The 72089-nt window shown below is 42.3% G+C and overlaps 1 protein-coding gene and 1 pseudogene across 2 annotated transcripts; both read left to right on the top strand.

Moving 5' to 3' along the window:
* LOC102178151 (developmental pluripotency-associated protein 3) lies at positions 6660-14393 on the top strand. 2 transcript variants are annotated; one of them, XM_018049115.1, is made up of 5 exons: positions 6660-6746; positions 7493-7680; positions 12680-12912; positions 13325-13366; positions 13600-14393. In XM_018049115.1, exons 2-5 carry the CDS (start codon positions 7599-7601, stop codon positions 13732-13734), a joined length of 492 nt encoding a protein of 163 aa, XP_017904604.1. In that variant the 5' UTR covers positions 6660-6746; positions 7493-7598; the 3' UTR covers positions 13735-14393. The 2 variants fall into 2 exon arrangements, with proteins under 2 accessions (XP_017904604.1, XP_005680951.1); XM_005680894.3 differs by lacking the exon at positions 6660-6746 and having other exon boundaries at positions 7153-7680; positions 13600-14386.
* On the top strand, positions 47591-49345 carry LOC102178434 (annotated as a pseudogene).

Raw genomic sequence — 72089 nt, 5'->3', positions numbered from 1 at the left:
AAATCCCATGGACAGAGCAGCCTGGCACGCTACAGTCCTTGGAGTCACAAAAGAGTCAGACATAACTTACCGACTAAACAACATCAACATAAGTGAATGATTAAGTAGATATTATGATGCGTTTGAACTGTGGTGTTGGAGAAGACTCTTGAGAGTCCCTTGGACTGCAAGGAGATCCAACCAGTCCATTCTGAAGGAGATCAGCCCTGGGATTTCTTTGGAAGGAATGATACTAAAGCTGAAACTCCAGTACTTTGGCCACCTCATGCGAAGAGTTGACTCATTGGAAAAGACTCTGATGCTGGGAGGGATTAGGGGCAGGAGGAGAAGGGGATGACAGAGGATGAGATGGCTGGATGGCATCACTGGCTGGATGGCATCACTGGCTCGATGGATGTGAGTCTGAGTGAACTCCGGGAGATGGTGATGGACAGGGAGGCCTGGCGTGCTGCAATTCATGGGGTTGCAAAGAGTCGGACATGACTGAGTGACTGAACTGAACTGAATGATACACCAACTTTGCTTTGGGCTTCCCAGGTGATGCTAGTGATAAAAAACGCGCCTGCCAATGGAGGAGCTATTAAGAGACGTGGGTTTGATCCCTGGGTTGGAAAGCTCCTCTGGAGGAGGGCATGGAAACCTACTCCAGTATTCTTGCCTGGAGAATCCCACGGACAGAGGAGCCTGGAGGGCTACAGTCTACAGGGTCAAAAAGAGTCAGACACGACTAAAGCAGCTGAGCACACACACACAGACAGGCATCCATAAGGTACATAAACTCCCTCTCCCATCTCTTCTGTTGTCCGCACCTACTGGCAGGTAAGTGTGGGAACCACACACGCTAAAACCTCTACACAGCGACAGACACTTGTCAGCTGCCATCCTACCTCCATAGGACCTCCACTCAGGAAAACGTTCCCCATTAACTCTGAGCAATGAGATAATTGCAGGGGAGTTAATTAGATGGCCAGCATTCCCCTCATGGCAGCTATTACACCTTAACTCTTTGTGGTAGAAGAGCCACACCCATTCTTATTCCTCCCAAACTTATGAGCTGCACTGTAACACCTCTACATTAATGCCTTTGCCACTGTTTTACACAGCAGCAGGACCAAGCTCCTCCTTTCAAAGAAAGAAAGAAAATGAAGTCGCTCAATTGAGTCCTACTCTTTGCGACCCCATGGACTGTAGCCCACTAGGCTCCTCCATCCATGGAATTTTCTAGGCAAGAGTACTGGAGTGAGTTGCCATTTCCTTCTCCAAGGGATCTTCCCAACCTAGGGATCGAATCCGGGTTTCCCACATTGTGGGCAGATGCTTTACCATATGAGTCACCAGGCAATCCCAAACTCTCCTATCAAACTTTCAAATTCTGCTGTTATTGAATGACCCACATCCAGCCAAATGCCCAGCCATGCACCTCACATCTTGAGATCCCATCCTTGAGTTTTCATCCTCTGTGCATTTCTATAATTTAGGACTCTTCCTTGGTACTCATAATTAATATAAATCCCACTCCTCTCAGACTTCCCTGGTAGTGCAGTGGATAAGTATCCTCCTGCCAATGCAGGGGACACGGGTTTGATCCATCGTCCAGGAAGACTCCACCTGCCATGAAGCAACTAAGCCTGTGCGTCACAACCACTGAGCCTGCGCTCTCGAGCCCTCTAGCTGCAACTCCTGAGCCTGTGTGCAGTAACCACTGAAGTCCATGAGCTTAGAGACCGTGCTCTGCAACCAGAGTAGCCAACACAATGAGGAACTTGTGCAAAGCAACAAAGACAAATAAATAAATAAATTTTTTTTTAAATCCCACTCTTCTGCAAGATTTGAACACCTACCCAACTACCTATCCCCCTATGCCACTACCAGCTAGGTTACCAAGGTAAGAAGGGTTACTATTATTGCAATAAGTTACAAACAACTGGGCTTCCCTGATAGCTCAGTTGGTAAAGAATCGCCTGTAATGTGGGAGACCTGGCTTCCATCCCTGGGTTGGGAAGATCCCCTGGAGAAGGGAAAGGCTACCCACTCCAGTATTCTGGCCTAGAGAATTCCATGGACTGTACAGTCCAGGGTGTCGCAATGAGTTGGACACAACTGAGTGATTTTCACACACACACACACACACACAATTACTGAGCTAATAAAACATGATATTAATCCAGAAAACCAAAAAGTATAAATAAAAGTTATAGGCTATTTAAACCCAGGCACATAATAGCAGCATGGATGTTTTTGACAGGATCAATTATCAAGGCCCACTTGACATGGCCCACAGTTCTCAATGGATACTTTACACAAGACCAGATAGCTGTTGGGCTTCCCTGGTGGCTCAGATGGTAAAGAATCTACTTTTAGTGCAGGAGACTCAGGTTCCATCCCTGAGTCAGGAAGATCCCCTGGAGAAGGAAATGACAACCCGTTCCAGTATTCTTGCCTGGAGAATTCCACAGACAAAGGAGCCTGGTGGGTTACAGTCCATGGGGTTGAAAAGAGTGACATGACTGAGTGACTAACACTTTCTTCAGATAGCTGCTATTCATATATATAATATATTACTTTTGAGACTGGGTTATTTTATGTCCTTTCAGTCCTTATTCAACCCTGAATATTCATTGGAAGGATTGATGCTGAAGCTAAAGCTCCAGTTGATGAGAAGAGCGGACTCATTGGAAAAGACCCTGACGCCAAGAAAGATGGAAGGCATGAGGAGAAGAGGACTACAGAGATTGGATGGCATCACCGACTCAATGGGCAAGAGTTTGCACAAACTCCGGGAGATGGTGAAGGACAGGGAAACCTGCTGTGCAGCAGTCCATGGTGTCACAGAGTCGGTCACGACTGAGTGGCTAAACAACAACAAGGGAAAGGCAGGCACATGTGGGCATAGGGGTCAAGCAGGGGCAAAATGAGTGGCATTCCTGGGCTGCAGCACTGTGGTTCTGCTGGCAATGGGGTCCTCCAAGTTCCCGTAGGTACCTGGTGCCTACCTTGGAGCCCCACCCCACCCCAGGGCCGCAGCAGCCTGGATCCAGGGTGGATGCCTTATAAGACTGGTGGGGACAGGCTTCAATACACAAAGCACTGGTGGAGAGGGAGAAAAAGCCCACAGGGAGCATAGGAACCAGGTGGGCCAACAGGGGCGAAGAACACTGACCATGGAGGGGGGTGGGGCCAGGTACCACCAGAGAGTGCAGTAATTTATGAACTAGGTGGCGCTAGTGAAAACAATGAGAGACTTATTTTCTTGGGCTCCAAAATCACTTGGTGACTGCAGCCATGAAAGTAAAAGATGTTTGCTCCTTGGAAGAAAAGCTACGGCAAACCTAGACAGCGTATTAAAAAGCAGAGACATTACTTTGCGAACAAAGATCCGTCTAGTCAAAGCTATAGTTTTTCCAGTAGTCATGTATGGATGTGAGAGTTGGACCATAAAGAAGGCTGAGCGATGAAGAATTGATGCTTTTGAACTGTGGTGTTGGAGAAGACTCTTGAGAGTCCCCTGGACAGCAAGATCAAACCAGTCAATCATTGGAAGGATTGACGCTGAAGCTGAAGCTCTAATACTTTGGCTACCTGATGCAAAAAGATGACTCCTTAGAAAAGACCCTGATGATGGGAAAGATTGAAGGCAAGAGGAGAAGGGAAGGACAGAGGAAGAGATGGTTGGATGTCATCACCAACTCAATGGACATGAGTTTGAGCAAGCTCTGGGAGATAGTGAAGGACAGAAAAGCCTGGCATGATGCAATCCACAGGGAGAGTCAGACACGACTGAGGAGGGGTAAAGATCCTCGACAGTAAAGATCTCTTGCCAGTGCAAGAGATGCAGAAGACACATGTTCATTCCCTGGGTCGGGAAGATCCCCTGGAGGAGAGCATTGCAACCCACTCCAGCATTTTTGCCTGGAGAATTCCATGGACAGAGGAGCTTAGAGGACTATAGTCAATGAGTCTGCCAAGACTGAAGCCACTTCGCAGGCAGGAAGTCTGCTTGGGAGTGTTTTCCCCAACTGTGACCCTCCTCTCTCCCTTACTAAGCCACACCTCCCTTTGGAATGCTTTTCTCTACCCCACCCTATATTTTGGATCCACCATTTGTTGTCTGTTCCCTGAAGGCAAAATGGTTCTTTTGCCTGAGGCTCTCTATTCCTCCTGAAACCAGGCGACACAGTTGAATGGGAAAAAAAAAAAAAAGAGAACCATTCAACTGGAAAAAAAAGGTGGGCTCAATAGATAAGAGAGAAAGTGGAGCCAAGATTTTGTTATCATCAGTTTCTATCTTCCCTGGTGGTCCAGTGGCCAAGACTCCCAAAGCAGGGTGCTGGGTTCCATCCCTGGTCAGGGAACTAGATCCCACACGCAGCAACTAAGCACTAAGCATTCACAAACTGCAACTAAGACCTAATTCATTTGGTGCAGCCAAATGAATAAATAAAATATATTGTAAAATAAATAAATTTTATTTGTATTTATTTTATTTAACTTGTATTTTGTTTCTTTCTCCCCTCCCTGACTCTTCTTTTTTGCCGCACCAAGCCTGATCTTAGTTCTTAGACCAGGAACCAAACCAGTGCCTCTGCAGTAGGCGCACAGAATCTTAACTCCTAGTTCGTGTGCTCAGTCACTAAGTCGTGTCTGACTCTTTGTGACCCCATGAACTGTAGCCCGCCAGGCACCTCAGTCCATGGGATTCTCCAGGCAAGAGCACTGGAGTGAGTTGCCATGACCTCCTCTAGAGGATCTTCCCAATTCAGGAATCAAACCTGGGTCTTCTGCAGCTCCTGCATTGCAGGCAGATTCTTTAATGCTGAGCCACTGGGAAGCCCAAAATGTTCCACATTTGCTCAGGTGTGTACAAGTATTTGTTATTTCAGCCAATAACTGAAAAACAAGATTCTAGGTTGGAAATAATTATCCTTCAGAATTTGAAAGATATGGTTCCATTATCTTCTAGCATCTGGTGTTGTTGAAGAATCTGAAGCCATCATATTTCCTGATCTTAAAGTCTCACTTTTTTACATTTTCTCTTCTATCAGCATTTTACATCTGCTGTGGTTTTGCTTTACTTACTATAAGGGGATAGCTTTGAATTATCTTCAAACCCTTCTCTTCATGTTTCAGATATCAAACTTCTAAATTCTAGATGGTTATTTTATTTTGCTCTCTCGAATTTTCCTTTATTAAAGGAGTATCTTGTTTGTTTCAAAAATATTATGTCTTCCTAGGGAAAAAAAAAGTATTACATGATTTTTTTATCTCTGGAGAAATCAGTGGTAGTTTTCATTATGAGTTCTTTTATAGTCTTTTTTCTAGTTGCTTCATTTCATTTGGCTTTTTATCTCATCTATCACACTATAAAGATGTTAACTAATAAAAGGCAGCTAAAAGGGTATTACAGTTTTTAGAAATTTTTATCCAGTCTTTGTATGGATATTTGGAGTGTGCATTTTCTGAACTCTTCTGTCTCTCAGTATTTTTATCTTCTGTTGCTTGGGACTCACTTTCTGTCAAGTTTAAAAAAGCAAAACTCCACCATCATCTATGTCCCATACTTCTCTCCAGCCCTGGTTCTCGCAACTGTTTGTGTTTTTTTTTTTTTTTTGCTTCTAACTTTTTATTTCATGTTGGAGTATAGTCAATTAACAATGTTGTGATAGTTCTAGGGGGGACAGCAGAACGACTTAGCCATACATGTACATGCGTCCATTCTCCCCAAAACTCCCCTCCCATCCAGGCTACTACCTAACACAGGCAGAGTCCCCTGTGCTATATAGCAGGTCCTTGTTGGTTATCCATTTCTAAGTATAGCAATGTCTCACCTTTCTGGGAAATGTTGAGGGCAGGAGGAGAAGGGGGTGACAGAGGATGAGCTGAACATGAGTTTGAGCAAAGTCGGGGAGATAGTGAAGGACAGGGAAGCCTGGGGTGCTGCAGTCCATGGGGGTCACAAAGAATCAGACACAACTTAGCGACTGAACACCACCACCACCCTTCTCTTAAACTTGGATTTCTTGAGTGAGCATCTATGTAGGCCCTTTTTCATTAACTCACATCTTAATCTTAAAACTCCTGGAATCTGATTTTTGCCCTCACTTCTTCAAGGGCTCTATGAGACTGCTGTAGGAGGGGTCACCTGTCCCAAAGGGGATACAGCTGAGAGCAGAACCACAGGAGTAGAACTTGCCCTTAGGGAGCACCAAGAATCGACTACCATTCCAGCACAGGTGGAATCATGTGGGGAGGGGCATGCTTGTTAAAACAAGAACTGCTGGGCCCCAAGGCTTCCCAAGTGGTGCTAGTGGTAAAGAACGTTCCTGCCAATGCAGGAGATATAAGAGACCCTGGCTCGATCCCTGGATCAGGAAGACCTGGAGAAGGGAATGGCAACCCACTCCAGTATCCTTGCCTGGAGCATCCCTTGGACAGAGGAGCCTGGTGGGGCTATAGTCCATGGGGTTGCACAGAGTTGGACAAGACTGAGGCAACTTAGCACGCATGCACACTCGGCCTGTCTTTGATTCAGTAGGCCTGGATTGGAGCTCAACCATTTCTAATCATAACTAACTAGTCACCAGCTGCCTCTGATGTTGCCTGTCTACAGGGCACACCTTTGAGAACCATTTAAATAAAGCATTGTGACCTGACACCCATCTATGGCTACTCTTTATCCCCTACAAAAGCAGCCATTGACCCAAATGTCCACTTATGCTTTTTGCTAAAAACAAACAAGACTGCTTTCGGCATTTCTTCCTCCGCAGTTTCCTGCTACGGAGGGATGGGGAGGTTGAATACTGAAGAGATGAATAATGAATAACCAAACAATAGGGCAGCTGGGGATCTTCTATCCCACAGTCAGCAGTTAATGTTAGGGCCCTTTGCCAGAATTCAATACAAATTTATTTTGGGGGGTGGAGGGTACCAATTTATAAACTTAATTTCAGATGCTCCAGAAATCAAAAAGAGGCAATGGAACTGATAGTCTAAAAAAGAAATTTAAATTACAGATCCAAAATACACATTCATAAAATATCAGTCTATTTCACTGCTTATAACAGACCCTTTTTTCCCTCTTTTCCCTTACTAGGATCCAAAGGTTTCAGATGAGTCAGGCAAAGAAAACCTGCTGTTAATTGGGAGTTTTATCTCCTCCTTGAACTCCAGCACTTTAAGCCCAGTTCACAAACCAGCAGCCATCTCTACAAGCAGAGTTTGAAAGAAATTGATTTTTCAGGCAACCTCAGGAAGACACAACCACAGAGGTGCCTTATAAAATTTCTACCCTACTTGACAAAGGGCATTACTACTCTCTCCTATTAGTCCCCTAATAGGACTACGCCCACTCACCTAATCCTTTTACTCATTAGTCATTTACATTAATATAGGCTGGCTGATTGGCTTATCTGTCGTTTTTAAGAGGAAACGGGAAGTAGACTTTTACTCTCTCACCACCGCGTGTCAGCCTGGGTTTTTTCCCTCTCTTTCTTAGCTCTGTAGTTCTTCCAGGCTTCTCTGGAGCAGTTTGAGCCTACAGCATCGCCTTCCACTGGTACCCAAAGATCTAGGAGGCGCTTCGAGCTGTGACTAGACTTCCGATGGATTCATCAGAAGATAACCCAACCTGGACCCTAGACTCTCTGAAAACATCCATCAGTGACGCTTCCCAGGCAATGCAGGGTGAGCTGGGGAGAGAGGGGGCTGGGTAGGGAAGGTTAAGAGCCTATCTTTCTTTCTGTTTTACTGACTCCATTCTTTTACAGAGAAATGCAGTTAAGTAAATCTTGGAGGAGAGGATGGCCAGGGAGTGTAGGGCCCTCCCATTAAAAAAAAGAAAAGAAAAGAAAGGGCCAGATTAACAGGAGTGGGAACTGTATTGTTTGCTTTCTATGCTCAGGAATCTGTCAGTCTTCTAAGGACATCGAACATGCAGTCAGAGTTCTCCTAAACCAGGGCGAATAGCGTCTTATGAGATCGGTACTTTAAAATAAATTTTTAAAAAATTTAATTTAGCTGCGCCAAGTCTTTAATTGTGGCAAGTAGGCTCTAGTTCCCTGATTAGAGGTGGAACCTGGACCACCAGAGATGTCCCAGCGATTAGTATTTTCACCAGCATTATATTCCAATCATGAGTTTTAAAAATCTCTCCTTGGAGCCTCACAGGATCCCAGCCTTGGCCTCCCAGTCCCACTCACTGCATTTGAACTCTTCTTACCGACTTCCCTGGTGGCTCAGAGTGTAAAGCCTCTGCCTGCAATATGGGAGGCCCTGGTTCGATCCCTAGGGTTTTAAGATCCTCTGGAGAAGGAAATAGCAACCCACTCCAGTATTCTTGCCTGGAAAATCCCATGGACAGAGGAGTCTGGTGGGCTATAGTCCATAGGGTCGCAAAGAGTCAGACACGACTGAGCGACTTCACTTTCTTTCACTTTACCCTGACTTCGGATGGGAATGGGTGGTGTAGGGTGGTGGTGCCCAGATGACTTGGAGCCAACCAACACCCTCTGGGCAGCCAGGAAGTTGGGTGGATCCTGCTGGCATCTGTTCTACCCTCTGCCTCCCCCACATCTTGAAAATCAGTATATACAAAGGGGAAAAAAATTAATGAAGATTATATCTATATAATATAGCCAGCCTCTCTCTTTTCTTGAATTTGCCTTCAGTTCAGTTCAGCCACTCAGTCATGTCCAACTCTTTTTTTTTTGTTTTGTTTTGGTTTTTTTTTGTTTTGTTTTCTTTTGTTTTTTTTTGTGTCCAACTCTTTCCAACCCCATGAATTGCAGCACACCAGGCGTCCCTCTCCATCCCCAACTCCAGAGTTCACTCAAACTCATGTCCATCGAGTTGGTGATGCCATCCAACCATCTTATCCTCTGTTGACCCCTTCTCCTGCCCCTAATCCCTCCCAGCATCAGAGTCAAAGTACTGGACTTAAACCAGGTGGCCAAAGTAATGGAGTTTCAACTTTAGAATCAGTCCTTCCAATGAACAGCCAGGACTGATCTCCTTTAGAATGGACTGGTTGGATCTCCTTGCAGTCCAAGCGACTCTCAAGAGTCTTCTCCAACACCACACTTCAAAAGCATCAATTCTTTGGCGTTCAGCTTTCTTCACAGTCCAACTCTTGCATCCATACATGACTACTGGAAAAACCATAGCCTTGACTAGATGTTGGCAAAGTAATGTCTCTGCTTTTTAATATGCTATCTAGATTGGTCATAACTTTCCTTCCAAAGAGTAGGCATCCTTTAATTTCATGGCTGCAGTCACCATCTGCAGTGATTTTGGAGCCCCAAAAAATAAAGTCTGACACAGTTTCCACTGTTTCCCCATCTATTTCCCAAGAACTGATGGGACCAGATGCCATGATCTTAGTTTTCTGAATGTTGAGCTTTAAAGGCAACTTTTTCACTCTTTTTTTACTTTCATCAAGAGGCTTGTTCGCTCCTCTTCACTTTCTGCCATAAGGGTGGTGTCATCTGCATATCTGAGGTTATTAATATTTCTCCCGGCAGTCTTGATTCCAGCTTGTGCTTCTTCCATCCCCACGTTTCTCATGATGTACTCTGCAGATAAGTTAAATAAGCAGGATGACAACATACAGCCTTGACGTACTCCTTTTCCTATTTGGAACCAGTCTGTAGTTCCATGTTCAGTTCTAACTGTTGCTTCCTGACCTGCATACAGGTTTCTCAAGAGACAGGTCAGGTGGTCTGGTATTCCCGTCTCTTTCAGAATTTTCCATGGTGTATTGTGATCCACACAGTCAAAGGCTTTGGCATAGTCAACAAAGCAGAGATAGATGTTTTTCTGGAACTTCCTTGCTTTTTCCATGATCCAGCAGATGTTGGCAATTTGATCTCTGGTTCCTCTGCCTTTTCTAAAACCAGCTTGAATATCTGAAAGTTCACAGTTCACGTACTGCTGAAGCCTGCCTTGGAGAATTCTGAGCATTGCTTTACTAGTATGTGAGATGAGCACAATCGTGCGGTAGTTTGAGCATTCTTTGGCAATGCCTTTCTTTGGGATTGGAATGAAAACTGACCTTTTCCAGTCCTGTGGCCACTGCTGAGTTTTCCAAATGTGCTGGCATATTGAGTGCAGCACTTTCACAGCATCTTTCAGGATTTGAAAGAGCTCAACTGGAATTCCATCACCTCCACTAGCTTTGTTCATAGTGATGCTTTCTAAGGCCCACTTGACTTCACATTCCAGGATGTCTGGCTCTAGATGAGTGATCACAACATTATGATTATCTGGGTCATGAGGCTCTTTTTTGTACAGTTCGCCTGTGTATTCTTGCCACCTCTTCTGAATTTGCCTTCAGTTCAGTTCAGTTCAGTTGCTCAGTCATGTCTGACTCTTTAAGACCCCATGAATTGCAGCACACCAGGCCTCCCTGTCCATCACCAACTTCCAAAGTTCACTCAGACTCATGTCCATCGAGTCGGTGATGCCATCCAGCCATCTCATCCTCTGTTGTCCCCTTCTCCTCCTGCCCCCAATCCCTCCCAGCATCAGAGTCTTTTCCAATGAGTCAACTCTTCTCGGGAAGTGGCCAAAGTACTGGAGTTTCAGCTTCAGCATCATTCCCTCCAAAGAAATCCCAGGACTGATCTCCTTTAGGATGCACTGGTTGGATCTCCTTGCAGTCCAAGGGACTCTCAGGAGTCTTCTCCAACACCACAGTTCAAAAGCATCAATTCTTCAGCGCTCAGCTTTCTTCACAGTCCAACTCTCACATCCATACATGACCACAGGAAAAACCATAGCCTTGACTAGATGGACCTTTGTTGGCAAAGTAATGTCTCTGCTTTTGAATATGCTATCTAGGTTGGTCATAACTTTCCTTCCAAGGAGTAAGCATCTTTTAATTTCATGGCTGCAGTCACCATCTGCAGTGATTTTGGAGCCCGCCAAAATAAAGCCTGACACAGTTTCCACTGTTTCCCCATCTATTTCCCATGAAGTGATAGGACCAGATGCCATGATCTTCATTTTCTGAATGTTGAGCTTTAAGCCAACTTCTTCACTCTCCACTTTCACTTTCATAAGAGGCTTTTTCGTTCCTCTTCACTTACTGCCATAAGGGTGGTGTCATCTGCATATCTGAGGTTATTGATATTTCTTCCGGCAATCTTGATTCCAGCTTGTGCTTCTTCCAGCCCAGCGTTTCTAATGATGTACCCTGCATATAAGTAATTTGCCTTGCTGCTGCTGCTAAGTCACTTCAGTCGTGTCTGACTCTGTGCGACCCCAGAGACGGCAGCCCACCAGGCTCCCCCGTCCCTGGGATTCTCCAGGCAAGAACACTGGAGTGGGTTGCCATTTCCTTCTCCAGTGCATGAAAGTGAAAGGTGAAAGTGAAGTCGCTCAGTCTTGTCTGACTGTTAGCAACCCCATGGACTGCAGCCTACCAGGCTCCTCCGACCAGAGGATTTTCCAGGCAAGTGTACTGGAGTGGGGTGCCATTGCCTTCTCCGAGTAATTTGCCTTAGTGCCTGACAGTTTTACAACCGGGAATCTTAATTTCCATTTGCACAAGTTCATGTAAGTCAAATGGATCCTGATTCTCTAATATACCTTTAATTTATTTTACATTTATTTTTGATTGCTGCACTCAGGCTTTCTCTAGTTGTGGTAAGTGGGGGCTATTCTCTGCTTGTGGTGTGTGGACTTCTCATTACAGTGGCTCCCCTAGAGCACAGGCCTCTAGTTACATTGGCTTCGGTAGTTGTGGTACACAGGTTTAGGTGCTCTGTGGCCTGTGGCATCTTCCTGGCCTAGGGATCAAACCTATGTCCCTAAGACTGGTAGCCAGGTATTTGGTAGCCACTGTACCACCAGAGAAGTCTCAACAGTGAGTGTTTAACAGCATAAAGCCTTGTATAATGGAATGGGTAACAGCCCCTTTGACTTACTAGTTCTTAAGGATGGAGAGAGATTATCACATTTGGGGATTCTTTGTCTATTACGTAGGTGTGGGGTCACACAGTCAGACATAACTGAAGCAACTTAGCAGCAGCAGCAGCAGCTACAATGGTGACTTGTTGAAACTTGTCACACTGAAACATTTTGACTTCATTAATGCTTTATGTCCCTACAGTCATATTAAAAATCATCCACACAAATGAAAATGGGAAAACTGTCAATATCTGATTTTAGCTCCATGTTTTTCCACTTGGAATCATACTTAGGTACCTCCAATGCAGGAGACGCAAGAGATGTAGGTTTGATCCCTGGGTCAGGAAGATACTCTCAAATAGGAAATGGCAACCAGCTCCAGTGTTCTTGCCTGGAAAATTCCATGGACAGAAGAGCCCATGGGGCCTACAGTCCACGGAGCCACAAAGAGTCAGATATGCCTGAGCACATACCTAAACTGCATACATACATATAACCCCATGGGAAAATATTTAACACTCAGAACTACTCGTAACATCATGAAAATGAGTTTTGAGAAGAAAGTGTTTCCCATTATGGTGGATTCCACCAGGCTTAAAGGCATGCACATGCTAGTTAACCTCCCATGGTACCTAGGGTCTGTCTTCACTCTGGGCAACTTCCCACTGTCCACTGTTGTGAGCTGCTTAAAAGCAGACCTAGTTTGGGTGAGAGCTAAGTGGCTTCTGGATATTGCAGTTTGCCCTAATTGATCTTAGTTTTCTTTTTCTTTCAGTTTCCACTCAACTCTCTGAAATGTTAGCAACAAACCTCAGTAACTTGACTCTCAACCCAAGTATCAAGTTGCCGTATCTACCAGAATACCCATCTCAACCGACTGGGCAGTTACCTAGTGAGAAAACACCCAATAGGCGGAGAGGAGTAAGAACGCTGTTGAGTGAGCGGAGATACAGGATGCAAAAGCTGATTGAATCTCTCAGACTTCGCTATGCCAAAGGAGTTCCTCGTGTGAGTTCTGGTTAGGCAGCACTGAGCCACTCTGGGCACTCACATATATCAAGATATAAATATTGGCGGGAGGGTGGTGGTGGTGGTGGTGGTGGTGGTGGTGGAATTACCTGGTGGTCCAGCGGTTAGGACTCCCAGGGGTTCGAACTCTACTGCAGGAGACACAGGTTCTATCCCTGGGAAGGACCTCAGAGCCCTGGGGTTCAGCCACAAAAAAATAAATAAATATTTATTTATTTACTTAATAAATGATGAACAGTAGCAGTCACTCTTCCACTGTACTCATGAGCGCGGGTATGAAAGACACTTAGAGTTTTAAGAGTCTCTGACTCCTCTTAGGTTAGATGTGTGGCACTAGTAATCTGAATTTTGCTTGACAGCTTGTAATATATGTCTTTTTCTTCCCACAAAGTCTGACTCTCAAAGAGAACTACAGCAGCAGGAGGACACTGAGGTAAGTAGAAAGTCTTACTATACAGGTGGGTGGGCATCTGGTTAGCAGGGGAGGAAGAGTGGCAACATTTGAGTGAAAAAGAAAACTAAGATCAATTAGGGCAAACGGCAATATCCAGAAGCCACTTAGCTCTCACCCAGACTAGGTCTGCTCTTAAGCAGCTCACAACATTTCACCATATTTCAGTTATTTCAAATTATTAACCAGTTAATCCATCTCATTCTTTTTTCCAGATTCGATCAAGAGTGCGAAGATTCCAGTGTACCTGCAGTTATTGCCAGTTTAAGAGAAATCCTTCTGATGACACTTATGAGAATTATTACAACACAACATACAGTAATTATGCCATGGAATCGAATGAGTCATAAACCTTTTTCTTGCACTGTTTTCTTGCTGGTAATTTTTAGGATCATTATGAAGCAGCTTGGGAAAGATTGTACCAATATTTTGATAATGTATGTTGTAAATTTGTCTTTTTTACTTGCATCTCTTTTCTACCTTAATACAGTTAACTTATGAGGAATCTATATGTAGCTTGGATTTGAAATGATTTGAATACACTACACTAGTTCCACTTGGATCTGACACCATGAAGTACTAGTTAAGTCTCAGGTATTGCCTGTTTCTTAAACCTGAAGGTGAAACTCAATATCAAGAATTTGAAACAAATTAACTTGGGAAGGAATGTGAAGATAACATTGGCTGGCTTGGCCAGACCATTATTAGTGTGTTAAACAGTAATAAAAATTTTTGATGTGCTGTTTCAGTTTTTAGTAGCAAATAGATGTGTTTATAGAAGGTCATAATAAAACTTGAGACTTATTTGAGTAACTTTAAGATAAATCCTTGTTCTCATCTTTGACTTGTCTTTGCTAGCTATGTATTAAATGAATACTACTTACCCCCATCACATTCCCAGGATGTAAATATATCTGGTGTTCTAATTCTTTCTTTTTCTTTATTGGGCATTCTAATATTTTGTGATACTGTCCTGTTGGGAAGAAAGTTTACACATTTGAGTTAAGGTTACCCAACAGGTGCACTGATGTTTATACATAGTATCCTCTTGGAAGAAGTTAATCAGTTGGTGTTGTAAAAAGATATTAAAGAACTGGGGGTGCTTCCCTGGTAGCTCAGTAGTAAAGACTCCACCTGCCAACGCAGATGAACAATGTACACGGGTTTGATTCCTGGTCCGGCAAGATCCCACATACCCTGGAGCAACTAAAGCCTGTGTGCCATACTATGGACTGTGCTCTAGAGCCCAGGACCCACAGCTACTAGAGCCTGCACCCTAGAGTCCACATTCTGAAACAAGAGAGGCCACCACCGTGAGGAGCATGCACTCCGAAACTAGAGAGTAGCTCCCATCAGGTGGCCAAAGTATCGGAGCTTCGGCTTCAGCAGCAGTCTTCAGTGAATACTCAGGGATGATTTCCTTTAGGATTGACTGATTGGATGTCTTTGCAGTCCAAGGGCCTCTCCAGAGTCTTCCCCATCACCACATCCTCCAATTTAGTCTCTCTCTGAAGTACCTAGGCAACAGTATTTGATGCACATTTCCTGAGTTATCTTGCAGATATAAAAGAAACTTACACCAAATGAAAGATGTTACTACTGGATGACCACAAGCACAGAGCCCTGGAGACCCTGGAGCCTGATTATGTTAATCCCTGTAACACTGCCTGGGACCCCTCTCCTTTACCCGGCATTTTTTTTTCCCCCAACTGTACCTCCTTGCTTATGGAATTTTAGTTCCCTGACTGAGGATTGAACCCAGGTCCTCACCTGGGTTCTAAAACTGCTCAGGGCTCCCCTGGTGGCTCAGTGATAAAGAATCTGCTTGCCAATGCAGGAGACTCAGGTTTGATTCTTGGTCCAGGAAGATCCCAGATGCCTCAGAGCAACTAAGCCTGTGCGCCACAACTACTGAGCCTGGACTCTGAACTGCCATTTACTGAAAAGTGCAAGTGTTTGCTCAGTTGTGTCTGACTCTTTGGGACTCAATGGGCTGTAGCCCTTTAGGCTCCTCTGTCTGTGGAATTCTCCAGGTAAGAATACTGGAGTGGGTTACCATTCCCTTCTCCAGGGGATCTTCCTGACCCAAGGATCGAACCCAGGTCTTCTACACTGTAGACAGATTACCATCTGAGCCACCAGGGAAGGCCACAACTACTGAGACCCGAAAGCTCTAGATTCTGTGCTCCACAACAGAAGCCTGAGCACTGTAATGACTGCCAGACTGTGCTCTCTGTAACTAGAGAAAAACCCTCGCAGCAATGAAGATCCGGCACAGAGAAAAATAAAGCTATTATTCTTTTAAAAAAATCTGTTTCTTCTGCTCAGGGATTTTGAGACCATAAGCCACCCATATCCTTGCCTGGTCCTGTAAGAAACCTTTTCTGCTCAAAATCCAATGTTCAGAGTGTGAGGTTAGCTAGACATAGGGAAGAATGGAATGCAAATTCTTTTTCAACTTGATAAATAATACAAAGAAAAGCTGTCTCTGAACCTCTTCAGCATCTAAGGAAAATCTTCCCCAAAGGCTAACACCCAATTTTCCAAATTTTCTCAGAAAGGCAGTGGTTCAGAGAACCTACCTACTTATTAATAGTGTCAGGTTGGTGAGCAGACACAGGCATTTTTGAGTATCTTTTTCTTCCTTTATCTTTCTTTTATTAGAGAAGACAGTGTAACAGGAGAAGAGGGTAACAACATGCCCCCTGGTCATACACTTGCTCTCCCAGACCACTATCTACGCCCAATAGGAGCTGTATAAATGGATGGGCTGATTGTTTGGTGAGTCATGCTTTATTTAGAAGATTCTATTTGGGCGAGCTGACCTTCAGCTCCTGAAAAGGAGCCTTGGAAAACTTGTCTGTGGTTTGAAAGCCATAGAACTATAACCCCTAGTGCCCACAGAGGTTTTTCTACGTTTGAAAGTTCCAAAAAAGACACAGCACTTTGTTACAATTAGACAAATCCAATGAAATATTTTAAAAGTCTGGCACGTTAGTGATGTTCTCTGAAATACCCTGGTCAGCTCCTCAAATTCTGGTGACAGTTGTTTGGTTCAAATCCTCCCTTCTCTCCACCTCCAAGCTGCCCCCATCCCTTAGTTACAAGCAGAACACTGATGATGTATTTTCATACAGGCTGGTGGAAAGTGCATGGTGTTACAGATACTGGTAGCTTCTGTTTGAGGAATTACTACAATACTTCCTGAGATCATTTTATAGAGAGATGACCCCACTGATGACAATGAGCTATTTCCAATGGAAAAAGAAAATTTGTAGTAGCTTCAGTCTAAGGTCTGAATGAGGAAAAGAGAGATTTAAAACAAACAAACAAACAAAAAACCCCACTTCATTCACTACCAGAAGTACTTCATTTAGTTTCCTGAGAAAACGTCCTGCTTTAGTAATAGGAAGACACTGGGTTACCAGGCTGAGTGCAAAACCCATATGAAACCCTGAATACAACTGCATGATCTTACTTGACTCTGGGAGGCATCCTTTACAGTTAGAGGTGGGCGGTGCAACTCTGTGGGTCAGCAGAAGTTATTGGACAGGCAGCATCCGTCACTTGGAAACTTCTCAGAGGGACAAACTCTGTGCTCCATCACCAACCCCTAGGTCAGTGGAGCCCAGTGTCGACTTAAAAAAAGGTACAGTGTGAGAACTGCAAGTTAAGTTTTATTTGGGGCAATATGAGGACTACAGCCTGTGAGACAGCACCTCAGATTACTCTGAGGAACTGCTCCAAAGAGACGGGGGAAGGTCAATACATACATGATTTTGGTGAAGGGGGAGTTCATGCAATCAAGCACATATTTTTTTGCAGAAGTTTTCTGCTAGTCACAGGATTAGTCGTCGCTATGAAGGATTTTAGTGCTTTTCTAGATATGAGGCAATAGAAGATCACTCTTCTATCTATTGGGCTCATAAAATCAGGTCCTGAAAATATCTATCTGAAGACCTGTTCACGCCAATTCCTGCCAACCCTTGAGGACAGAGAGCCTCATTCCTGCTCTCCACCCTGAACTCCTTTCAGGGTGAACGACCAGCAGCTTTAGCATCCCTTGATTTAATCCTCATAGCAGTGGACGGCAAATGCCAATAGCAAGTGCCAATTTATAGCGGACACCAGCAGTCAGTATTTTAATAAGCCCTCCAGGTGACTATGATGCACTGTGAAGCTTGGGAGCTGCTTTGGATATACTTGGCAGGGTCTCTGCAGTTTCCCTGAGGTTCCCATGCCTCTAAAAGGCATGTGGTGCTGCAAACATCATTTACATATATTGAGAGGCAGTGTCTGTTTCTTTACTGTTTTTATTTTTTAATTTTGAATTTATTTACTTTTTTAATTGAAAGATAGTTGCTTTACAGACTTGGGTTGGTTTCTGCCAAACATCAACATGAATCAACCATAGGAATGTGTGTTACTTTTTTAATAGGAAAATTTTTTTGCTTGTGCCAGTCTAACAATTTCACCTCTAATGGTGCAAGAGAAATGCCTCCAGGGACATACATTAAAAGGGACACCATTTAATCATGGCCTCACTTCCCAAAGGGTTTCCCTGGTGACTCAGAAAAGAATCCACCTGCAACATGGGAGACCTGGGTTCCACCCCTGGGTGGGAAAGATACCCTGCAGGGGAGCATGGCAACCCACTCCAGTATTCTTGCCTTGAGAATTGCCATGGACAGAGGAGCCTGGAGGGCTATAGTCCATGGGGTCACAAAGAGTCAGACATGACTGACCGACTAAGCATAGCACACAGCACTTCCAAAACCAACAAAACAGAGATTCCCGGTCCTACTGTATTCCAGTGGCGGAACCCAGGAGGTTCGGGCCTGCTTTGAACAGTCTTTTTTTTTTTTTTACCAAATAAATGTTTCAGAACATTCTGGTAAAAGTATGGAGGCTAGGAGGGAGAAGTGATCCCTCTACCTCACTACCTTCCAAAGGATCCTCGTGAAAGGATTTAACATGGCCTGCTTTCCGAATCCAAGACCTCTAAAAGAGTCCTGTATTTTGTGATACTACCTCCTCCCCTCTGCAAAGAGTGGGTTATTTGCCCACTCAGTCCTTCCTTGGATGTCACAGCCTTTTCTCAGTTTCCCTTTCCCCAAACAACCCTGATCTCCCATCACTCATGGTCTCCAGGGCGAGAGAGAATATTTTTTTTGAGAGAAAGTTTTAAAATGTTAGAGGGATGGGGACTTCCCCTGTGGTCCAGTGGTTAAGGCTCTGCTTTCCCAATGCAGGGGGGCTGGGTTCAGTCCCTTGTCAGGGAACTAAGATCCCACACACTGTAACTACTGAGCCTACAACCGGGGAAGCCTGCGCACAGCAAGGAAGACCCATCCCAGCCTAAATAAAGAAATAAAATAAAAGGTTGGAGGGAAAAAAGACCTTCACGGTAACTCATTTCACATGGTTGGAATTGTATTTATTTATTTATTTATATTTTCTTCATTTAAAAAAATATTTCCCAAACTTTCTACAAGGAAATGAAATACATTTACTTAAAAGGGGATGCAAACTTTATGCTCAAGACATCAATTACAAGCTGGTAAATGTAAATGCTACCACTCTTAAGAAATCTACGCACAGGAGGGGACAGGTTTTTTTGCTTCTGAGTGAGAGTATATTTAAAACCACGCAATGTTCCTTCCACAATAAAAATAAAAATAGAAATGGTGGAAACAAACCTGGCACATTCCATGTGATTGGGACAGGAGGAGTGAAACAGTGTCCCTGGACTCACTGATTCCCATCAGTGAAATAGTTGCTCAATCCTCATGGGAATAAACTTTAAACTTTCACTTTTGTGATGATTCTGACGATTTAGTGAGGAACACTGCAGAGACTGCACTGACCCAAAGAGAATACTTTGATACTAGGGTTAGAAATAGATTGGAGTCACAATAATGTGAATATACTCAGCACTGCTGAACTGAACACTTAAAGTTAGTCAAACTTTAAAGTTAGTTATAGTTAAAATGGCAAATTTTATGTTATTTTTAAAATCACAAACACATAATTTTATAAAGAAAATTTTAAGGAAATTCAGGAAATGGCAAGCCAACAAAGAAAATCAATGGAGTTAAAAATTGGTTCTTTAAAAGAACTTATAAAATTGATGAAACTCCAGAAAATCTTTAAATACATATTCTTTTTAAAAGATAAGGCACAAATCCAGCTTTTATGAATAAAAACACATGACAATTACATTCATTTTGTAAGCTTAAAACATATAAGAGAACCTCACACAATAGGATGACTATTATCAAAAAGAAAAGAGATAACAAACACTGGTGAGGATATAGAGAAAAGGGACCACGGTACAGTGCTGGTGAGAATGAAAATCAGTACAGCCAGTATGGAAAACAGGTTGGGAGTTCCTCCAAAAATTAAAAATAGAGCTACCATGTGATCTAGTAATTGCACTTCTAGGTATATTCAAAAGAAATACAATCAGTGTCTCCAAGAGCTAGCTGTATCCCCATGTTCATTACAGCACTATTCACAATAGCTAAGACAGGGAAACAACCTAAACGTCCGTTGATGGTTGAATGGATAAAGAAGATATGATACTTGGAACTTCCCTCGTGGTCCAGTGATTAAGAACTTGCCTTCCAACGCAGGGGACATGGATTTGATCCCTCGCACCACAACCAGAGAAACACAAGTGCCACAACAAAGACTCAGTGCAGCCAAAAGAAAAAGAAAAAAATGATACACACACATACACACAATGGAATATTATTCAGCCAGAAAGAAGAAAGAAATCCTGCCATTTGCAACAATATGGATGAACTTTGAGGATATTATGCGAAATGAAATGTTAGAGAAAGACAAACACTGTATAATCTCACTTACATGTGAAATCTAAAACATTAAACTAATAGAGTGGAATAGTGTTGCCAGGGGCTAGGTGGGGGGAGGTAGGGAATATGGGATGTTGGTCAAGGATACAAACTTCAAGTTATAAGATGAATAAGTTTCGAGAATCTGCTGAACAGCATGGTGACTATAGTTAAACACTCCATTATATACTTGAAGGCTGCTCCACGGGGAGAGTTTACTGCTCTTATTGTAACAACAGCAACAGGGGAGTTCCCTGGTGGGCTAGTGGTTCAGTTCAGTTCAGTTCAGTTCAGTCGCTCAGTCGTGTCCAACTCTGCGACCCCATGAAACGCAGCACGCCAGGCTTCCCTGTTCATCACCATCTCCCGGAGTTCACTCAGACTCATGTCCATCGAGTCTGTGATGCCATCCAGCCATCTCATCCTCGGTCTTCCCTTTCTCCTACTGCCCCCAATCCCTCCCAGCATCAGAGTCTTTTCCAATGAGTCAACTCTTCGCATGAGGTGGCCAAAGTACTGGAGTTTCAGCTTCAGCATCATTCCCTCCAGAGAAATCCTAGGGTTGATCTCCTTGTTAGGACTGTTTTCTGGCTGCCAAGGGCTTGGGGAAGTAAGATCCCACAAGCTGTGCCAAAAAGTTTTAAAGAAATAAACGGGCTCTCCAAAAAAAAAGTTAATTATGGAGGTGAAGGATATAACTAATCTTATTATGGAAAACATTTTACAATATATACATGTATTGAATCATCACACTCTAAACTTACACAATGTTATACCTCAATTCAATCTCTATAAAAGCTGAGAAAAAATAGAATTGAAAACTCATATAAAAATGAAAGAATTCCGGGAAATCACAAGATATCAATGGTGTCTGAAGCAAAATATATTTTTGAAAAATTATATATGTATGTTTCAGGGCCATTTATTCCTTTATTAACAAATTCATTCATGGATGCATTCATTCCTCAAATTCAATGAATATGAACTGAACATCTATCATATGTCAGGCATAGTGTGTTGTAATGGGGCCACACAAATGAACAAAACACACACCCTCCTTGCTGCAGATTGTGTGTGTCCCCCAAATTCATATGTTGAAATCGAATCCCCCGAATGATAGTATTTGGAAGTGGGGCCTCTGGGGGGTGAATAGGTCATGAGGATGGAGCCTCCTGAATGAGACTGAGTGAGTGAGTGAGTGAAGTCGCTCAGTTGTATCCGACTCTTTGCAACCCCATGGACTGTAGCCCACCAGGCTTCTCCATCCATGGGATTCTCCAGGCAAGAATACTGGAGTGGGTTGCCATTTCCTTCTCCATGAAATTAGTACTGTTATGAAAGAGACCGCAGGGAGCTCCCTTGCCCAAGACAGCTGACTGCTAGCTAGAACTCTTATCAGACACTGACTCTCCTGGCATGTTAATCTTGGACTTTCTTAGTCTCCTGCTGCTGGTCTTGGAGAGTCTCCTAGAGGCGGGTGAGGTGGGGACATGGACACTGGTGGCAGACACGCTGAGGGATGGTCAACCATGTGAACACCACTGCCCACTGCTGCCACTGTGGCCCATTAGCCTACATATATGTTTCTTTGTTTGCTTATTCTGATTTGTGTGTGTGTGTCTTTGGCTGTTAGACTTGCAGGGATCTTAGTTCCTCGACCAGGGACTGAATCCTCGCCCTCAGCAGTGAAAGTGAAGAGTCCCAACCATTAGACCAGGAGGAAAGTCCCTACATACATGTTTTTAATTGATTCTAAGTAAAACCTTGTCATGAGGGAAAAAGAAAATAGGTTGGAGCACTATTAATATTGGAGAAGAAAACGGCATCCCACTCCAGTGTTCTTGTCTGGGAAAATCCCATGGACAGAGGACCCCACAGTCTGTGGGGTCGCAAAGAGCCAGACACGACTGACCACGCATGCACTATTTATAACAGCAGCTGCAGACTTAAAACATAAACAAACACTGAGCCACCAATGCCACTCATGAATGCTTCAGTCCAAAAAGATTTTTCTTAAACAGCAGCAGCAGAAGGCAGCTAGTTTTTAATCACCATCAACTTTGCATTGCCATTCTAAAGTGTGAACGATGAAGTGCTATTCCTCTTCGTGGCAGCAGATGGCGCCATCGGGACATATACCACAGAAAGTGAAAGACGTGAAGTCGCTCAGTCGTGTCCAACTCTTTGCGACCCCGTGGACATATGCCACAGGCTAGAGCGTAAAAGTTGAGAGTTGGACTGTAAACAAAGCTGAGAGCCGAAGAGCTGATGCTTTTGAACTGTGGTGTTGGAGAAGACTCTTTAGAGTCCCTTGGACAGCAAGAAGATCCAACCAGTCAATCCTAAAGGAGATCAGTCCTGAATATTCATCGGAGGGACTGATGCTGGAGCTGAAACTCCAATACTTTGGCCACCTGATGCGAAGAACTGACTCATTGGAAAAGACCCTGATGCTGGGAAAAATTAAAGGCGGGAGGATAAGGAGACAACAGAGGATGAGATGGTTGGATGGCATCACCGACTCACTGGACATGAGTTTGAGTAAGCTCCAGGAGTTGGTGATGGATAGGGAAGCCTGGAGTGCTGCAGTCCACAGGGTCGTAAAGAGTCGGAGATGACTGAGCAACTGAATGGAACTGAACTGAATTAATGTCGATTGAACTGAGAGAGTAAAAAGCTAAATGAGTCTTAGAGATCCTTCTATGGTGAATTGAAAAGAGGACGGTAGGGACTTCTGGTGGTCCAGCGGTTAGGATTCCCCATGTTCAATGCAGGTGCCACGGGTTCTATTCTTGGTCAGGGAACCAAGATCCCCAAATGCCTTAGGGCATGGCCAAAATAAATAAAAAAGACCTTCGTGAATGAAACTGGCAATCCTGACTCCACTGCGTCTAACCTAGCAGAAATTGAAAGGCCAGCTAAGCTGTGGCTACTGCCGAGAAGCAGGGCTTTTATTTAGGTTTCAGGATTTGCACCCAGAGAGAACTTAAAAGTGAAGACTTCTTCATGCCTGAGATATGTGTGACTAGAAGTCATCTCTGACTTCTCTCTAAGAGAAACACAAAGGTGTTTACCAGGAAGCCTGTCCACAGGCAGGAAAGGAGGCAGCAGAGATGCTCAAATGACCAAGGGAAAATATTATTTTTAATTAAGGCAAAATGTTTTCCACCAAACCATCTTTGGGATGAGTGCTAAACTGTGCAGAAGAGAATGAAAATATCTGCCTTAAGAGAAAGAAAAACCATCCTCTGACCAAATTCTTGTGTTTGATTGGGTAAGACTGCAAGATATAAATGGGGCTTCCTGTTTGGTATAGCTGTATAAATGCAGGAGACACAAGAGACGCAGGTTCGACCCCTCTATCCAGAAGATCCCTGGGTCGGGAAGATCCCCTGGAGAATAAAATGGCAACCCACTCCAGCATTCTTGCCTGGAAAATCCCATGGACAGAGGACCCTGGTGGGCTACAGTCCATGAGGTTGCAGATAATCAGACACGACTGAGTGACCGAGCATGCGTCTAAGAGTCATTCGAGTTTCACTTTATGACCCTCCGTCTTGTCACTTCACTCATTGTTAACAGAATTGTAGTATGTGATCTGATTATAGGGACCGCCAACATACATACTTCCGACAAAAACTAAGTACAAAGTGACGGCCGTGAGAGGTAATCTTAATTCTCTGGTCCTGACTGTCTGGAAACAAAACATCCGTTGCTTTTTTGCCCGTTTGTGTTTGTTTTTGTTTAAAATATGAGTCATTTGATAAAGAATAGATTCTAGTAGTGAGTCCAGAATGAGTTAAAAAAAATAATTCATGGCCTTTTCATATGTAACACTTTCTGCAGTAAATATTATGATGCCTGTTATACAGATGTGGAAACGATCTTAGAAAAACTCAAGGTTTGACCTCAGTGACATAGCTAGAAAGTGGAGAAACTGGAACCGAAATGGAGCAGGATTTCCCACCCCACATTCTCTGCCTCCCTTTGTCTGTGCAAAACCTTTAGCCAAAGAGTAAGGTTAATCAGAGTAGTGAGAAAATGCAGAAATGAAGGAAAACAGTGAAAGAAGAGCTAATAATAAGTTTAGTTATTAATCATAGTCAAGAACCTTTAGTTCCGCCTTGAGGACTATAAATAATATTCTGAGCTATATCCTGTGAGCTGTGTTACAGATTCTGAAACCCCAAGTGGAGAAATTAATTACATGATGACCAGACCATAGCCGTGACATAAGCGGCCACAATTCTGAGAACTGGCCTCAAGGAAATGGGAATAAACTGATCATGGAACTGAAGATTAACTATACCTGGAACAATCCGGATGATGCTGGTTAGACCCCCAGTGACCAATTTCAAGATGACTGTCAGAGCTGACAGTGCTGTTTCTGCTTGTAGCCCTCTCCCTCAGCCTATAAAAGTTCTAGCCCACTGATTCTCAGTGGGAGTAGTTGGCCTTTGGACAGGCATCGCCTCCCCCCCCTCCCAGTTGCTGGCATTCAAGATAAAGCAAACTTGCCTTTCCACCAACCTCAGCTCTTTATTGGTTTTTGAATGGTGAGTAGCCAGCCCACTTTTGGTTACAAGACCAGATAAGACTGTTAAAAATTACGCTATATAGACTTATTCTCTGGGCCAACATGTTTGGAAGTTAAGGGACGGATGTTCAGGCACCGTCTTATCTAGAGCAGAGACTTGCCGACACACCCGAGGTCTTCTCTCGTCTGTTCCTCCAGTTGGGAGGCTCTGCCAAGAATCTCCCTTCTCAAGATTTTTTTTGGGTGAGGGTCTGGTGAAGGATGAATAATGGCTGGGTCTCAGTTGCAGCACTCAGGCTCAGTAGTTGTGATGAGCGGGCGTGCTTGCTCCGAGGCATGTGGGATCTTTGTGCCTTGACCAGGGACCCATGTCCCCTGCATTGCAAGGCAGATTCTTAACCAATGGACCACCCAGGAAATCCCTTCCTTCTCAGAAATTAAAAGGGTTTGTCCCTTAGTCATCCTCCACCAGCTGAAAAATACATTCACTTTTCCTACTCCTGGGACCAAACAGAGAAACAATTTATGGTACTAAAATCCTTGTTGAGGATTGAAATGGATGAAAGGGAACAGAGGAGACTGTTGAGGGAATGAGAATTTCAGAGATTCAGCCGTGGTGTGAACAAGGAAAGTAACATTTGATAACATTAGAGCTAGAGCGGTGGTTCTCAACTAGGGACCACATCCCCCCAGGGACATTCAGCAAGGTGTGGAGACAATTTTGGTAGTTATTGAGGGGAGGGGGTGCTGCTACTGGTTATCTGGTTGGCAGAGGAAAAACAGGGACTAGGATGGGGTAAGTAAGGTAAGGGCAGGACTTCCCTGGTGGTCCAGTGGCTAGGACTCTGCTCTCCCAATGCTGGGGGCCTGGTCAGGGAAATGGATCCCACTTGCTGCAACTAAGTTTGCATGCTGGAACTAAGGTCTGGCGCAGCCAAATTAATAACACTTTTTTTTTTTTAAGAGAAAAGACAAGGGCAAATGGAAGAAGAACTGTAAAACTTCAATATTTAAGATAAATGTTGTCAACTGTTATTTCTTTATATTGATATAATCCAGACTTTGTTGGGATTTCACCAGTGATACATGTACTCACTTGTGTTTATGTCTTTTTGTGTATTTAGCTATATGCAATTTTAACACGTGTGTAGATTCAGATTCAATCACAGTCAAGACTCAACAATTCCATCATAAGTCTCCATTTTATTTTTTGGTTTTTAAATTTTATCTGACATGATGGCATGCAAGATCTTAACTCCTCAGTCAGAGACTGAACCCATGCCCCTTGCAGTTAAAGTGTAGAGTTCTATCCAGGGAAATTCCCCATCTCCCAACCTTAGGCGGTCCAAAAGTCACCTCCTTAATATAACAAATGACATATTTGTTGCTCTTAGAACGTTTCAAGGGTTTTAGGATCTCTGAGTGAGAATGGGACAAAGATAAATATGTATATTTCTTGTATGAGTCACAAGATCACAGATGTATTCATGGTTCTGGTGGGAAGAAGTACACTGGTCAAGAGGTTTTCTGGGAGGTTCATGGAAACAGGCATATTGGAAGAGGAAAGCAGATCAACTTGTTTTCAGTCATCTTTAAGAACTATATTCCAGGAGACACAGGCATATCCTGAATCCTAGGTTGTCAGACAGAGGTCAAATCTACTGTTTCCATTGCATGCACTGTGGCTAGCCTTGACTGGTAATACCTAAATCGGACTGGGTAATCTGATAATAAGGCAGGACTAATGTCCCAACCAGTGCTATGTATCCTTGGAAAATTTAATCCTGCCTCCCCACAACTAAGGGCCAAGTATTTTAATGACTCTATTATCTCCCACTCCAGCGGAATTTCCCATAGAGACCACTGTTGATTGACTGAGGAATGCATTTAGCACCGGGACAGCTCACTCTTAAGTGTTACTATTTTTTCCCCTTTGCTTGCTTTTTTTCAGCAGTCTCTGCTGCTTTATTTCTACTTGAAATTTCCTAAACTAGCTTCAGTGACTGGTGCGCTTAGTGACTTAATCAACCTTAATAAAACTGCATCCTTTCAACCCGAATGGCTGATCCGAGAAGAAAGAGGTGATTCCATAAGAAGGAAGACAGAAGATTCTCACAGAAATCTCAGCAAAAGATACTGTTATGTGGAAGGAAACAAGACTGACAGTGAATTCTGAGCGCTCTATCTGACCAACAAACCTAGAGATGATCCTAGGTGTATATATCTCTTCAGGTGTATTTTTTTAGATGTGGAAAAATAAGCCTTCTCGCTCAAGAAATGAAACTTGACAAGTAAAAGCTCTACTCCTATTTCTTTCTCAATTCCGTGGGTATTTATGTGTGTGTGTAAATCACATCATACATACAGCCCATATCATAAATACAGGCTATTATTACAGGAGAAATTTTAGTAAATTTTTTCCTCCTTTTAAATGATGAACAAACACAAGGAATATGGTTTCCATAGGAAGAAAGGAAGAAAGTTCATATCATATTAAAGAAATATATTTTAGCATTTTTGCTTTACATTTCTTTGTAGGTCTCTAAAATGGGAAAAGAAGAATGAAGGAACATAATCAAAGGATTTTTACAACTAGTTGAATCAAGAGAAGAACTCTGCAGAAAGAATATTTTTCTTTCTGTGTGTGTTTAGTCACTCAGTCATGCCCAATTCTTTGCGACCCCATGGACTGTAGCTTGCCAGGCACCTCCGTCCATGGGGATTCTTTTCCATTTGAACACAATATCTTCCTAATAGCTCTACACATCAGGAGGAGCAGACTACTAATCTTGTTTGAACATATGGGGTTAACAAAGAAAAAGTAATCGATTTCTCTTTTTTTTATTTATGAAAGTTTTATTTATCTTCACTTTTTCTCCTCTAGTGCATTTCTTTCTTTCTTTCTTTTTTTAATGTGTGTGCCTGCTAAATTGCTTCAGTCGTGTCTGACTCTTTTTTTTTTTTTTTTACTTTATTTTGCTTTACAATACTGTATTGGTTTTGCCATACATTGACATGAATCCACCACAAGTGTACATGAGTTCCCAATCCTGAACTCCCCTCCCATCTCCCTCCCCATATCATCTCTCTGGATCATCCCCATGCACCAGCCCCAAGCATCCTGTATCCTGTATCGAACATAGACGGGCGATTCGTTTCTTACATGATAGTATACATATTTCAATGCCATTCTCCCAGATCATCCCACCCTCTCCCTCTCCCAAAGAGTCCAAAAGTCCATTCTATACATCAGTGTCTCTTTTGCTGTCTCGCATACAGGGTTATCATTACCATCTTTCTAAATTCCATATATATGCGTTAGTATACTATACTGGTGTTTTTCTTTCTGGCTTACTTCACTCTGTATAATAGGCTCCAGTTTCATCCACCTCATTAGAACTGATTCAAATGTATTCTTCTTAATGGCTGAGTAATACTCCATTGTGTATATGTACCACAGTTTTCTTATCCATTCATCTGCTGATTTTTCAACCCCGTGGACTGTAGCCTGGCAGGCTCCTCTGTCCATGGGATTCTCCAGACGGGAATACTGGAGTGGGTTGCCATGCTGCCCTCCAGGGGATCTCCCCCCCAAGAGATCGAACTGCATCTCATTATGTGTCCTGCATCAGCAAGCAGGTTCTTTACCACTAGCACCACCTGGAAAGACCAGTAATTGACTTCTTTTGGACCAGTTTGACTACATGAAAGGGACAGAAAATATGTTCAGAGAACCTTTCTTCAGATATCTATTTTACTGTTATTCTGATTATAAGACACCAACCTGATCCTTTTTTTTTTTTAAGATTTACTTTGACATAGATCATTTTTAAAGTCTGTATTGAATCTGTTACAATATTGTTTCTGTTCTATGTTTTGTTTTTCTTTTGACCATGAGGCATGCGGGATGTTAGCTCCCCAGCTGGAGACTGAACCCCTAACTCCTGCATTGGAAGATGAAGTCTTAACCCCTGGATCACCAGAGAAGTCCCCTGTCCCTTCTTAATTTAGTGTAAAAATTGAAGAAGACTACACAAAGAAGTGTTAAGAATAGTGCCAAGGTCCATAATAAATAATGTTGGCTAATACTATATAATTTAATCAGTGGAAAAAGCACAAGCTGTAATCAAGATTGCCAGAAGAAATATCAATAACCTCAGATACGGAGATGACACCACCCTCATGGCAGAAGAAGAGGAACTAAAAAGCCTCTTGATGAAAGTGAAAGTGGAGAGTGAAAAAGTTGGCTTAAAGCTCAACATTCAGAAAGCGAAGATCATGGCATCTGGTCCCATCACTTCATGGGAAATAGATGGGGAAACAGTAGAAACAGTGTCAGACTTTATTTTGGGGGGCTCCAATATCACCGCAGATGGTGATTGCAGCCGTGAAATTAAAAGACGGTTACTCCTTGGAAGGAAAGTTAAGACCAACCTAGATAGCATATTCAAAAGCAGAGACATTACTTTGCCCACAAAGGTCCATCCAGTCGAGGCTATGGTTTTTCCAGTGGTCATGTATGGATGTGAGAGTTGGACTGTGGAGAAAGCTGAGCACTGAAGAATTGATGCTTTTGAAGTGTGGTGTTGGAGAAGACTCTTGAGAGTCTTCTGCAAGGAGATCCAACCAGTCCATCCTAAAGGAGATCAGTCCTGGATGTTCATTGGAAGGACTGATGCTAAAGCTGAAACTCCAATATTTTGGCCACCTCATGCGAAGAATTGACTCATTGGAAAAGACCCTGATGCTGGGAGGGATTGGGGGCAGGAGGAGAAGGGGACGACAGAGGATGAGATGGCTGGATGGCATCACTGACTCGATGGACATGAGTCTGAGTGAACTCCGGGGGTTGGTGATAGACACGGAGGCCTGGCGTGCTGCGATTCATGGGGTCACAAAGAGTTGGACACGACTGAGCAACTGAACTGAACTGAATGTTATTGATTATCATTTAATGGACTCCTAAGAAAATAAAAAGGAAAATAAACTATGATGTTTAGACTATGAAGTGAAGTAGCTCAGTCATGCCCAGCTCTTTGCGACCCCATGGAGAGTAGCCTGCACCAAGCTCCTCCATCCATGGGATTTTCTAGGCAAAAGTACTGGAGTCGGTTGCCCTTTCCTTCTCCAGGGAATCTCCCCGACCCGGGAATCGAACCCAGGTCTCCCGCATTGTAGACAGACGCTTTACCGTCTGAACCACCAGGGAAGTCCATTTAGACTATAAAACATATCCAATTTCTGAGTTATTAAAATGTGAAAAAAGGGGCATCTTAGAATTAATGAAATATAACACTATTTTTAATATTATTGCTCACAAACTAAGTAATTTTGTTTAAATTATTGCTTTAAAGCTGTCTTATTTTGGACTTCCCTGGCAGTTCAGTGGTTGCTGCTGCTGCTGCTGCTAAGTTGCTTCAATTGTGTCCAACTCTGTGTGACCCCATAGATGGCAGCCCATCAAAATCCCCTGTCCCTGGGATTCTCCAGGCAAGAGTACCGGAGTGGGTTGTCCTTTCCTTCTCCAATGCATGAAAGTGAAAAGTGAAAATGAAGTTGCTCAGTCATGTCTGACTCTTTTCAACCCCATGGACTGTAGCCCACCAGCTCCTCTCACTTTGGAATTTTCCAGGCAAGAATCCTGGAGTGGGTTGCCATTCCCTTCTGCAAGGGACCTTCCTGACCAGGGGATCAAACCTGAGTCTCCTGCATTGCAGGCAGATTCTTTACCATCTGAGCCACAAGGGAAGTCCAAGATCATTAACTGGGAGACAATAATATTTTACTCAGAAAAGTGAAAGTTTTTGGACATGTTGGAAATACCCTTACTGATTTTCCCTGATGATGAGCCTGATTGTGAAATAAATAACTGTTATAGAGACTGGAACTGAAAGCTTTGCAGGTGGTACTTAGGGTTGACTAATTACAGAGGAATAAACTCTTTCAGAGAGCTTCCCAGCGCAGGAGAAATCCCTATCCCTAGGTTGGGAAGATCATCTAGAGAAGGAAATGGCAACCCACTCCAGTTTTCTTGCCTGGGAAATCCCACGGAGGGACCCAGTCCATGCGGTCACAAAGACTTGGACACGACTTAGAGACTAAACACAAATGTTCATAGCAGCACTATTCACAACAGCCAAAACATGGAAAGAACCTAAACATTCATTCATAGACAGAAGAATGACTAAAGAAGCTGTGATACATATATACAAAGAAATATTACTTGGCCATGAAAAGAATTAAATAATGCCATTTGCAGCAACATGGGTGTAACTTCAGTTCAGTTCAGTTCCATCACCAACTCCCAGAGTTCACTCAGACTCACGTCCATCAAGTCAGTGATGCCATCCAGCCATCTCATCCTCTGTCATCCCCTTCTCTTCTTGCCCCCAATCCCTCCCAGCATCAGAGTCTTTTCCAGTGAGTCAACTCTTCACATGAGGTGGCCAAAGTACTGGAGTTTCAGCTTCAGCATCATTCCCTCCAAAGAAATCCCAGGACTGATCTCCCTTAGGATGGACTGGTTGGATCTCCTTGCAGTCCAGGGGACTCTCAAGAGTCTTCTCCAACACCACAGTTCAAAAACATCAATTCTTCAGCGCTCAGCTTTCTTCACAGTCCAACTCTCACATCCATACATGACCACTGAAAAAACCATAGCCTTGACTAGACGGATCTTTGTTGGCAAAGTAATGTCTCTGCTTTTTATTTTTATTTTATTTTATTTTTTTTATGTCTCTGCTTTTTAATATGCTATCTAGGTTGGTCATAAATTTCCTTCCAAGGAGTAAGCATCTTTTAATTTCATGGCTGCAGTCACCATCTGCAGTGATTTTGGAGCCCCCAAAATATAAAGTCTGACACTGTCTCCACTGTTTCCCCATCTATTTCCCATGAAGTGATGGGACCAGATGCCATGATCTTCGCTTTCTGAATGTTGAGCTTTAAGCCAACTTTTTCACTCTCCTCTTTCACTTTCATCAAGAGGCTTTTTAGTTCCTCTTCACTTTCTGCCATGAGGGTGGTGTCATCTGCATATCTGAGGTTATTGATATTTCTTCCGGCAATCTTGATTCCAGCTTGTGCTTTTTCCAGCCCAGCGTTTCTCATGATGTACTCTGCATAGAAGTTAAATAAGCAGGGTGACAATATACAGCCTCAACGTACTCCTTTTCCTATTTGGAACCAGTCTGTTGTTCCATGTCCAGTTCTAACTGTTGCTTCCTGACCTGCATACAGGTTTCTTAAGAGGCAGGTCATGTGGTCTGATATTCCCATCTCTTGCAGAATCTTCCACAGTTTATTGTGATCCACACAATCAAAGGCTTTGGCATAGTCAGGAAAGCAAAAATAGATGTTTTTCTGGAACTCTCTTGCTTTTTTGATGATCCAGTGGATGTTGGCAATTTGATCTCTGGTTCCTCTGCCTCTTCTAAAACCAGCTTGAACATCTGGAAGTTCGCGGTTCACAGACTTGTGGTTACCAAGGGGAAATAGAGGAGGGAGAAGGATGGGCTGGGAGTTTGGCCTTGGTGTAAACTATTACATTTAGAATGAATAAACAACAATGTTCTACTGTAATGCACAGGGAACTATATCCAATCTCCTGGGATAAACCATAATAGAAAAGAATATTTAAAAAAAAAGAATGTATGTATGTGTATAACTGAGTCACTTTGCTATACAGCAGAGATAGGGACAACATTGTAAATCAAGTATACTTCAATTTTTTTTAAAAAGTCCTGGAATTCAGGACAGACCTCGTTTAGCCAATCCAATGCTGATACCACATAAGAAACCAGGAAGAGTTTCTATTTTTTTCTGGGCTCAATGTGACTTCAATCCTCTTTCGATAGAGAGATTGTACTAAGTGTCAGTGACACAGGAAAAGAAAATATCTCTAGTTCAGTGGTTCTCACATTTGGCTACACATTGGTGTCAGTAGTGTTAGTTGCTCAGTTGTGTCTCTTTGTAACCCCATGAAGGCAAGCTCTGTTGTCCATGGAATTCTCCAGGCAAGAATACCGGAGTGGGTACTCATTTCCTTCTCCAGGGGATCTTCCCAACCTTGGGTTTGAATCTGGATCTCCTGCTTTGGAGGAAGATTCTTTACCATCTGAGCCAATCAGGAGGGAAACCCCAAAATCACCAAGAGCTTAAAAAAACACAGATCCCTGGGATCTACTCCCCCAAGTTCTGATTTAATTGGTCTCCAGACATCAGGATTTCTTAAAGCTACTCAAGTGATTCCACGAACACAGTCAAGAGTTTTTCAAAATTTTATGAATCATCCAGGGATCTTATTTTTTTTTACCCTCTGAAATGATTTATTTACTTACTTAATGGATTGCAACCTGCAGTTTGAAAAACATTTCTTTAAGATTAATTCATTATAGCATCTGCCTGCAACATTTTTTTCTTTTATTTAATTTTCTTTTTAATTGAAGGATAATTGCTTTACAGAATTTTGTTGTTTTCTGTCAAACCTCAGCATGATTCAGCCGTAGGTATACATATATCCCCTCCATTTTGAACCTCCCTCCCATCTCCCTCCCCATCCCATCCCTCTAGATTGATACAGAGCCCCTGCTTGAGTTTACTGAACCATACAAGCTCCTGTTGGCTATTTTACATATGGTAATGTAAGTTTCCATGTTACTCTTTCCATACATCTCACCCTCTCCTCTCCCTTCCCATGTCTGTAAGTCTATTCTCTATATCTGTTTCTCCATTGCTGCCCTGTAAATAAATTCTTCAGTACCATTTTTTCTAGATTCTGTATATATGCATTAGAATATGATATTTATCTTTCTCTTTCTAACTTACTTCACTCTGTATAATAGGTTCTAGGTTCATCCAACTTATTAGAACAGACTCAAATGTGTTCCTTTTCATGACTGAGTAATATTCCATTCTGTATATGTACCACAGTTTCTTCATCCATTCATCTGTAGATGAACCTCTGGGTTGCTTCCATATTCTAGCTGTTGTAAATAGTGCTGCAATAAACAATCGGATACATGTGTCTTTTTCAATTTTGATTTCCTTAGGGTGTATGCCTAAGTCATATTGTGGTTTTATTCCTAGTTTTTTAAGGAATCTGCATACTGTCTTCCACCAACAGTGCAAGAGCATTCCCTTTTCTCCACACCCTCTCCAGCATTTATTGTTTGTAGACCTTTTGATGATGACCATTCTGATGGGATGTGAGGTGATATCTCATTGTAGTTTTGATTTGGCTATGGTTTTTCCAGTAGTCATGTATGGATGTGAGAGTTGGACTGTGAAGAAGGCTGAGCGCCGAAGAATTGATGCTTTTGAACTGTGATGTTGGAGAAGACTCTTGAGAGTCCCTTGGACTGCAAGGAGATCCAACCAGTCCATTCTGAAGGAGATCAACCCTGGGATTTCTTTGGAAAGAATGATGCAAAAGCTGAAACTTCAGTACTTTGGCCACCTCATGTGAAGAGTTGACTCATTGGAAAAGACTTTGATGCTGGGAGGGATTGGGGGCAAGAAGAGAAGGGGATGACAGAGGATGAGATGGCTGCGGATGGCATCACTGACTCGATGGACATGAGTCTGAGTGAACTCCGGGAGCTGGTGATGGACAGGGAGGCCTGGCGTGCTGCAATTCATGGGGTCGCAAAGAGTTGGACACGACTGAGAGACTGAAGTGAACTGAACTGAACTGAACTGAACTGAATAATGAGCAATGTTGAGCATCTTTTCATGTGTTCATTAGCCATCTGTATGTCTTCTTTGGAGAAATGTCTGTTTAGGTATTTTTCCCACTTTTTGATTGGGTTGTTTGTTTTTCTGGTATCGAGTTGTATGAGCTGCTTATATATTTTGGAAATTAATCCTTTGTCAGTTGTTTCATTTGCCATTATTTTCTTCCATTCTGAAGGTTGTCTTTTCATCTTGCTTATAGTTTCCTTTGCTGTGCAAAAGCTTTTACGTTTAATCCCTCCCACCCAGGGATCTTGTTTAAAGGCAAATGCTGATTCATGAGGCATTGGGTGAGGCCCAGTACTGAGACTCTCATTTGAGCACAATTACATCAAGAATTTCAATTCTCTAATTTTTTAAAGCCAACTGGGAAAAAAGTGAACAGCTTAAGGAATTTTAATGGCTACAGTCAGATATCCCCAGATGGCTCATGTTTGCATGCTGACGGGAAAGAGCAAGTTCTGAGGGAAATAGCGGTGATGCAACCGAGAACCATGAGAATTCCCAGAGTAATGACTGGAGTAGTTAGGGTGAGATAAGCACAAAACAGGAGGTCCTGGCCTTCCAGAGGAGTGTGGACATGTCATGCAAGGAGAGTTTTATGATTCAGAACTGTATCGGCTGATTTCTGTAGTTTCAGGAGAGAAAGAGTACCTTCTTTTTTCTATTTCCAAGATTCTTTTTACCAACAACTTTTTGTCAGGAAGGTCAGCATTCTCAAAGCTGAACACAGGAAAAGAAGCAGTTCTGAGAAGCTTAAAAATGACAATATGAAAATTAAAATCAGAGCTATTTTATTTCTTTGTATCTTTTCTTTTTTAATTTTTTTGCCATGCTGTGCAGCTAGTGAGATTTTAGTTCCTTCACTAAGACTGAATCTGCACTCTTGGCAGTGAAAGTGAGGAGTCCTAACCACTGGACCTCCAGGGAATTACAAAATCAGATAGTTTTTTAAATTTTTATTTTACTAAAGTACAGTTTATTTACAATGTTGTGCTAATTTCTACTGGATAGTAATGTGATTCAATTATGTGTGTGTGTGTGTGTGTGTGTGTGTATAAATATAAAATTAGCTAAATCGTGTCCAACTCTTTGTAATCTCATGGACCACAGCCCTCAGGGCTCCTCTGTCCACAGGATTTCCAGACAAGAATACTGAAGTGGGTTGCCATTTCCTTCTTCAGGGGATCTTCCTGACCCAGGAATGGAAATTGCATCTCTTGCACTGGCAAGCAGATTCTTTACCACTGAGTCACCAGAGAAGCCTGATGCTATATACATATATGTGTGTATACACACACACACACACACACACACACACATATATAAAAATCAGAGATTTTTTATGACAACTGCTGCTGCCGCTACTAAGTCACTTCAGTCGTGTCCGACTCTGTGCGACCCCATAGACGACTACAATGGAGAAAAAAAAAATTTGGTCCTCCAACTGAGAAATGAGCAAATGGTGGCTCTGTATCTTGTACGGAATGCTGAGATTCACAGATAATTGCTTGAGTTGAAAAAAAAAAGATCCCTCACCTCTGTGTTTAGAACCCTCCAGTCGGAGGCTCTCTGCTAAAACGAGCACCCAGGTCAGGGGCTCCTGGAACTGACCAAGAGCCACAGATCTGTCTGCTGACAGTTGGCTTCTCAGATACACCCATTATTTCTGTTAATGGTATTTCTGGGAAGATCACTGCAAAGCATTGTACCTTAAATATAATTCATGTTGGTTAATAAAAACATGATGCTTTTATGACTATATGAATAAAGCAGCAGCAGTCAGTAACAATCTGTACTTACTGGGGAAGCTGTAAATTCTTCACTTGAAGTGTATAAACTTTATTTCCCAAGTCCTGGTGAGTGGGCACTCTGTTAATTCCTTGATGGGGTTTTCATGGAGGAGTAAAGAAACTTTGACAGGTCCTTCAATACAGTATGTCTGATAAATTTTGCATTAGAAAGAATATGAGGTATGAAATAGTCTGTTTTTATGTGTTTTACCTAGTCAGATAAAATAAACAAAATTAAGACTTCGGTGGTGGTCCAGTGGCTAAGACTCTGAGACCCCAATGCAGGGGACCTGGGTTTGTCTATCCCTGGTCAGGAAACTAGATTGCACAAGCCACAACTAAAATCCCATGTGCTGAAATGAAGATCCAGTGCAGTCAAGTAAATAAATAATTAAAAATTTTAAAATAAGATGTTTGTGTCTAAGCAAAATATATACACAATTTTTTCATCAGATGTGTTTGTATGCTTCTGTGTATAAAAGTCATAAAAGTTTTAGGATCTTTACACCAAAAAGTATATTCTAGATACTAAATATACCTAAGGTAATAAATAAAAATGACATTGAAATAATACAACTCTTTTTTATTGAAGTATAATTGAGTTATAGTGTTTCAGGTATACACCAAAGTAATTATTTTTCAGATTCTTTCCCATTATGGGTTATTACAAGATATTGACACAGTAGGACATTGTTGTTTATTTTATATATAGTAGTGTGTATCTGCTAATCCCAAATTCTAAATTGATCCTTCCTCCTCCTTTCCTCTTCGATTCCAACACTGTTTAATAAGTGCCATCAAAATAATACAACTGTTTTTAGACATGATATAAAGCAAGGGCTTCCCTGGTGGCTCAGATGGTAAAGAATCTGCCTGCAATGCAGGAAACCAAGGTTTCAGAGGCCTGGCAAATAGATGGGGAAACAATGGAAACAGTGACTTTTATTTTCTTGGGCTCCAAAATCACTGCGGATGGTGACTGCAGCCATGAAATTAAAAGATTCTTGTTCCTTGGAAGAATAGCAAAAACAAACCTAGACAAGAGCACCAAAAAGCAGAGGCATTACTCTGCCAACAAAGGTCCGTTGGCATGGTCAAACTACAGTTTTTCCAGCAGTCATGTACGGATGTGAGAGTTGGACCATAAAAAAGACTGGGTGCCGAAGAATTTATGCTTTTGAACTGTGGTGTTGGAGTACTCTGGAGACTCTCTTGGACTTCAGGGAGACCAAACCAGTCAATCCTAAAGGAAATCAACCCTGAATATTCTTTGGAAGGACTGATGCTGATGCTGAAGCTCCAATACTTTGGCCACCTGATGCAAAGAGCTGACTCACTGGAAAAAACCGCGATGCTGGGAAAGACTGAGGGAAGGAGGAGACATGAGATGATTGGATGGCATTACGGATTCAATGGACATGAGTTTGAGCAAAATCTGGGAGATGGTGAAGGACAGGGAAGCATGGTGTGCTGCAGTCCATGGGGTCACAAAGAGTCAGACACCACTGAGCGGCTGAACAACAACAAAGCAAGATCGGCCTTCACAGATTGTGACCACAATATGGTCTTTGGTTTAGATTTTGACAAGGTTTCAGATCACAATGAGGGAAGGGGAACTGAGGGTGCATGTAAGGGTTGTAGGGCAATTTGGGATCAGGGCTTGCCACCATGACTGTGACTTCAAAGCTGGGAAAGACAGAGGGAATAGCTCCCCAGTCTCTCTCCCTCTTTTTAGTGAAAGATAAAGGAGAGTGTTAATCAAATGGGGAAAAACACCATCAAAATCAACTAAGTGTCTGGTGCTTGGTCACAGTGAGGGGAAGGCGACAAGATCAGCCCAGTCTGGGCGCTGACAGTCAGGCACACAAGCCCAGACAGATGGGGGCCGGTTCTTGTCCTGGTGGTACACAGCTCAGAACCAGTCACATCTGAGAAAAGACCACTGCAGGGATGAGGGAGGACATTAGAGTTGAGCCCTAGCATGGAAGAGGGATGTGCTTTCCTGGTGGCTCAGATGGTAAAGAATTTGCCAGCAATGTGGGAGGCCCAGGTTGTATCCCTGGGTTGGGAAGATCCCCTAGAGCAAGGGAAAGGCAACGCACTCCAGTACTCTCACCTGGAAAACTCCATGGACAGAGAAGTCTGGTATTCAAAGTCCATGAAATTGGTCTACAGTCCACGGGGTCACAAAGAGTCAGACAGGACTGAGAGACTAACACTTTCACTTTCCATGTGAGAGGGACTAGGCAGGCCTGCAGAGCAGCCCCGCAGCAACAGGGTTTAAACTTGCCCCTCCCACATATTCCCCAATATCTTTCCTCGGGATGTAAAAAACGTATCAAGTCAAACTTGAGCTAAGAACAACAACAAAAAAACCCAAATTGACTTCTGCAATGACAAAATTTGCATGAATAGAGTATTATTTGATGGGGTCTCAGATTATCACTCCCCCATTTTATACATGTGGTCTGAGTATATGAGTAAAGGAGGGTTGATCAATTAAGCTTGTCCCAAATTTTATGCAAATTAGGATGCCTTATTTCTTAAAGTCACCATGTAGGAAATCAGGTAGCTAGTGAAGACAGTGAGGCCAACCCTGTAGGTCCTTTCTCACTTTTCAGTGAATTTCATACAATTAAAAAATCCATACGATCCATTCATATCATCTTGTGAATAAGTGTTTCTTTCATGAATGTATAAAAGTCTATTTTTGAAGATGGTTTAATTATAGTTAAAAAGAAATAGCTTAATAATTTCTCACTGGAGGCCGTCTGTTTTCATACCAGAAACAGTCAGAGGCAGAAGAAAATAGCTCAGAGTAACACAACTCTGTAATTTTAGTGTACAATCATTTTTGAACCATCATATTTATTAATTTTTGGCCACACCTTGAAACATGTGGGAACTTACTTCCCCAATCGGGGATCAAACCTGTGCCATTTGCAGTGGAAGCATGGAGTCTTAACAACTGTACCACCAGGGAAGTCCCACACTATCATTTTTATACTTAATGTACTGACATAGTCAAGAACAAAGGGACATGAAAGAGCAAAAGAGCTAAAACCTCTAATAAACACAAGATCACTAGGACCCTAAGCCTTAACTGTTGGCACTAATCATTTTGAGAGCCACAACCAACATGAAACCTGGATTAAGATTAAAAAATGATAGGCCCTTGAAATTGCTTTCTCCTACCCAGTGACTTTCATCAAATTACACTACAAGTGCTGGTGGCGCTAGTTGTAAAGAAACTGCCTGCTAACGCAGGAGATGCCAGACACTCGGGAGACCAGGGTTTGATCCCTGGGTGGGGAAGATCCCCTGAAGGAGGAAATGGCAACACACGCCACTATTCTTGCCTGGGAAATCCCATAGACAGAGGAGCCTGGCGAGCTACAATCCATGGGGCTGCAAGAGTCTGATATGACTGAGTGACTAAGCACTTGCTCAGTACAACTAACCAGGGATAACATCATCTCACACTGTCAAGCTCTCACGTGTGGCTTTTAACCTACTCTTACAGCACAAGTCCTCCTTCCCACCCAGCACCACAGAACTGTATCTTCATGTCTAACCTGCGTGGACTGGTTAAGGCTTTCCTATAAATGAACTGCAGGATTCTCACTGCTTGCGCAACCATTCACCATAACTCATACTATTGAAACTGCCAGGAATGGGACACTGGACGACAGAAACATGGCGAAAAAAGTTCTCATCCTGAGCATAAGCCAGTGGACGCCACCTTCTTGAAGCGTGTTCAGTTCAGTTCACTCGCTCAGTCATGTCTGACTCTTTGAGACCCCGTGGACTGCAGCACGCCAGGTTTCTCTGTCCATCACCAACTCCCAGAGCTTGCTCAAACTCATGTCCATCCAGTAGGTGATGCCATCCAGCCATCTTATCCTCTGTCATCCCCTTCTCCTCCTGCCCCCAATCCTTCCCAGCATCAGAGTCTTTTCCAATGAGTCAACTCTTCTCATGAGGTGGCCAAAGTACTGGAGTTTCAGCTTCAGCGTCAGTCCTTCCAATGAACACCCAGCACTGATCTCCTTTAGAATGGACTGGTTGGATCTCCTTGCAGTCCAAGGGACTCTCAAGAGTCTTCTCCAACACCACAGTTCAAAAGCATCAATTCTTCAGCGCTCAGCTTTCTTCACAGTCCAACTCTCACATCTATACATGACCACTGGAAAAACCATAGCCTTGACCAGACGGACCTTAGTCGGCAAAGTAATATCTCTGCTTTTGAATATGCTATCTAGGTTGGTCATAACTTTTCTTCCAAGGAGTAAGCATCTTTTAATTTCATGGCTGCAGTCATCATCTGCAGTGATTTTGGAGCCCAGAAAAATAAAGTCTGACACTGTTTCCACTGTTTCCCCATCTATTTCCCATGAAGTGATGGGACCAGATACCATGATCTTGGTTTTCTGAATGTTGAGACTTAAGCCAACTTTTTCACGCTCCACTTTCACTTTCATCAAGAGGCTTTTTAGTTCCTCTTCACTTTCTGCCATGAGGGTGGTGTCATCTGCATATCTGAGGTGATTGATATTTCTCCCGGCAATCTTGATTCCAGCTTGTGCTTCTTCCAGCCCAGCGTTTCTCATGATGTACTCTGCGTATAAGTTAAATAAGCAGGGTGACAATATACAGCCTTGACCTACTCCTTTTCCTATTTGGAACCAGTCTGTTGTTCCATGTCCAGTTCTAACTGCTGCTTCCTGACCTGCATACAGATTTCTTAAGAGGCAAGTCAGGTGGGCTGGTATTCCCATCTCTTTAAGAATTTTTCACAGTTTATTGTGATCCACACAGTCAAAGGCTTTGGCATAGTCAATAAAGCAGAAATACATGTTTTTCTGGAACTCTCTTGCTTTCTCCATGATCCAGCGGATGTTGGCAATTTGATCTCTGGTTCCTCTGCCTTTTCTAAAACCAGCTTGAACATCTGGAAGTTCATGGTTCAAGTACTGCTGAAGCCTGGCTTGGAGAATTTTGAGCATTACTTTACTAGTGTGTGAGATGAGTGCAATTGTGCAGTAGTTTGAGCATTCTTTGGCATTGCTTTTCTTTGGGATTAGAGTGAAAACTGACCTTTTCCAATCCTGTGGGCACTGATGAGTTTTCCATATTTGCTGGCATATTGAGTGCAGCACTTTCATAGCATCATCTTTCAGGATTTGAAATAGCTCAACTGGAATTCCATCACCTCCACTAGCTTTGTTCGTAGCGATGCTTTCTAAGGTCCACTTGGCTTCCATTCCAGGATGTCTGGCTCTAGGTGAGTGATCACACCATCATGATTATCTGAGTAGTGAAGATCTTTTTTGTACAGTTCTTCTGTGTATTCTTGCCACCTCTTCTTAATATCTTCTGCTTTTGTTAGGCCCATACCATTTCTGCCCTTTATCGAGCCCATCTTTGCATGAAATGTTCCCTTGGTATCTCTAATTTTCTTGAAGAGACCTCTAGTCTTTCCCATTCTGTTGTTTTCCTTGACACAGAATAGGTTATTATGTAATCACTAAAACTTATCCAACTCTACGTGACCCCATGGATGAGCCTGCCAGGCTCCTTTGTCCATGGGATTTTCAGGCAAGAATACTGGAGTGGGTTGCCATTCCCTTCTCTAGGGGATCTTCCTGACCCAGGGATCGAACCCAAGTCTTCTGCACTGCAGGCAGATTCTTTACTGTCTGAGCCACCAGGGGAACCTAATACTTTGAAAAATATTTAGTAAGAGGACAATATTCTTTTTTGCCCCATAAATAATTTTGAATGGATAAATTATTTAATAGTGAGAGATCAGGAAGGCTTCTCAATGGGAGTTTACAGATATGTGAGGGTAGAAAATAAAGCATTGTGTGAAATAATTCCAGTGGTTGGGAATCTGCCTGCCAATGCAGGAGACATGGGTTCGGGAAGATTCCACATACCTCAGGGCAAGTAAGCCTGTGTCTACTACAGGGAGCCCACACTCTGACACTACGGAAGCCCACGCACAGCTAGAGAGTCCAGGTGCTGCAACGAAATATTCTTCATGACACAGCAAGAATCCTGTGTGCCGCAACTAAGATCTGACACAGGCAAACAAACATTTGCTTGTTTTAAGACAAACCTGGGAGATTCCATTAACCCTCACACGCTAATCCCAAACCCCTGATCGTCTTCTCCAACCTCTGACTCCAGTCTCATTTCTGGTCACATGCCTTGTGACTAAAAGTACTTGAAAAGAAACCAGAAGAAGATGAGAGAACAAGTCTTGCTTTTAATCTGGAGAAATAACTTTCTAGGCAGAGCAAACAGCACGTGCGAAGGCCTAAACTGGGATGGTGCCTGGCTTGTTAGCTGAACAGCAAAGCATCCAGAGAGGATGGAGCAGAGTGAGTGAAAGAAAGTGGTTTTGGGTTTTGTTTTAATTTTTTATTGGAGTATAGTTGATTTAGAATGTTGTGCTAATTTCTGCTCTACACCAAAGTGAGACAGTTATACATATACCCAGTCCTCCTTAGATTCCATTTCCATATAGATCATTACAGAGTATTGAATAGACATCCCTGTGCTATACATCAGGTTCTTTTTAGTTACCTATTTTGTATATATTAGTGTATATATGTCAATCCCAATCTCCTAATTTATCCCTCCCCCCACCTTTGGTAACCATAAATTTCTTTTCTATGTCTGTGACTCAATTTCTGTTTTGTAAATAGGTTCATCTGCACGTTTTTGTTTTTTGGTTTTTTTTAGATTTCATGTATTAGCAATATCATATATTTGTCTTTCTCTGTCTGACCTACTTCACTCATTATGACAGTTTCTAGGTCCATCCATATCATTGCAAATGGCACTGTTTTGTTCTTTTTTATGGCTGAGCAATATTCCATCATATATATGCCCTACATCTTCGTTATTCATTCCTCTGTCAATGGACATTTATGAATAGGTTGCTTACATGTCCCAGTTATTGTGAACAGTGCAGCAATGATCATGCAGGAACACATATCCTTTCAAATTATGTTTTTATTCAGATATATACTCAGGAGTGGGCTTATCGGGTCATATGCAGGAAGGAAAGTGTTAACAGAAGTTAGAAACAGCAAGGGGCCAAGTTAGATTTTCTTCTCACAAGTTGAGCTTGGACCAAGAGAAAGGAGAGGAGTCAGAAATACTAAGGCTCTTGACTCAATCAAAAGGACTAATGGAATCGGCTTTACTTAAGCTGTGAGGCCTGAGAGGGTCAGGGCTGGACGTCAGGATTGAGGCGGGGAGTTTTAAGTTTGACTTATGACCTGTGAGACACTCAATCAGGGATACTGAGCTGGGACTTTGGATATACAAGGCTGAAGATTCAAATCCAGATCTAATCACTGTGTGGGTGGTAAAAAAAAATCATCATGATTAGATTTTCATGCCTGGACAGTATATATAGGATTGCAGAGCTCTGGAGATGTCACCTGGCAAGACGCAGTAGGTTCACAGTCGGAGAGAGGAAGAGAGAAGGAGAAGAAGCAAAGAACACTTGGAAGGAGCGGCCACTGACAAAGAGGGAATCTCAGGAGAAGACTGGGTCCTGGGAGCCCTGAGAAGAAAGCCTTTCAAGGTGGACAGAGCCCCAGATATTCCAAGTAAGAGAGGGCTGGGAAATGATCACTAGATTTTTGCAATGTTAAGATCATGGATTTGTGACTTTCACAGGGTGGGTGTCTATGTAGGTTGGAAGTGAGGCTTGATTGGGGTAAATTAAAGAGAGAATGTGCAGGAAAAAAAGATCACCACACAGCAAAGATAAAGAACCTTTTAAAAGAGTTTTCCTATAAAAGAAATGTTAAAAATGGGGTGATAGCAAAAGAGTCTTGTGATATTCAATGGAGTTTTGTTTTTTCCTCCCAAACCTGGTAATAATTAGTTTGTTTATATGGTGGATGGAAATGACAGAGGAGACTAATATAACCAATCATATTAGTTATATTAAATGACAGTTAAAACTAATTATTTGAATCCTACAAATTTGAAGTTGCGATTTTTAAAATATAATTGTTAGCTTATTCAAATATAAATAATTGTTTCATATGCCTAAGCAATTTAGTTGAAATCTGGTCTATACTCCTGGACTGTGTGAGCACTTTAAAAAACTGGACACAATGTCCAAACCATACAATTCACTCTTCTAAAGTATAAAATTCAGTAGTTTGTTAGCATATTCACAATGCTGTACAGCCACCCCACTATCTAATTCCAGAGCATTTCATCACTCTAAAAGGAGTCTATTAGCAGACACTTTCCATCCCGCCCCACACTATTTCCTGACAACCTGTAATTGATTTTGTATCTCTACAAATTTGCCCGTGCTGACTGTTTCATTTAAGTGGATGATATAATTTATGACCTCTTGTACCGGGATTCTTTCACTTTGCAACTTTTCAAGATTCATCCATGCTGAACACGAGTTAGTATTTTATTCCTCTTCATGACTAGGTAACATTCCACTGTATACCATGCTTTGTTCGTCCATTCATCAGTTGATGGACATTTGGGTGTTTCTACCTTGTGGCCATTATGAGTAACATTGCTACACTCACCTGAAAAGTATTTTGTGTGGAGCTAGGTTGTCATTTCTCTTGCATATGCGATCTGAAAGGCCTGGCTGAGCCATAGGGCTTCTCAGGTGGCTCAGTTGGTAAAGAATCTGCCTGCAATATAGGAGACTGGGGTTAAATTCCTGGGTGGGGAAGATCTCCTGGAGAAGGAAATGGCAGTACTCTTGCCTGGAGAAATTCATGGACAGAGGAGCCTGGTGGGCTTTAGTCCATGGGGTCACAAGAGTCGGACACAACTCCTTATATGGCAACTCTATGTTTAACTTTTAGAAACAGTTTTTTCAGCCTCTTTTGAGATGGTAATATGGTTTTTGTCCCTTATTCTATTGACATGTTACATTGATTGTTTTTAATAAATCTAATCAACCTCACAATTCTGATACAAATTCTGCTGAGTCGTGGTGTATAATCCTTACCTTGCCTGATTCAGATTGTGGGAGTTTTGTTTAAGATTTTTTCCCCTGTATTCATAAAGGATATTAGTAGCTTTCTTGGGATTCCCCTGTGTGGCTCAGGCATCAAGGTGTGGTTTTGTGGAAACTTGGAGGGTATAGCTATATTTCAGGTATTTTTTGATGCAATTACAATCTGTATCAACTGACTTTAAAGAAGCAAGATGATCCTTGATAAACCAATTAGCCTGATCTAATTAACAAAGGCTTTAAGAGTTGAGTTGAGGTTTCCCTAAAGAGAATACATTCTGTCTGTGGAGAGTAGCATCCTTGGTACCAAACAATGCCAGTCTGCCTTTTCTGAGGTTGCCCCAAGGATCTCAGGCTTGCCTAGACCGTTCCCTCAGTCGTGTAAGCCAATTCCTTGTGAGAAATCTCATAATACACATCTCCTATGGTTTCGGTTTCTGTAGTAGGACCCTAACTGATAACACAGGATAATGAATACTGGCCTCTTAGAGTGAGCTGGAAGTCTTTCTTGCTCTTCTGTACTTGGGGAGAGTTTGTGAAAGGTTTAACTATTATTTGAATGTTAGTAGAATTTCCCAGGGAAGCCCTCTGATTATGTGAATAATCATCGGGTCTGTTTTTCAATTTAAGAAACTTATTCTACTCTGTTAATCTGATTTATCTCAAATATAGCTGGGATGTCATTTCATGTTGGTGTGTATTGTCCTACTTCACACATATTTTTTTTCGGTTCAGTCCAGTCGCTCAGTTGTGTCCGACTCTTTGCGACCCCATGAATAGCAAGCCAGGCCTCCCGGTTCATCACCAACTCCTGGAGTCCACCCAACCACATGTCCATCGAGTCGGTGATGCCATCCAGTCCTCTCATCCTCTGTCATCCCCTTCTCCTCCTGCCCACAATCCTTCCCAACATTTGGGTCTTTTCCAATGAGTTAACTCTTCGCACGAGGTGGCCAAAGTACTGGAGTTTCAGGTTTTTTGGGTTTTTTTTTTCCCACTGCATGTTATTCCACCGTATAATACTGAGGGCTTTTAGTTTGGCAGAGCTGAGTCTGGATCCTAACCACAAATCTTACCAGCAGTGTGAGTTTGAACTGCTCTTTTTCTTATTTTTCAGGAGCTGGGATAAACTGCGGATCAACCCGCAACTGAGGAGCTTGTGTGCTCCGTGTGGTCCTCCTGTTCCCCAAAGGCCACATCCCTGTAAGTCACCAAGCCTTTTGTTTTTGGTTCTCTTCTGTCTCCCCTCATGTAAGCCTTCATCTTTGAAAATCTGCTGAAGAAAGTGAATGAAACACTCGCTCAGTCCTCTATTCCCCCTCACTTCCCACTCCCTAAAGCCCACACCCACTGCCAGCCTAACGAACACCTGCCCACCTAGTGCCCCTTGTCCCCGGTGGCTCCTCTCTAGCCATTCTCCCTTGACAGGCACAATCTTTTTCAAAGAAAACCATTTTCTGTTACTTTTCCATGCAAACTTACCTTTGTTTTTAGTGAAAAACCTAAACCTTTCACTGTACATACAGACAATTGCCTGGTACACAGAAAAGTGCTCAAAGTATAGTGAAGTGAATAAATATGTAATACGAAGAAAACAAAAATAACAAAATTGATTTTAAAAGTCCAAATTGAATGGACGATTCATTGAAAGAAAAGGTATAGCAATAGTATAAAAAATAAGAACTATTTGAGCATAGTAACTAGTTTTGAGTCAAAGTTGATTAAGGATTACTGATTACTCTCTAGAGTGTCAGAGCTAAAAGACACAGGTGATTAATCTTTGAGAGAGTATATTAGTTGTCTGGAGAAAGTAAAGTTTTTCCAAATTTTTGAAAATAGTAATTTTATCGGAGTATAAATTTAACACGTGATCATTATAGAGAAGCATCTCAACTGGCCAATGAAATGACCTCTGGAACATCAGACTGCAATTCCAAGAGTAGACAGAAGAAACTTGCCCTCCTATGATCTAATCAGTAAATTCATATTCCTATCAAGAAACATCCATCTGGTGACTCTGTGATAGTCCAGTGGCTAAGACTCTGTGCTCCCAACTCAGGGGGCCAGGGTTCATTACCTGGGTAGGGAACTAGGTCCTGCATGCCCCAACTAAGACCCGGTACAGCCAAATAGAAAAACTAATAAACACTTTTGAAAAAAGAAACATCAGTTTTACATACCAAAGCCTTGAAAAGAAGAGAGAGGTGGCCATAATCCTGTTATCCCTTCCTAAACAGGCAGCTTCGGAAGAGTCCAGTGGGGGCCATGCCTGGCGCCACCAGGAGCATGGACCAGGATGACTTCGGGAGCCCTGCCGAGTGGGGTGACCAGCAGCCAGAAGATGGTGTGCTGGGAGAAGAAGACGCTCAGGTCCAGCAAGAATGCCTGCGGAAATTTTCTACCCCAGATTATATCATGGAACCCTCTGTCTTCAACACTTTGATGAGATATTTCCAGGCAGGAGGATCTCCAGAGGAGGTGATCCACCTCTTATCAGACAACTACACAGCTGTGGCCCAGACCATCAACCTGCTGGCCCAGTGGCTCATTCAGACCGGGGTGGAACCAGTGCAGGTTCAGGAAACTGTGGAAAACCACTTGAAGAACTTAGTGATGCAACACTTTGACCCCCGCAAAGCAGATTCTATCTTTACAAACGAAGGGGCGACCCCCGCCTGGCTGGAACAAATGATTGCACATCCCACCTGGAGGGATCTTGTTTACCGGCTGATGGAAGTGCACCCAGACTGTCTGATGCTGAAATTCACGGTCAAGCTCATTTCTGATGCAGGATACCAAGGCGAGATCACTGGTGTGGTGGCAGCCTGCCAGCAGCTGGAAGTGTTCTCTAGAGTTCTCGGGAGCTCTCTAGCTACCATTTTGGATGGAGGAGAAGCCCACCTTGCAGAAAATCTGCCTCAGTTTTCTAAGATGGTGTGCCACGGGGAGCACACGTATCTGCTGGCTCAGGTCCTGATGGCCGTGCTGGCCCAGGAAGGCCAGCGGGGTGGGGCAGTGCGCAGGGTCGCACAGGAGGTCCAGCGCTTTGCCCAGGAGAGTGGCCACGATGCCAGTCGCATCCCACTTGCCCTGGGCAGAGCTGCCTCCTACCCCAGGCTGTGCCAGGCCTTGGGGGCCATGCTGTCCAAGGGGGCCCTGAATCCAGCTGACATCACCGTTCTCTACAACCTATTTGTTACCAGCAAGGACCCGCCTCCTGTCGAGCTCATCCGGGTGCCCGCCTTCCTGGACCTGTTCATGCAATCGCTCTTTAAACCCGGGGCCAGGATTAACCCAGACCACAAGCACAAGTATATCCATCTCTTGGCCTACGCGGCCAGTGTGGTGGAGATCTGGAAGAAGAACAAACGCCTGAGCATCAGTCAAGATGAGCTGACGGCAACGGCGAAGGCTATTGAAACTGTTCACAGTTTGTGCTGTGCTGAGAACACAGGGGCAAGCGAGCTCCTGGCCGAACTGGGCACCCTCTATAGGTGCATCAGATTTCCAGTGGTGGCGGTGGGTGTGCTGACGTGGGTGGACTGGACCGTGTCGAAGCCCACGTTCTTTGAACAGCACACCCACCCCACTCTGGTGCCCCTGGCCCTGCTGGACGAGGTCAGCACCTACCATCCCCTCCTGCACCCCCATGTCTTGCAACTTCTGATCAAGCTCTTGGAGACCAAGTACCCTGAGCTAGATGCCATGAAGCAGCTTGAGGTGAAGAAGACCCTCCTGGACAGGATGGTGCACCTGCTGAGTCGCGGCCATGTGCTCCCCGTGGTTGCCTACATCCGCAGGTGTCTGGAGAAGCTGGACACTGACCTGTCTCTCATCCGCTACTTTGTGACCGAGGTGCTGGATATGATCATCCCTCCCTACACCTCTGACTTTGTGAGGCTTTTCCTGCCCATCCTGGAAAACGACAGCATTGCTAGCACCCTGAAAAGGGTGGGTGAACATGACCCTGTGATGGAGTTCATAGCTCACTGCCAGTCTAACTTCATGCTGCTGGACTGAGTCAGAGCAACCCCAAACCCACAGCAGAACATTCCAGCAGACCCACTGTGGAGAATCCTTTTGCAGAAGCTACTGGTGAAGAGAGGCCCAGTCAACACCTTGAAAACGGGTTCTAGTAGCAGGAGGTAGAGAACTTTTGTTAGAAAAAAAAAAAAAGGAATGTTAGCAATCTTAACAAAGTTAACTTAGCTTTTTTCACAAGACCTGATTGTTTACTCCATATTACTGTAATTGCTTTAATTTTCCAAGAACAAATAAAAGTCTTTGTACAGTTGGAAAGTGTACATTCTGGTGTTGGCTTTCTACTGTGTAAATAAAGCACTTGGGTCCATAAAATAAATAACAAATAAAAAGTCAAACGACTTTTCAAGTTTTCAAGAAACACTGTCACCCCAGATTCAAGAGGCAGGATTAAATGTAAGTCCACCACCAGCATCAGAAACTCTACATGTAAAACTGAGCACATGCCATTGAACCCACTAATGCACCCAGACACTCAAGTCTCCGGGCAGGTAAACAAAGATTTTCAAGGAAGCATTTACTGTCTCTATTGTGAATTATCAGAAGACAATTATGACTCTATTTAATAACTGGAAAGATAATGTGGGAAAACAATGCTTTCAAATACATGGAAATTAGAGTCATTTTGACCAGTCCTGTGCTGGGATAGTGATCATCAAAACTTTAGTAATACAAATTCTTTGTACTTTACATTCTTTACCTGTTGATTTTTGTCATAAGCATTATTACTTGGCAACATGTATATCATAAGTAATACTCATTTTATTCTCTATATTTTGAACGAAATCAGAACAATGAAGTTCAAGTTACAAATTCACTAACTTTGATGTCTTTTTTTTCAACTTAGAGACATTGTAAGAAATAGAAAATTCAGTATTTACTTATAAGAGAATTTGAATGTGTTTCTACACCTTTAAGTAGCTTGGACTCTCACAAACAAGGTATAAGAGGTGTGGCCTCAGGAATTCCTTGGGAGCCTAGTGGTTAGGACTCCCTTCTCTTACTGGCAAGGCCACAGGTCCAATCTCTGGTCAGAGAACTAAGATTCGGCAAGTCACTTGGTGCAGACAGGAAAATAAATTACTTAAGATGGCACTAGTGGTAATGCAGGAGACATAAGAGACGTGGGTTTGATCCCTCGGTTGGGAAGATCCCCTGGAGAAGGAAATGCCAACCCACTCCAGTATTCTTGCCTGGAGAATCCCATGGACAGAGGAGCCTGGCAAGCTACAGTGCATAGGGTCACACAGAGTCAGACACTACTGGGGCAACTTAGCACACAATTTTAAAAACATGCCATCTCAAAAGATTTATGTTTTCAAGTAATTTTTATGAATATATTAAATCTAATCAAAGTAAAATGAGGGGACTTCCCTGGTGGCACAGTGAATAAGGAAAAGAATCTGCCAATGCAGGGAACACATTCTATCCCCAGGAGGCTACCACATGCTGTGGAGCCACTAAGTCCGTGTACTACAACTACTGAGCCTACAAAAAATGTGCAGCTTGTAGAGAATTACATGTCAGTAAAAAAAAAAAAAAAGAGGTGAGTCTAAAGCAGAAGTCGTATAACATTACCAACACATGCTGTTACCTACACATTTCATCAGCTCATCTGTATGTCTCCTTTATCTTAGTCTGTTTCTCCAACCATCTTCCTGAATTTCCTTTATCCTTCCCTCAGTTTTATAGCTTTTTAAATCACATATTTATGCACCCTTCAATAATATTATTTGATTTTTGAAGATTATGTATTTCAAGACTTGCTCTTTTTACCCAAAATGATGCTTCTAAAATCAACCGAGTCCTTGAAAGTGAGAGTCGCTCAGTCATATCCAACTCTGTGACCCCATGCCAGGCTCCTCTGTCCATGGGGCTTCTCCAGGCAAGAATACTGGAGTGGGTAACTGTTGCCTTCTCCAGGGGATCTTCCTGATCCAGGGATTGAACTGGGGTCTCCTGTACTGCTGCTCAGCTTTAGCAGCTGAGCTACCAGGGAAGCCCCAACCAAGGACCCGAATTAACTTTAAATCATTAACTTCTTTTTGACTATATTATTCCCCCTTCTGATGTTTCAGACCATGAATGCTACCATATTCTTCCTCATGTCTCCTGATACACGTATGGAAGAAGGTCTCCATGTGTATATGAAGGATAAGAGAATGTATAATCTTACAAGACAGTGAAAACTTGTTTGACAAAGGATTTTCTTGATGGCCCAATATTAATACCTGCACTCCTAGTGCAGGGGGCCTGAGTTTGATCCCTGGTCAGGGAACCAGATCACCCATGCCACAGCTAAAGACCCACTGCATGCGTGGGTGCTAAGTCACTTCAGTCACGTCCAACTCCACGTGACCTTATGGACCGTAGCCCGCCAGGCTCCTCTGTCCATGGGATTCTCCAGGCAAGAAGATTGGAGTGGGTGGCCATTTCCTCCTCCAGGGGATCTTCCCAACCCAGGGGTTCGAACCTGCGTCTCCTACATCTCCTGCATTTTTCAGGGGGTGGAGAGGGGACTCTACCACTAGTGCCACCTGGGAAGCCCAAGGACCTGCTACAACCAAGTAAAAAAAAATTTATTTTAAAGAAAAATAACTCTCTCCTTTACTTAATGTGAAGCACAGGAGACAATTGTTTAAAAAAAAATTGTTTGCCAAACAAGTTGAATCAATTGACACTCCCACCAAAAACACACGAGAGTTCTTGTTAATCTACAGCTCTCTAACGGGCAGCACTCTTCGACTTCTTCATTTCTGCCTATCAAGTGGGTATAACATGGCAGCTCCTTCTTGTCTTCATCTTCATTTTTACTAAGGTTGGAATTCTTTTCAAAATATTAGCCATTCAGGTATTCTTCTGACTCCTAGGCCTCACGCACACATCTTTTACACATTTTTTAATAAGGATTGTTTTCCTTATTGATTTCTGGGAATCTTGTCTCAGACATTACAAATTTGTCAATATATTTTCTGCAGATTCATGACTTTTCTTTCCACTTCATTCCTGGGATCTTTGATGAATACCAGTTTTCAATTTTTATATAAAATTGATGAATCTTTTCCAGAAGCATTTATTATATAACTCATTACTTGCCACACTGGTCTGTAATTCTCCATTATCATACATTAAGATTAGATTATACACTTGGGTCTGTTTGTAGACATACTTATGGATTATAAATTTTTGTAAATACTGTATCATAATAGAAATAATTTTTTATATATCTCCTTATTTAAGGTTTTGTTTCTCTGCATCTTGATTAAATTAAATATATTTCATATGCCTGATGGAAATGTATTGTTTGGGGGTTTTTTATTGTTGTTTATACACTTTACCCACTTTACCACTGGGGTTCATTCTTGTGGTCCACTGATATCCAAGACAGGAAAGACAGCTACCTTAGTTCTAGGCACTGTCATCTCTGTAACCTTTGCAACAAGCAAATTCAGTTCAGTTCAGTTCAGTCGCTCAGTCGTGTCCGACTTTCTGCGACCCCATGAATCGCAGCATGCCAGGCCTCCCTGTCTATCGCCATCTCCCAGAGTTCACTCAAACACACGTCCATCAAGTTGGTGATGCCATCCAGCCATCTCATCCTCTGTCATCCCCTTTTCCTCTTGCCCCCAATCCCTCCCAGCATCAGAGTCATTTCTAATGAGTCAACTCTTCGCATGAGGTGGCCAAAGTATTGGAGTTTCAGCTTTAGGATCATTCCTTCCAAAGAATACCCAGGGTTGATCTCCTTTAGAATGGACTGGTTGAATCTCCTTGCAATCCAAGGGACTCTCAAGAGTCTTCTCCAACACCACAGTTCAAAAGCATCCATTCTTTGGTGCTCAGCTTTCTTCACAGTCCAACTCTCACATCCATACATGACCACTGGAAAAACCATAGCCTTGACTAGATGGACCTTTGTTGGCAAAGTAATGTCTCTGCTTTTCAATATACTATCTAGGTTGGTCATAACTTTTCTTCCAAGGAGTAAGCATCTTTTAATTTCATGGCTGCAATCACCATCTGCAGTGATTTTGGACACTGTTTCCACTATTTCCCCATCTATTTGCCATGAAGTAATGGGACCAGATGCCATGATCTTCGTTTTCTGAATGCTGAGCTTTAAGCCAACTTTTTCACTCTCCTCTTTCACTTTCATCAAGAGGCTTTTTAGTTCCTCTTCACTTTCTGCCATAAGGGTGGTGTCATCTGCATATCTGAGGTTATTGATTTTTCTCCTGGCAATCTTGATTCCAGCTGTGTTTCTTCCAGTCCAGCGTTTCTCATGATGTACACTGCATATACGTTAAATAAGCAGGGTGACAATATACAGTCTTGACGTACTCCTTTTCCTATTTGGAACCGGTCTGTTGTTCCATGTTCAGTTCTAACTGTTGCTTCCTGACCTGCATATAGGTTTCTCAAGAGGCAGGTCAGGTGGTCTGGTATTCCCATCTCTTTCAGCATTTTCCACAGTTTATTGTGATCCACACCATCAAAGGCTTTGGCATAGTCAATAAAGCAGAAATAGATGTTTTTCTGGAACTCTCTTGCTTTTTCGATGATCCAGCGGATGTTGGCAATTTGATCAGTGGTTCCTCTGCCTTTTCTAAAACCAGCTTGAACATCTGGAAGTTCACAGTTCACGTATTGCTGAAGCCTGACTTGGAGAATTTGGTCCCTTAATCTGCTTCATCCAATCTGTCTTCACCACAGTTTACCTCATCATTTACAAACCATCAGGGATGCCCAATAGCCTTAAATATTTAGCTCAGTTGGTAAAGAATCTGCCTGCAATGCAAGAGACCCCGATTTGATTCCAGGATCAGGAAGATCCCCTGGGGAAGGGATAGGCTATCCACTCCAGTATTCTCAGGCTTCCGTTATGGTTCAGCTGGTAAAGAATCTGCCTGCAATTTGGGAGACCTGAGTTCGATCCCTGGGTTGGGAAGATCCCCTGGAGAAGGAAAGGCTACCCACTCCAGTATTTTGGCCTGGAGAATTCCACGGACTGTATAGTCCATGGGGTGGCAAAGAGTCACATGCCACTTTCACTTTCTTTCTTTTCATATAATCCTTAGCCTGAATTGGAACATCTTCAGGTTCCTGGCTGGTCTCCAGCTTTGAAGAGTTCTCATCAGTTCTCTAATTTAAATTTTTCTTGATCACAGCCCAAGTTCAAACTTCCTGAAAGAGTCTATTAATGCTCACATTCTAATCCCAAATCCTTAACTGTCATCTCCATGCACTGCCTACTACAGTCTCATTTCTGGTCACTGCCTTGTCAATAAAAGTACTTGAAATCAGAAGAGAGTAAGAGAACAAGTCTTGCATTTCTCTGGAGATAAAACTTTGTAGGTAGAACGAACAGCAAGTGCAGAGGCTTCAGTTGGGCCCCACACTGGCTTGTTAACCGAAAAGCAAGGCAACTGAGGGATGGAGCAAAGTGAGTGCAGGAAAGTGCTTTTTCTTTTTTTCTAAGAACTTGCAGTTCTTTCTTTCTTGCACGCTAGCTTTTTCTAGTTTTGTCGATCAGGGGCTACTCTCCAGTTGCAATGAGTGGGTTTTCATTGCAGGGGCTTCTCTTGTGGAGGACGGGTTCTACAACACCTGGGCTTCAGTAGTTGTGGCACACAGGGGCAGTTCCCCGAGGCAAGAGAAATCCTCTGGACCAGGGAGTGAACCCATGTCTTCATTAGCAGGCAGATTCTTAACCACTAGGCCACCAGGGAAATACAAGAAAGGGTTAACAGAAGTCAGAAACCTAGCAAGGGACCAAGCCAAATTTTTTTTTTTTTTTTTTTTTTTTAAAGATTGATTTTGGCCCAAGAGAAAAGACAGCAATTGCAGAAGCTGAGGTTCTTGACTCAATCAACTGGATCAATGGAACTGCCTTCACTTAAACAGGGAGGCCTCAGAGAGGGTTAGGGGTCAATTTGGGGCTTCGAGGTTGAGGTTGGGAGTTTTAAGTTTGACTTATGACTAATGAGACATCCAAGCAGAGATACGGAGCTGGAATTTTGGATATACAAGCCTGGAGATTCAAATCCTAACCTAATCACCGTCTGGGTGGTAACAATGTCATTATGATTAGATTTCCATGCTTGGACAGTATATATAGGAACTCAGAGCTCTAGAGACATAGACTTGAGAGTCTCAGTAGGTCCACAGTCTGGAAGACAAGGAGAGAAAAAGGAAAAAGTAAAGAAACTTGAAAGGAGCATCACTAACATACACAGAATCTCAGGAGAGGATTGAGAGGATTGAAGATTCTGAGAGCTCTGAGAGAAAAGCCTTTCAAGATGGACAGAGCTCCAAATACTCCAAGTAAGAGAGGGCTGGGAATTGATCACTGGATTTTTGCAATGCTAAGATCATTGATTGGTGGATTTGACAAGAGAAATGTCTGTGGAGTTGGATGTAAAAGACTGACTGGAGTCAATTCAAGAGACAATGACCAGGAAATATATCACCAACATGCAAACACAAACAGGACTCTTTAAAAGCAGTTTTCTTGTACAAGAAAATAAACACACAGTTGCAATAGAGATTTGGGGGCTCTAGGGCATGGGTACAATAGTTGATGTGCATGGGCTTGGTTGCCCTGACGGCATATGTATTCTTCTCAGAGCAGGAATCAAACCCATGCCCCTTCCATTGGCAGGCAGATTCTTAACCACTGGACCACCAGGGAAGTCCCATAAGAGCTTTTAAAAAATAATAATAATTTTATTTACTTTTGGCTGTTCTGGGTCTTGGTTGCTGTGCCGGTGATTTTTCTGTAGTTGTGGCAGGCAGGGGCTACACTTCACTGCAGCAAGTGGGTTCTCACTGTGGTGCCTTTTCTTGTTTCGCAGCACAGGCTCTAGGACACATGGGCTTCATTAGCTGTGGCACGTGGGCTCAGTAGCTGCAGCTCCTGGGCTCTAGAGCAGAGGCTCAATATTGTGACATGGGCTTTGTTGCTCCAAAGCATGTGGGATCTTCCTGGATCAGGGACTGAACCTATGTCCCCTGCACTGGCAGGCAGGTTCTGTACGAATGAGCCACCAGGGAAGCCCCCAGAAGAGCTTTTGAATGTGTTTCTATAACAAACTCTTTCTCTGGGTTTTTCTTAGGTCAATCTGACTATTTGATTTCTGAAAGTCAAGGACAGCATCTAGTACAGAAGACCCAAAGGAAGGTCCCAATCATGGACCTATGTCAACAAGGGCTGGAAATGGGTGACAACTTCACAAAATCAGAAAGCTGGAGTAAGTAGGAATTCAATGGAAATCAAATAATAAGCAAATGCACGGCCTCTTGTCTTTCACTCCATTCGTAACTGTTGTGGCGTGCCTACATGCTAAATCACTTCAGTCATGTCTGACCCCGTGGACTGCAGCCCACAGGTTCCTCTGTCCATGCGACTGTCCAGGTAAGAATACTGGAGTGGGTTGCCATTCCCTCCTCTAGGGGATCTTCCTGACCCAGGGGTTGAGCCGGAGTCTCTTATGTCTTCTGCAATGGCAGATAGGGTTTTTACCACTGTGTCACCTGGGAAGTCTAGTTGTGGCGCCAAAAACCGAATCACAGAAGCTCATTCCTAATGGGCTCTTAATTTTCAGGCCACCTGGATGCATCTAGGTCACAGAATAACTGGACAGTCCTAAGTACAACATATATTACAGATGCTGTATAACATTACTGATCTAGGTATAATATTATTAATGTATTTCATCAGCTTTTCTGTAAGCCTCTTCTATCCTACTGTGTTCTTCCAATCATCTTCTGAAACTCCTTTATCATTTGCTTAGTTTTATATTTTTTACCACATACGTATGTACCCTTCAATAATATTATTTGGCTTTTGAATACTATTTACTTTGGAGAATTGTTCTTTTTTGGTTTATTTTTAATTGGAGGATATGCGACTTGTTCTTTTTATTCAGAATTATAATTCTAAAGTTCACCAAATTCTCAGATTACCTTTACTCATTAACTTCATTCTGATAATGCTGTTCAGTTATTAAGTTGTGTCCGACTCTTTGAGACCCCTATGGACTGCAACACACCAGGCTTCCCTGTCCTTCACTATCTCTCAGAGTTTGCTCAAACTCATGTTCATCAAGTCGGTGATGCCATCCAACCATCTCAACCTCTGTCATCCCCTTCTCCTCCTGCCCTCAGTCTTTGCCAGCATCAGGGTCTTTTCCAATGAGTCAGCTCTTCCCATCAGGTGGCCAAAATACTGTCATTCTGACTATAGACATTGAGTTATTTCCTCTTCTGATGTTTCAGATCATGAACGCTACCAGATTTTTATTTGTGTCTCCTCTTCAACATATACAAGTAAGTCTCTAGGGTTAAATCAAGGATAAGAGAATCTATAATTTTACAAAACAGTGCAAAATTGTTTCCCAAAGGTGTTCAATCAACTCACACTTCTAACAAAAATACCTGCAAGTTCTTGTCAACCTACCGCTGTTTCATATTTGGTATTACTTGATTTCTTCATTTCTGTGTATCAAGTAACTATAAAAAGGCAGCTCATTCTTATCTTCATCTTGATTATTCTTTTCAAAATATTAGCCATTCAGATCTACTTCTGACTCCCAGCCCTCGCACACACACAGCTTTTGTTTTCTCTCTTGGGTTTTTTTTTTCCTTATAGACTTATGGGAACTCTTTGCTCTAGATACCAAAAACTTGTCAGTTTTCTGTTACATATATTTTCTGCCAATTTATGGCTTTTCTCTCCACTTTATTCATGAAATCTTTGGTGAACAGCAGTTGTCAATTTTTATATAAATTTGGTCAGTATTATCTAGCAGCACTGATTAAATAGTTCATTACTTCCCCCCACTGATCAGAAATTCTCCATTATCATACAATAATTTTTGATTATCTACTAGGGTTTAATTTTAGCCCCCCTTTCCTTTTCAGTGGTGAACTTGTCCATTTGTATAATCATTCTTTTCTGTTTCGATAACTATTGCTGTTTATTATGTTCCTAATTAAACTCTTCTGATGTGTCTTGGTTACTTTTAAATTCCTGATTTGGTTTCTTAAATAGTGTAAGTGATGGAATCACATAATATATAGTTTAAGCCAGAGTACTTTAAGGTAAAAGTAGTGATATTAGTAATTATGCCAGGACATGAACATAAGCCAGGAGGATGCTGGGAAAAGTGAAATATAAGGACAAATTTCTAAAAATTAGCAAAATTTTCTGAAATAGAAATAGAAAGCCTGTATAGTCCTTAACCTGCCTGCTGATGCAGCAGAACTAAAAGAGGCAGCTTTGATCCCTGGGTCAGGAAGATCCCCTGAAGAGCACGGCAACCCACTCTGGTTTGTTTGTTTGTTTTTTAATCCCAGTATTCTTGCCTGGAGAATTCTATGGACAGAGGAGCCTGGAGATCTATGGTCCATAGGATCTAAAAGAGTCAGACAGAATTGAAGTGATTTAGCATGCATAGTCCTTTAAGGAAGATCAATCATAGCTAATTTCTTTTCAAGTTTACTTATTTTTGAGTACTTAACATCACAAACAGATGTTTCAACTTCAATAAATAGCCTTTCCTTAGGAAGTATTTATTTATCACTACTTAACATTCAAAAGAAAAATTTTTTCAGACCATTCTTTTCATGAAAATCTTCACTGGTTTAGACAATTTGACTTTTCCTTTCCTCTGCTTCCCAACAAGGTCTGACACTGCTATGTTATGAAAGTCAGATATATTCTCACACTGAAGAATACTATGATCTGGATGTCCAGTTTAGCTGCAACTTGATTTTATTCCATAGATTTTGATGCACAGAAACAACCAGCGATGCCCTGTGATCAAAATCATCTTGAAGTTGAAAGGAAGACGAAGAGAAAGAGAGAAGGAGGAGGAGAAAAGGAAGAAGTCATGGAAGAAAACTTGGAAAAGGAACAGGATGAGGAGGACAAGAAAGAAAAGAAAAATAAGAAACGATACCAGAAGAAAAACTTTGTCAGCAGACCCCTTATGGACACTCTCTGGGCAATGTTTAAATTTAAAAAAATTCCCACATTTCAGGATATTTCATCACTTGCGTCTGAATTTGGCATGACACAGACTCAGGTATGACGACATATTTGTTTACTGACAAAGTCCCTGGTATACAACTCTTACCCATATAAACCATTATCCTTATTTTTGGATGAATCGCCTCTCAATATTTTTTTTTTTTTTGCAGATAAACCAATGGTTTTATAAAAAGAGGAAGACATACAAAAAAGAAATACACTGGAGGGAATATAAAAACAGAAGAGGTGAGGATGTTTGACATGTAGAACATAAAATGGAAAAAATACATTGACCTCTGGAGACACACTGTGTTCCCACAGTTGTTGAATATCCCATCAACGTTCTGTCCTATTTTTCAGTCCCCTCGACACAGATAAATACACCTGTGGTCATGCCACCATTTTTCACGTAATCATAGTACCAGACACAGAATGGCAGCCATTAGATTTTTACTAGACTGAATGATTTTGTCTTTTCTTTGTTTCTTAGATGTTGAATACATTTGGTGCTCATCTTTCCTCTCTGTTGTCTGGAAAAAGCTCATATGATGGGAAGGAAGATAAAGATAAAAACACCAACACTTTTAATGTATATATTATTTGTATATATTATTTATGGATATTTATGTACAAATCTTTAATATTACCTCATTGATTGTCATTCTAGACAAAATGAGGAAACTGAATTGTTAGGAAAGAATGTGAGGACTTTCTTGATGTGCAGTGGATAAGAACCCACCTGCCAATGCAGGGGAAAAGGGTCCATCGCTGGTCTGGAAGGATTCCACATGCCAAGGAGCAACTAAGCCGGTGAGCCACAACTACTGAGCCAGGGCTCTAGAGCCTGACAGTTGCAACTGCTGAGCCCGGGCACCACAAGGACTGAAGCCTGCCCACCTTAGAGCCAGTACACCGCAACTACTGAGCCTGCGTGCTGCAACCACTGAAGTCTGTGGGCCTGGAGCTGTGCCCTGCAACAAGAGAGGCCACCGCAGTAAGAAGCCCAGGCACAACTAGAGAGTAACCCTGCCCTCCAAACCCAGGGAAAGCCTGCCGGCAGCACTGAAGACCCAGTCCAAGTGAAAACAATTAAACTTTTGAATTAAAAATAAAAAATGTGATTTCATCAACAAGTACCAGTTCCTAAATGTCTAAGCCTAATTTGTAATTTCACCTCTTTGGCAGAAATGCTCTGTGTTTTAAATTTTACTTGATCACAAGTTCAAACAAAATTTCCCAGAACCTTCCATGAACGCTCAAGTTCTAAATCACAATTTCTAATAGTTTTCTCAGGTACAGATTTAAATCTTACTTCTGGACACTGCTTTGTCAACAAATATACTTAGAGAAAAACTGGAGGAAGGTGAGAAAAATAATCTGATAGAAAACAAACTTATATAGTTACCAAATGGTAAAGAGGGTGGGAGAGGGATAAAAGGAGCTTGGAATTAGCAGATGCAAACTACTAGAAATGAAATGAATAAACGAGAAGGTCCTACTGTAGAGCACAGGGAACTATATTATATTCAGTATTACAGGTTATATTCAGTCACCTATAATAAACCATAGTAGAAAAGAGTATGAAAAAGTATATATATATATATATATATAAACACATTCAGCTATATAGCTATATGATTCAGCTATACATATATATACACACACATGTATAACTGAATCACTTTGCTGCTGGGCTGGAGGAAGCACAAGCTGGAATCAAGATTGCCAGGAGAAATATCAATAACCTCAGATATGCAGATGACACCACTCTTATGGAAGAAAGTGAAGAAACACTAAAGAGCCTCTTGATGAAAGTGAAAGAGGCGAGTGAAAAAGTTGGTTTAAAGCGCAACATTCAGAAAAAAGATAGTGGCATCTGGTCCCATCACTTCATGGTAAATAGATGGGGAAACAGTGGAAACAGTGGCTGACTTTATTTTTTGGGGCTCCAAAATCACTGCAGATGGTGATTGCAGCCATGAAATTCAAAGACGCTTACTCCTTGGAAGGAAAGTTATGACCAACCTAGACCGCATATTCAAAAGCAGAGACATTACTTTGCCAACAAAGGTCCGTCTAGTCAAGGCTATGGTTTTTCCAGTGGTCATGTATGGATGTGAGAGTTGGACTGTGAAGAAAGCTGAGTGCCGAAGAGTTAATTCTTTTGAGCTGTGGTGTTAGAGAAGACTCTTGAGAGTCCCTTGGACTGCACGGAGATCCAAGCAGTCCATCCTAAAGGAAATCAGTCCTTGGTGTTCATTGGAAGGACTGATGCTGAAGCTGAAACTCCAATATTTTGGCCACCTCATGCAAAGAGCATTGGAAACGACTCTGATGCTGGGAGGGATTAGAGGCAGGAGGAGAAGGGGCAGACAGAGGATGAGATGGCTGGATGGCATCACCGACTCAATGGACATGGGTTTGTGTGGACTCCGGGAGTTGGTGATGGACAGGAAGGCCTAGCATGCTGCGGTTCATTGGGTCACAGAGTCAGACACAACTGAATGACTGAACTGAACTGAACTTGCTGTACAACAGAAACACAACAGTGTAAATCAACTATATTTCAATTTAAAAAATACTTTTGGAAAATAAGTCTTGGGAATTCCCTGGCAGTCTAAGAGTTAGAACTCAGCAGTTGCACTGTCAGAGAACTGAGATCCTGCAAGCCACGGGGCATGACAAAATTTGAAAAAAAAAAAAGGAAAAAAAGAAAAAAGACTCTTGCTTTTATATGGAAATATAAATTTCTAGGCACAGCAAACAGCAAGTGCAAAGGCTGAAATTGCAACCATGCTAGGTTCATTTACTGAAAAGCAAGCCAAGCAGAAGGGATGGAGGTAAATGAGAGGGGACGTGTTAAGGCATAAGAAATGGAGCAAGGGGCCAAATCCTTTAGAAGTTTGCAAAATCTCTGGCTTTTCCTCTGTGAGATATTGAAAGCCACTGTCAAGGTTTCAGTCATGGCATGATATTGTGTAATTTACATTTTAGAAGAACTACTCTGCTCGGTTGGAAATAGACCATGGGATGGGAAGATGAGAACCAGACACCAGGAAATGTTTCTAGTTTAGAGGTGATGGTGCTCAGAAGTTGAAGATTTGGGGGTATATTTTGAAGAAAGGAAAGCAGATTTTCTGACAGATTGAGTTTAGACTAGAAGATGTAGCTTTGAGATACACAGTAGGTCCCCAGTCAGGGAGAGGGAGCGAGGAGAAGTAAGAATCAAAGAAAACCTGGAATGTGCATCATCGACACAGAAGGAATCTCAGAAAAGGATTGGGTCCCGGGAGCCCTGAGAAGAAAGCCTTTCAAGGGGTGGACAGAGCTTTACTGATTATGATTTATGGAAATTCTGTGTTATACATACCCAAAATTTGTCATTTTCTGTTACATGCATTTTCTGTAGCTTTATGGCTTTTCTCTCCACTTCAGGAAATCTTTGAATAGCAGTTCTCAACTTTTATATAAATTTAATCAATCTTTTCTAGCAGCATTTATTAAATAACTCATTACTTCCCCCTCTGATCTTTAATTCTTCATTATCTCCCTCTCTCTCTCTCTCACACACACACACATATACTTATATACATTCAGTTAATACTTATTAAAATATTTACTGAACCTCTTTCTATATAATTGACACGATTCTAGGTGCCAGATGAGCGAGGTGGACAATCATCTTGCTATCATGGCATTTTCATCATTGAGGCGTCTATGGGGAATATGTAGATCATTTGTCCAGTTTCTTAATTTTCAAGTTATCCTGGGCAATGATTATTTATCCCTGTATTTTGGTCATAATCAGGTGTCATATTAGAAGATATGTTAGAAGATAAGTGGTCAGCACAGAAAATTAAGCCATAAAAAATGATATACTGCTTTTGGAGTCTCCATCTTCCTGTGAAGAATCCCATATGTAAAATCACCAAGTAAAGTGAAATACTTTTCTCTTTTTAATCTGTTTTGTGTCAACTTAATTCTTGAGCCTAGTCAGGGACCACATAAGAGTAGAGGTGAAGTTCTGCATTCCCTACAGCTGCTTTACAGATAAAAGAACTAAAATATCAGGTTAAATGAACTTGGCCACGATCCAAATAGCTCTGGAATTCAAACCCTGGTCTGGTTAACCTCAAAACTAAAACTTGCCTATCTAAGTTTCCCCAACCACACCACACTGTCTATAATTTGCAGAAGGGAGGATGGAAGAATGAAATGAATCTGAATTTAGCAAAATCCTAAAAATGCTAGCTATCTACTGTGACCACAGAATCGTCATCTTTTTTAGCTATAACCTTTGACATTTTGGACAACACCCTGCCATTCTTAAGATTTTTAACAATCTTAAAGGAAGATAATGCCTTTAAAAGCAGTAAGTATGAAACAAATTATGTGTTCAGGGAGTAGGCATAAACTACAAGTAGAGAAAAAAAAATACAAGTGGGCAAAAGGGGTAGGAAAAAGGGAAGCAGTCTAGAACAGATGAGGACATGGGTGAAATGGGCATCCTTAAAATGAAATAGACCAACTGTGACAGTCAAGAGCAGCCTTGGGAGGCATTATGACTGCATGTAATGTGGTATAGTGGGAAGTATTCTAGAAGAAAAAAGAAAATAGAGGTGAGCCAACCTGACCCTGAGATCGGGCAACAGGAAGTCGGACCCTAGACACTGGAGGCCCTGCATCCTGCCTACGCTGGCCGATGAGGTATCAGTGGTGCACCGCTCGGCCGGGCCAGGGGAACCTGCAATTCAGAGCCTGTCCCGAGCTGCCTGCCCTGGTATGGAGGCTGCATCTTCGCCTAGATGGCATTAGCTCCTGAGGACACCTGGATGGGCATCTACCTTGAAAGTGAAAGTTGCTCAGTGGTGTCTGACTCTTTGCAACCCCATGGTCTACAGTCCATGTAGATCACAATACACTGTGGAAAATTCTGCAAGAGATGGGAACTCAATGTGTATAATGAAAGACCTGGGAAAATGCTATATTAAGTTTAAAAAATAAAGCAAGACACAAGAATGTATGAGTGGGTATGATCACAGCTGTAAATAACATGCCAGTTCAGTTCAGTTCAGTCGCTCAGTCGTGTCCGACTCTTTGCGACCCTGTGAACTGCAGCAGGCCAGGCCTTCCTGTCCATCACCAAATCCCGGAGTCCACACAAACCCATGTCCATTGAGTCGGTGATGCCATCCAGCCATCTCATCCTCTGTCGTCCCCTTCTCCTCCTGCCCTCAATCTTTCCCAGCATCAGGGTCTTTTCAAATGAGTCAACTCTTCGCATCAGGTGGCCAAAGTACTGGAGTTTCAGCTTCAACATCAATCCTACCAATGAACACCCAGGACTTATCTCCTTTAGGATGGACTGGTTGGATCTCCTTGCAGTCCAAGGGACTCTCAAGAGTCTTCTCCGACACCACAGTTCAAAAGCATCAACTCTTTGGCACTCAGCTCTTTATAGTACAACTCTCACATCCATACATGACCACTGGAAAAACCATAGCCTTGACGAGACGGATCTTTGTTGGCAAAGTAATCTCTCTGCTTTTTAATATGCTGTCTAGGTTGGTCATAACTTTCCTTCCAAGGAGTATCCGTCCTTTAATTTCATGGCTGCAGTCACCATCTGCAGTGTTGGAGCCCAGAAAAATAAAGTCTGACAGTGTTTCCACTGTTTCCCCATCTATTTGCCATGAAGTGATGGGACCGGATGCCATGATCTTTGTTTTCTGAATGTTGAGCTTTAAGCCAACTTTTTCACTCTCTTCTTTCACTTTCATCAAGAGAATCTTTAGTTCTTCTTCACTTTCTTCCATAAGGGTGGTATCATCTGCATATCTGAGGTTATTGGTATTTCTCCTGGCAATCTTGATTCCAACTTGTGCTTCCTCCAGCTCAGTGTTTCTCATGATGTACTCTGCATAGAAGTTAAATAAGCAGGGTGACAATATACAGCCTTGATGTACTTCTTTCCCTATTTGGAACAAGTCTGTAGTTCCATGTTCAGTTCTAACTGTTGCTTCCTGACCTGCATACAGGTTTCTCAAGAGGCAGGTCACGTGGTCTGGTATTCCCATCTCTTTCAGAATTTTCCACAGTGTATTGTGATCCACACAGTCAAAGGCTTTGGCATAGTCAATAAAGCGGAAATAGATGTTTTTCTGGAACTCTCTTGCTTTTTCCATGATCCAGCGGATGTTGGCAATTTGATCTCTGGTTCCTCTGCCTTTTCTGAATCCAGCTTGAACATCTGGAATGGTTCATGGTTCACGTATTGCTGAAGTCTGGCTTGGAGAATTTTGAGCATTAATTTACTAGCGTGTGAGATGAGTGCAATTGTGTGGTAGTTTGAGCATTATTTGCCATTGCCTTTCTTTGGGATTGGAATGAAAACTGACCTTTTCCAGTCCTGTGGCCACTGCTGAGTTTTCCAAATTTGTTGGCATATTGAGTGCAGCACTTTCACAGCATCATCTTCCAGGATTTGAAAAAGTTCAACTGGAATTCCATCACCTCCACTAGCTTTGATCATAGCGATGCTTTCTAAGGCCCACTTGACTTCACATTCCAGGAGGTCTGGCTCTAGGTGAGTGATCACACCATCGTGATTTTATAGATGGTAAAGATCTTTTTTGTACAGTTCTTCCGTGTATTCTTGCCACCTCTTCTTAATATCTTCTGCTTCTGTTAGGTCCATACCATTTCTGTCCTTTATCGAGCCTATCTTTGCACAAAATGTTCCCTTGGTATCTCTAATTTTCTTGAAGAGATATCTAGTCCTTCCCATTCTAGTGTTTTCCGCTATTTCTTTGCATCGATCCCTGAGGAAGGCTTTCTTATCTCTCCTTGCTATTCTTTGGAACTCTGCATTCAGATGCTTATATCTTTCCTTTTCTGCTTTGCTTTTGGCTTCCTTTCTTTTCACAGCTCTTTGTAAGGCCTCCGCAGACAGCCATTTTGCTTTTTTGCATTTTCTTTTCTTGAAGATTGTCTTGATTCTTGTCTCCTGTACATTGTCATGCCGAGTATATAATAAAAAGATAAAATAAATTACTAACTATGACAGGGAAGTAAATGAATGACTTTGTCTTCCTTCAATATTTCAGTTTACTACTGTAACTTGTATTTATAATAAATGTTTATAGTACATTTATAGCAAAATGTTTTAAAATGAAAAAGAAAGGGGAATTCCCTGGCGGTCCAGTGTTTAGCACTCTGAGCTCTCACTCCCAAGGGCTCTGGTTGGATCTCTGGTGGGGGAACTGAGATCCTGCATGCTGCAGGGCACAGCGCCTCCCCCTCCCCCGAAAGGTAAAATCTTTGAAAATATGAAGTATGGGTTTTTGTTAATGTCAGTTCATTAGTTATGACAATTGTACCATACTAATTAAGATTTAATAATAGGGGGAATTTGATATGGAGCATATGAGAATAATCTGTACTGTTTACTTTTCTGTAAATCTTAAACTATTCTATTTAATAAAATATTTTTTAAATGTACGCCCAAATGAATAAAATATACCTTGCAAAGTATTTTATGTTTTTATCAATGTATGTTTGCTAATATCACTCAATATCAAAAGTGAGTTTTTAACGTATTTTTTAAAAAATCAAGAAATAACTTATATAGGCCAGATGAAAGTGAAAATCACTCAGTCGTGTCTGACTCTTTGGGAACCCATGGACTATATAGTCCATGGAATTCTCCAGGGCAGAATACTGGAGTGGGTAGCCTTTCCCTTCTCAAGGGGATTTTCCCAACCCAGGGATCAAATCCAGGTCTCCCACATTGCAGGTGTATTATTTACCAGCTGAACCACATGGGAAGCCATATAGGCCAGATGAAAAGAACTTTGTTAATAATGAATGCCAAATTCAACAAACCAAATATGTCAACTGCCACTTTCAACACCTAGGTATTAACTTTGACTTTATTCATAGATAATACACGAAACAGCTAAATCAATCAGGATTCTAACATAGAAACAGAACCAGTAGGTTATACACCTGTATATAGATATTTATTTCAAGGAATTGGCTACGTGGCTCTGAGGATCTAGTAAACCCAAAATCCAGAGGGCAGGCCAGCTGGCTAGAAATTGTCAGACAGGAGCTAAAGCTGCAGTCCAGAAGTGATATTTCTTCTTTGGGGAAACCTCTATCTTGTTCAAGGACTTTCAACTGATTAGATGAGGCCTTCCCAGATTAGCAAGGATAATGTTCTTTTACTTAAAGTCAGCTGATGGTAGATGTTAACTACATCTACAAAAATACTTTCACAACAACACTCAGACTAATGTTTAATTGAATACCTGGGTACTGCTGACTAGCCAAGTTGACACATAAAATTAAGCATCATAGCTCATCCCTTGTGAACATGGCACCCATATACATCTCCTTAAACCATATTTAACCTACAAATAAAGAAAATAGCAAAGTCATATTTCTACCTAATATAATAAAACTACCGTGTGTACAATCAGAAATGTGCTCTTTCCCAACGAGATAATACAAAATCTGGGTGATATTCACTTTTGATATGAAAGTCACTCAGTCATGTCTGACTCTTTGTGAGGCCATGGACTATACAGTCCATTGAATTCTCTAGATCAGAATACTGGAGTGGGTAGCCTTTCCCTTCTCCAGGGGATCTTCCCAACCCAGGAATCGAACCAGGGTCTCCTGCATTGCCAGCGGAGTCTTTACCAACCGAGCTATCAGAAATCTCCTTAATACACTGTATCTTAAGTACACTGATGTAAGTTAATTATTATCTATACATCTTATGTTAGCTGATATGGGGATCAGAGGAGGATGCAAACAAAAGGATTTGCTACACACACACACACACACACACACTTATAACTCTTATGGAATGAATTATGTTCTCCTCAAATTCAACTACCTCCATTCTTGACATATCTCTTAAGGATGGAAATAACAATTCCAAATGTGCCATACAAGATAAAAATCTGTGGATGCCAGAGGACGTGTAATCTAGTTAGTACACTGAAATCAGTAATAGTTAATTTTGTTCATGGAATGGTTCATTGATATTGAAAGTGAAAGTGTTAGTTGCTCAGTCGTGTCTGACTCTTTGCGACCCCATGGACTATAGCCCACCAGGCTCCTCTGTTCATGGAATTCTCCAGGCAAGAGTAGTGGAGTAGGTAGCCATTCCCTTTCTCCAGGGATCTTCCCGACCCAGGGATCAAACTCCAGACTCCTGCGTTGGCAGGTGGGTTCTTTACCACTGCGCCACCTGGAAAGTCCACTGGGAAGCATGCATAACCCACTTCTTTATTCCAGCACCTGACACTTCAGAGATGCTTCATAGTATTCGCTTAGTGAATGAAGTCATGGACTTTCCAAAACAGAGCACATGCTAGGCTGTGCTCAATTGCTTCAGTCGTGTTTGACTCTTTGTGATCCCATGGACAGCAGCCCACCAGGCTCCTCAGACCATGGGATTCTCCAGGTGCAAACCCTGGAATAAGTAGCCATGCTTTTCTCCAGGGGATCTTTCTGACCCAGGGATTGGACCCACTTCTCCTGTATCTCCTGGCAACGCAGGCAGATTCTTTATCACTGAGCCATCAGGGAAGCCCCAAAATATAGCATACAGAGAGAAAATAATAATAGCTAACACTGACTGAGCACTTACAAGATATACCTGTGGAGGTGGGGGAAGGGAATTTCCCCCTCTCATGCTCTTGAGTTCTTGTGTCTGAACTAATAATGCTTTTTCTTAAAAAAAAAAGAAAAAAACTTTAATAGTGACCATCTCATAGAAATGGACCTAAGAGGTTGTCAAAGCAAGCGGTGTTTATACTTTTAAAGCAAGAAACAATAGATTTGCAAAGAATTGACAAGACCAAGAAACTCAGACTTCAGAGCTCAATTAGTGAAAAATCTAAACAGAGTTAGAGCCTAGGGTAATAAATTAAATAAGTAACAAGTTTTACTTACACAGACTTCTTGGCCAAAATTCCCTGCCACTGGGGATAAGGGTGGACCTCTCCCTCCACACGAGGGAGTCCATGTTTCACAAAAGAGATCTATTTCCTGCTTTCAGGGAGACAAGAGAGGAGAGTCAGAGTACCCCTCTTGCATTGATCCTGTCTTCACTTCAGTCGCTCAGTTGTGTGGACTCTTTGCGACCCCATGAACTGTAGCACATTAGATGTCCATCACCAACTCCCAGAGCTTGCTCAAACTCATGTCCCTCAAGTGGATGATGCTATCCAACCATTTCATCCTCTGTCGTCCCCTTCTCCTCCTGCCGTCAATCTTTCCCAGCACCAAGGTCTTTTTCAATGAATCAGTTCTTCGCATCAGGTGGCCAAAGTATTGGAGTTTCAGCTTCAGCATCAGTCCTTCCAATGAATGTTCAGGACTGGTCTCCTTTAGGATGGACTGGTTGGATCTCCTTGCAGTCCAAGGGACCCTCAAGAGTCTTCTCCAACACCACAGTTCTCTGGCGCTCAGCTTTCTTTATAGTACAACTTTCACATACATACATGACTACTGGAATAACCATAGCTTTGACTAGATGGACCTTTGCCAGCCATCTGCAGTGATTTTGGAGCCCAAGAAAATAAAGTCTGTCACTGTTTCCATTGTTTCCCCATCTATTTGCCATGAAGTGATGGGACCAGACACCATGATCTTTGTTTTTTGAATGTTGAGTTTTAAGACAGCTTTTTCACTCTCCTCTTTCACTTTCATCAAGAGGCTCTTTAGTTCCTCTTTGCTTTCTGCCATAAGGGTGGTGTCATCTGCATATATGAGGTTATTGATAGTTCTCCTGGCAATCTTGATTCCAACTTGTGCTTCATCCAATCTGGCATTTCACGTGATATACTCTGAATATAAAGTTAAATAAGCAAGGTGACAGTATACAGCTTTGATGTACTCCTTTGCCAATTTGGAACCAGTCCATTGATCCATGTCCAGTTCTAACTGTTGCTTCTTGACCTGCACACAAATTTCTCAGGAAGCAGGTAAGTTCAGTTCAGTTCAGTCACTCAGTCGTGTCCAACTCTTTGCGACCCCATGAAAAACTGCACACGCAAAGAATTTTCCAGTTTGTTGTGATCCACACGGTCAAAGGCTTTAGCATAGTCAATGAAGCAGAAGAAGATGTTTTTCTGGAATTCTCTTGCTTTTTCCATGATCCAGCGGATATTGGCAATTTGATCTCTGGTTCCTCTGCCTTTTCTAAATCCAGCTTGAACATCTGGAAGTTCTCAGTTCACCTACTGTTGAAACCTAGATTGGAGAATTTTCAGTATTACTTTGCTAGCGTGTGAAATAAGTGCACTTTTGCAGTAGTTTGAACATTCTTTGGCATTGCTTTTCTTTAGGATTGGAATAAAAACTGACCTTTTCCAGTCCTGTGGCCACTGCTGAGTTTTCCAAGTTTGCTGGGATTTTGAGTGCAACACAAAGATCCTGTCTTAAGCAACTTTAATTCAAAGTAACCAATATGCCATTGAGGTACATTTAAGTGCAGCCCACTCTTGGACCCAGCATACCTTTCTGATCAGTTACTATATATTATGTCCTTTTTTTCATGTACATTCATGAAATTGAGGCACAAAAATGTGAAACTACTGGTTATGTAACAGACTCACAGACATAAAAAACAAACATGGTTACTAAATAGGGATAGTGTTTGGGATTAATATATACACACTGTGCCATTCTGTGTTTAGTCGCTCAGTCATGTCCGACTCTTTGCGACCCCAGAGACTGTAGCCCACCAGGCTCCTCTGTGCATGGGATTCTCCAGGTAAGAATACTGGAATGGGTTGCCATGCCCTCCTCCAGGGGATCTTCCCAACCCAGGGATCAAACCCAGGTCTCCCACATTGCAAGCGGATTTTCTACCAACTGAGCCACCAGGGAAGCCCAAGAATACTGGAGTGTGCAGCCTATCCCTTCTCCAGTGGATCTTCCCGACCCAGGAATCCAACTGGGGTCTCCTGCATTGCAGGTGGATTCTTTATCAGTTGAGCTACCAGGGAATCCTACTATATATAAAATAGATAACAAAGACCTATTGTATACCACAAGGAGCTATATTCAATATCTTATAAAAATTCATAATAGAAAATAATGTGAAAAGGACAGATATATATGTAAAACTAAATCACCTTGCTGTACACCTGAAACTAACACATTATAAATTATCTATACGTCACTAAAAAAAAAATAGCTTCCTTAAATTTGAATTCTTTCCCCACATCCTGCTATTTGCCTTAGCCTTGATTTCTTTTTCTGGCATTGAATTTATTTACTCCTGGGAGACAGTGATCTCTTGTTCCCGCTTCCTCTCATCTCTATATAATATTGGAATACCCTGGTGTCCTGAAATATTCTAAGTACAATATTTAGGTGCAGTGTTATTAGGGTTAACAGCTTTATTTCATCCCAATACCAGTCAACTAGAGCAACAACTAAGGTGGTTTTTTCTTTTATTCCACACTCCCTCCACCATCACCATCACCACCACCACCATCACCTTACTCTTTCCACAAAGACCTGCTTTTCTAACTTCTTCCTCTTTCTCTAAAACCTACTGAGAAACTGGGAAGCTTACTCTCTTCTGAGCCAAGAAGTCTGGGCCGAGTTCCAGAGCAACTGTATACATTTGCTAAACTTTGGTAGACATTCCTGTAGGTTCCT

Source organism: Capra hircus, chromosome 5 (assembly GCF_001704415.2).
Source record: "Capra hircus breed San Clemente chromosome 5, ASM170441v1, whole genome shotgun sequence".
Lineage (NCBI taxonomy): Eukaryota > Metazoa > Chordata > Mammalia > Artiodactyla > Bovidae > Capra > Capra hircus.
Note: the sequence above shows the minus strand (reverse complement) of the source record. Positions and strands in the feature narration are given on the sequence as shown.

What these genes read in the sequence shown, in the direction of transcription:
- LOC102178151 (XM_018049115.1), top strand. Translation starts at nt 7,599, where the DNA reads ATGGATTCATCAGAAGATAACCCAACCTGGACCCTAGACTCTCTGAAA. An exon ending in ATGCCAAAGGAGTTCCTCGT is followed by an intron (nt 12,913 to 13,324) that starts GTGAGTTCTGGT and finishes CTTCCCACAAAG; the next exon opens with TCTGACTCTCAAAGAGAACT. An exon ending in AGCAGCAGGAGGACACTGAG is followed by an intron (nt 13,367 to 13,599) that starts GTAAGTAGAAAG and finishes TCTTTTTTCCAG; the next exon opens with ATTCGATCAAGAGTGCGAAG.